General features: G+C 42.6%; 1 protein-coding gene across 1 annotated transcript; it reads left to right on the forward strand.

Moving 5' to 3' along the window:
* The first annotated feature begins 13,988 nt into the window (after nt 1–13,988).
* LOC148524791 (uncharacterized) lies at nt 13,989–56,056 on the forward strand. The gene is made up of 7 exons (XM_088471705.1): nt 13,989–14,129; nt 18,955–20,106; nt 21,906–22,002; nt 31,010–31,261; nt 46,768–46,901; nt 50,310–50,433; nt 52,840–56,056. Exons 2-7 carry the CDS (start codon nt 18,981–18,983, stop codon nt 53,012–53,014), a joined length of 1,908 nt encoding a protein of 635 aa, XP_088327831.1. The 5' UTR covers nt 13,989–14,129; nt 18,955–18,980; the 3' UTR covers nt 53,015–56,056.
* The last annotated feature ends 16,033 nt before the right edge of the window (nt 56,057–72,089 follow it).

Here is a 72,089-nt window from a genome sequence, read left to right on the forward strand (position 1 = left end):
AGTCCTTTGCACGGGTGTCTGACTCTGTGAGAATGGAGTCGGATTATACAATGGCCCTAGAGAACACACTTCTAAATAGAAGTATCGTCTAGGAGAGAGGGGTTTCCCCTTTGAGGCCAGTTGATGGAGGCAGATCCGAATAGCTATCCGGAGGGTTCTTGGATGCTACCTTGCGTCGAGGAGACACTAGGAGATTACTCGGACTTGGACACTAACTTGTGTCGAGGAGACACTGGATTATACTCGGACTTGGACCCTAACATGCGTCGAGTAGGTGAGAATAACTAAATTTGCACACAGGCTAGATGACAATTGCACTGCTGAGGTGAGAAATGGTAATCGTCCGGTACACAGGTAAGATGGTCAGTACACTGTTGCAGAGAGAACTGATAAACTTGCACATAGGCTAGATGACAAACACACTGTTGCGGAGAGAGAGGGAATCGTCCGGCACACAGGTAAGATGGTCAGTACAATGTTGCAGAGGGAGCTGGTAACTTGAACCCAGGCTAGATGACAAATGCACTGTTGCTCGAGGATGTCAGCAAAATCCACAAAAGACTCAGGAGAACCTGAAACGAGGCAGCAGCAAAGAAGCACTCGTAGCGACAACGTTGCACAGGCAACTTCCTGTGATCCGGAGTCTAGCTTTATCCCCAGCAGTAGCAGATCATTGGTGTACAGTGTCAGCTGACCAGAAGCATGCTACCATTGGGTATGGAGTAATCAGGTGATGCAAACTCTCATAGCTGCATCCATGCTGGCAACCGCAGAAACCAGGCACGGAGCAAACCAAGGCAGTACACGTGGCACTAAGCAGAAAACTCAGCGCATTACTCTCCGCCACACCTGACATCTGACCACATGGGAGATCAGGGGAAGCCAGCGCAGAGGTGAGCAATGGCCGATCCTAGACCGCACCTGATAGACATCACCTAACAGGCATCCAGACACTCATCCCCAGACAATGGAACTGACGCAGCCTTCCCAGAGAAACAGCGGTCAGCTGCAGGGTTCCATTAGACCGGAAGTGATGTCTTGGACCCAGCCAAGTGTAAACAAATCCCTGTCCCCAGCCACTGTAATTACGGGCAACAGTCCCAAAAGACGGCTGCACTGAAACACAGTGCACCGGAAGCGTTGTCACTGCCCGATATGTAAACATTGCAATAGTAAACATTACACAAATAAAAATAGCAAATCACAAAATTACACATAAATCCCTAATACCTAATACAAAAAATTGCCATACATTATGGTAACAGTCATAGTAATATTGATGATATCAATGATACTCTCTTAGGGAATATGTATACTAACATATTGCATAACCCAAAGACATTTACTTTTGGTGTGTAAATATGTATACTAATCTCATATGGTAAAATACCTCTACAAAGTATTTAAAATGCACATTATGATATCTATAGTCAAAGTAAGCCTACACATCGCAAGAATAGATCCTTTGAAAACCGAAATGCCATAGACAAAAATTCTTTAAACAGATAAAGATCTCTATTCATCTCTCAACTACAGTCAACATTTGCAGTACCACTCTATGCATCACAAAAATGATGAAGAGGTAAATTCCTCATTGAGACCTGAATGAGACATGGGGGTAAATTTACTAAAGGTCGATTTGGCATTTTGAATGATTTGAGGTGAGATTTTCATTCAATTTGGATTCGATTTTGGTTTTGAGTATTTACTAAAGGCCAAATCGCATGTAAAATTGGACTTCAAATCAACTTTGGACTCAAATTGCCCTCAAATCGACCATCAGAAAAACATTGGTACTTTTACATAGCCCAACGCACAAAACCCTTATTTACTATCATTCGATTTGAAATCGTCCTCAAAATCAGACTTCAAATCACTCTTCAAATCCCCAATACAATAGACCTGCTTCATGGTATTGATTTGAGCATGAGCAGGTCGGATTGACACAGATACATGCAGACATCAATTAAAGAGTTAAATGAAGAAAAAAACTTATGTGAGGTCCCCCCCTTAATCAGAACCAACCCCGGATTTTGCTAACCGGTCCTGGTTGACTAAGTACAGGGAAAAAATGACGTAGGGTCTCCCTGTACTTAGTTCAACCAGCACTGGGGTATGGGAAGCAGAGCTGGTTCTGGATTTACAGGGAAAAATTTGCGTAGGGTTCCCCTGTAAGATCCAGAACCAGCCATGGACCCTTTCTAATGGGGGACTGATGCCACAGCCAGGGGAGCCCTATCACCAGGCCCCCCAGCTGCAGCATCAGCCCTGACTGTCAGTCAGCCCAGGCCAGGGATCCCTGGAGAGTTGGAGACCCCTTAAAAAAAATGGGTCTCCCTCTCCAGGGCACCCCTAGCCTGGGCTGATAGCCCGGGCTATCCCTGCCACCCCTGGGAGGTGGGTGGCGGGTTGATTGTGTAGGTGTATTGTAAAAAGAGATATAAATAAACATTGTCTTTCCAGTACTGCAGGTCCCAGCAAGCTTCCCCCGCATGCTGGTACTTGGAGAACCACAAGTACCAGCATTCGGGGCATTAAGGGCCCACTGGGAATTGTAGTTCACCTGTAAAGAAATGTTCCAAGAAACACACACACCTTACAAAGTATTATACATACATACATACACACACTCACACAATACTCACCTATCTTACCTCCAGTGGTCCCCTTCTCCAGTAGGCATCCATGGGTTAAAATAAAAATATGAAAACCCGACCATCGCTTTAAGGAATAATCATTCTAACCAGAATGATTATTCCTTCCCAAATGATGTGCACAGACGTGGCTTCATCCTTTGAAGCTCTGTGTTTGTGCGTTCATTCACTGAGAGAGGTCAGGCCCCACCTCTCAGCCAATGAACGGCTCCCTCCATTGAAGTCAATGGTGGGAGCCGCAGGATAAACTTTAGTAACCCTGTGGCTCCCACCATTGAGTACATTTTTCTTCTCATGGCTATCATCCTACATAAAAATTACTTCTTGTTTGACAATGCATTTTACATCCAGCGCAAGGGTACTGCCATGGGATCCAACATGGCTTCGGCCAATGCAAATCTCTACACGTACGATTACGAGGCAGAACACATTATGTCAAATCAGATATACTTACAATTTATTGCATTTTATTTGCTGTACATAGATGATTTGTTTTTAATTAGGACTGGCAGTGCCCTTGTGCTGAAAACCTTTGTGGATTCTCTGAATTCTTTACCTGTTTCTATTAGATTTACTTTTTCCAGCAGTCCACTCAGCATCTTGTTTTTGGATGTTTTAGTTTCAATTGAGGCAAGTACATTCACCACAGAAATTTTCAAAAAATCTACAGATAAGAACACACTCCTCTTGGCCAGCAGCTTCCATTCCCAACCCTTAAAGAAGGGCTTGCCGTATTCACAATTGGTGCAAGTAGTAAGAACCACCTCCAACCCTTATTAACGGGGCTATGATGTGAAAGAGGTACAGGAAGCTATCCAAAAGTGTTTACAGTTGAAAAGAGAGGATATTTTGAATTCTGACAGAAAAATGGACAAAACTGAAAGGATGATAATTTCCAGCACGTATTCAATTACTTCAACGTTGATAAGGAATGTCATCCTGAAATATTGGCACATCTTACAAACTGATCCTGAATTGGGTCCATATTGTAAAAAAGACCCACTTTTCTGTTACAAACGCAGTCCAAATCTGAAGGAACGCATAACCATTTCACATGTGAGTCCAAGGGTCAGCACTAACACTGGTTGGCTTAAACCGAAGGCAGGAGCCTTTAAATGCAGCAGATGTATTAATTGACGTTATTTACAAATGGGAGACACTTTTCGCCATCCCTTTACAGGCATATCTTACCAGCTCCGACACTGCATGACTTGCAAATCAAATTATGTGGTATATTTAATTATATCTCAATGTAAAAAAAAAACTATGTGGGCAAGACCATACGTATGGTTAAAGAGTGCATTGCGCTCCACCAATCCTCGATTAAAAAAACTGCCTTTTCAATTGATACCAGCACACCTCCTGTAGCTAGGCACTTTATTGGTCATGGTCACAGTATGAAGGACTTTATGTTTATGCCAATAGACCACATTCCCCTATTAAGAAGGGGAGGTGACAGGGACAAACTTTTACACTTTTACTTTTACAACATGAATGTAAATGGATACACATATTGGACTCCATGTCTCATTCAGGCCTCAATGAGGAATTGACCTTTTCATCATTTTTGTGATGTATAGAGTGGTACTGCAAATGTTGACTATAGTTGAGAGATGAATAGAGATCTTTTTCTCTTTAAAGAATTTTTTTTTATGGCATTTTGGTTTTCAAAGGATCTATTCTTGAGATGTGTAGGCTTACTTTGACTATAGATATCATAATGTGCATATTAAATACTTTGTAGAGGTATTTTACTATATGAGATTAGTTTACATATTTACACACCAAAAGTAAATGTCTTTGGGTTATGCAATATGTTAGTATACATATTCCCTTATCATTGATATCATCAATATTACTACAGGTTGAGTCTCCCATATCCATATATTCCAAAATACGGAATAATTTTGGCATGACTGATATAATGAAACCTTTTTTTTGATGGTTCAATGTACACAAACTTTGTCTGAGGCACAAATTATTAAAAATATTTGTAGAAAATTACCTTCAACGATCTGAATGATTTGAACTACGAACGATTTTTGACATAAGATGTCAGATATCGTTATTTGACCATCGGGAACGCACATCATTCATCGTTCAAACATGTCAGATATGTCAGATTTTCCTTCAGATATGAACGACTGAACAATTTTTTAAATCGTTATCGTTCAGATCTGAAGATAAATCTGACCGTGTGTATGCACCATAAGGAAGTCAGAGCCTATACCTGTAAGAGACAGGGGAGGCTACCAAGACTAAACTGTGTTTTGTGTAGCTGTGGCAGCCAAGCCAGGCTGGAGCCATTGATAGACCTGCAGAGAAGCAGGCAGAGACTTTATTTGCAGACTAGCTGCCCAAAGGTAGTCAGGAGCAAAGAATGCATTTGTTATTTTCTTTCTAAAGTATGCTGACAGTAAAGCACTTTTCTGTTATTTATAACCTGAATAGCTATGTACGGACCCTACTATTTAATATAATGTGTGCGATTTTTTATGGATCTATAAATATATATATATATTCATATTCACCGGGTCACTAGTTATTGTGTAAGTGTTTATTTTATTTTCTGTTCCCCCTCCGTCTCTTGTCTCCGTCTGTTCTCTCCCCACTTTCCTTCTGTCTCAACATGTTCTTTCTGTTTTCTTCCTGTCCCCATTTTCCTCCTGACTCCCTCTATTTGTTACTTTTGCTCCCATCTGGCCCTATCTTTCCCCCATCTCGCCCTAATTCCTTTCCTCCCATCTCACCCTATTTTCCCCCTTTCCTCCCATTTGCCTCTGTTCTTTCCACTATTTCCCGCAAATTGTGTTGTGGAGGCGTGCATGTGCGCCGTGAAAGAGCATGAGCCGTCGTTGTTCTGGAGGCACGTCTCCCATCAGGCCTAATGAGTGGATTGGTATGTGAATATGTATATATATATATTAGGGGTGAGCGGGTTCGGATTTCTGAAATCCGAAACCCCCCGAGCCCCCCCGATCCGAGTCCGATCCGAGTCAGGCTCGACTTTTCCCGCCTGACTCGGATCTGAAATCGAGGCAAAACGTCATCATCCCGCCTTCCGAGTCTCGCGGGTTTTGGATCCTATATAAGGTACCCGCGTCGGCGCCATTTTCTCACTCGGCTGTGGACAGTGAAGAGGGAGGGTGGGAGTTAGGGCTGTGTAGTGTAGTGTAGTGTAGTGCTGCTGTTGTCCACTACTTCAAAGTCCATAGGGGCTGGCTGTGTTGTGCTGTGCTGCTGTTGTTAATAGGGGCTGTGTCCACTACTTCAAAGTCCATAGGGGCTGGCTGGACTGTGTTGTGCAGTCAGTTCTCCATAGGGGCTGTGTCCACTCCAAAGTCCTGTGCAGTGTCCCAGTCCTAAAGGGGTGCTGTAGTGTTGTCCAGGGGGTGCTCTGTCCATCAGGGGTGCTCCCCCCAAGTGCTAAAAAAATAATATATTTTCTGTGTTTGTGAATTGTGTGCGCAGTAGCCGCACGTGCATCAACAAAGTAGTGCCAAGCGTGCGCCTGTGTCATAAGTAAAGGGCCGGCTGGCTTGACCGTTAAGGGTGCTGTAACCCCCGAAAGTACACTCCAGTCCAAACCAAAAAAATATATATTTTCTGTGTTTAGCCGCACGTATATATCAAATCGATATAACATAAATGGAGGACCAAACTTTCTCCGATAAAAATAAAATAGAGAAAGATCAAGAACCACTTCCTCCTAGTGCTGAAGCTGCTGCCACTAGTCATGACATAGACGATAACATGCCATCAACGTCGTCTGCCAAGGCCGATGCCCAATGTCATAGTAGAGGGCACATACAATCCCAAATGGCAAAGTTCAGGAAAATGACCTTGAAAAAGACATTTAAATCAGCTGAAGAGAAACGTAAACTTGCCAATATGCCATTTACGACACGGAGTGGCAAGGAACGGCTAAGGTCGATCCCTAGTATGTTCATGATTAGTGGTTCAGCTTCACATGACGATGGAAGCCCTCCTCCCACTAAAAAAATCAAAAGAGTTAAGCTGGCAAAAGCACAGCGAAGAACTGTGCTTTCTAAGAAGATATCACAAATCCCCAAGGAGAGTCCAAGTGTGGTGGTGGTTGCGATGCCTGACCTTCCCAGCACTGGACGGGAAGAGGTGGCTCTTTCCACCACTTGCACGCCCCCTGCAAGTGCTGAAAGGAGCACCCACAGTCCACTTGCTGATATGCAAATTGAAGATGTCACTGTTGAAGTACAACAGGATGAGGATACTGGTGTAGCTGGCGCTGAGGAGGAAGTTGGCGAGGAGGATTCTGATGGTGATGTGGTTTGTTTAAATCAGGCTCCGGGGGAGACAGTTGTTGTCCGTGGGATGAAAAAGCCCATCACGGTCATGCCTGGGCAGAAGACCAAACATTCCACCTCTTTGGTCTGGCAATATTTCTATCCAAATCCGGACAACAACTGTCTTGCCATATGTACCATATGTAAAGGTGAAATAAGTAGGGGTAGGGACGTCAACCACCTAGGAACATCCTCCCTTATACGGCACCTGCAGCGCGTTCATAAAAAGTTACTGTCAAGTTCAGAAACTTTGGCTAAGACCGTAAGCAGTCCAGGGACACCTAAATCCCGTTGTCCTGTTGTATCCAAGCGCCTGCAAACCACACCGTCAACTCCCTCCTCGTCAATTTCCTCCTTAGTCAGGATCGGAAGTAGTCCTGCAGGCCATGTCACTGGCATGACTGACTCTCCTATCCGGGATTCCTCTGGAGGATCCTGCATTGCTACGCCTACTGCTGCCGCTGCTGCTGTTGCTGCTGCTGGGAGTCGTTCATCATCCCAGAGAGGAAGTAGGAACACCACTACTTTTACTAAACAATTGACCCTCCAACAGTCCTTAGCGAGGAGGATGAAGTACGACAGCAGTCATCCTGAAGCAAAACGTATAACTGAGGCCTTGACTGCTATGTTGGTGTTAGACGTGCGTCCGGTATCCGCCATTAGTGCAGTGGGATTTAGACAATCGATGGAGGTAGTGTGTCCCCGGTTCCAAATCCCGTCTAGATTCCACTTCACTAGGCAGGCGATACCGAGACTGTACAGAAACGTCAGAAAAAGTGTCCTCAGTGTCCTGAAAAATGCCGTTGTACACAATGTCCACTTAACCACGGACATGTGGACAAGTGGAACAGGGCAGACTAAGGACTATATGACTGTGACAGCCCACTGGGTAGATGTATCACCTTACGCAGCAACAGCAGCAGCGTCACCAGTAGCAGCATCTCAGAAACGCCAGCTCGTTACAAGGCAGGCTACGCTGTGTATCACCGGTTTCAGTAAGAGGCACACCGCCGACAACCTCTTAGAGAAACTGAGGGAAATCATCGCCCAGTGGCTTACCCCACTTAGACTCTCCTGGGGATTTGTGATATCTGACAACGCCACCAATATTGTGCGGGCATTACATCTGGGCAAATTCCAGCACGTCCCATGTTTTGCTCACACAATAAACTTGGTGGTGCAGAATTTTCTGAAAAGCGACAGGGGCGTGCAGGAGACGCTTTGGGTGGCCCGAAAAATTTCTGGCCACTTTCGCCATTCAGCGACTACGTGCCGAAGACTGGAGCGCCAGCAAACACTCTTGAACCTGCCCCGCCATCACCTGAAGCAAGAGGTTGTGACGCGGTGGAACTCAACCCTCTATATGCTTCAGAGGATGGAGGAGCAGCAAAAGGCCATACAAGCCTATACATCCACCTATGACATAGGCAAAGGAGGGGGTATGCACCTGACTCAAGCGCAGTGGAGAATGATTTCCGTGTTGTGCAAGGTTCTCCAGCCCTTCGAACTTGCCACACGTGAAGTCAGTTCAGACACAGCCAGCTTGAGTCAGGTCATTCCCCTCATCAGGCTTTTGCAGAAGCAGCTGGAGAAAGTGAAGGAGGAGCTAAGACGGAGCGATTCCGCTCGGCATGTGGGACTTGTGGATGAAGCCCTTCATTCGCTTTGCCAGGATTCCAGGGTGGTCAATCTGTTGAAATCAGACCACTACATTTTGGCCACCGTGCTTGATCCTAGGTTTAAAGCCTATGTGGTGTCTCTCTTTCCGGCCGACACAAGCCTGCAGAGGTGCAAAGACCTGCTGGTGAACACACTGTCAGCTGAAGCGGAACGTGACACGTCAACGGCTCCTTCTTCATTTTCTCCCGCAACTGGGGCTGCCAGGAAAAAACTTAGGTATCCTAAGCAACCCGCTGGCGGTGATGCAGGGCAGGCAGGACCAAGTTTGGACATCTGGTCCGGACTGAAGGACCTGGCAACAATTTCTGACATGTCTACTGTCACTGCATATGATACTGTCACCATTGACAGAATGGTGGAGGATTACATCGGTGACATCATCCAAGTAGGCATGTCAGACAGTCCATACCTGTACTGGCAGGAAAAAGAGGCAATTTGGAGGCCCCTGTACAAGCTGGCTCTATTTTACCTGAGTTGCCCCCCCTCCAGTGTGTACTCCGAAAGAGTGTTTAGTGCAGCCGGGAACCTTGTCAGCGAAAGGCGTAGAAGGTTGCTTCCACAGAATATGGAGAAGATGATGTTCATCAAAATGAATTATCAGCTCTTCCAGGGAGACCAGCCTCCAGAAGGTACAGAGGGACCTGTGGTGGTGGATTCAAGTGGGGACGAGTTAATACTTTGTGAGGATGAGGATGTACACACTGAAGAGGGTGAGGAATCGGTGGATGAGGAGGATGAGGATGACATCTTGCCTCCGTAGAGCCAGTTTGTGCAGGGACACATTAATTGCCAGCTTGTTTTGTGGGGGCCCAAACGAACCAATCATTTCAGCCACAGTTGTGTGGCAGACCCTGACGCTGAAATGATTGATTTGTTAAAGTGTGCATGTCCTGTTTATACAACATAAGGGTGGGTGGGAGGGCCCAAGGACAATTCCATCTTGCACTTCTTTTTTTTCTTTGCATTATGTACAGTTTGGGGCCTAGTTTTTCTAACTGCCATCCTGTCTGCCACTGCAGTGTCACTCCTAGATGGGTCACGTGTTTGTGCCGCCCACTCGTGTCGCTTAGCATAGTCATCCAGCTACCTCGGTGCAACCTTTTGGACATAAAAACACTATTGTGAGGTGTGAGGTGTTCAGAATAGACTGGAAATGAGTGGAAATGAAGGTTATTGAGGTTAATAATAGCATAGGAGCAGAGAAACCAACAAATTCTGTGATTTTAGCTGTTTTTATGCTTTTTTTCAAAAAAATACAGATCCAAAACACAAAACCCAGAACCCAAAACACGGAAGGGTGGTTTTGGCAAAACCAATCCAGATCCAAAACACGAAGAAAGATCCAGATCCAAAACCAAAACACAAAACACGAAAAGTGGCTGGTGCACACCCCTAATATATATATATATATATATATATATATATATATATTTATGTGTGTATTCTGCTTCGGTGACAACTATGTAATATATGCACAAACTTGTTTGAGGGAGAGGGGGCCCCATGAGGTCTAAATCCGGCTCTGCCCGAAGCCAATTGATTGCTCTGCCTGAGGCAATTAGCTGCAGGAACCCCATTCACAATTACCAGAGGCAGGATTTTTCTTCGCAGCTTCAGGAGATGTGAGGAAAAATGTGCATTAAAATGCAGATTCTGTATTTTATTGCATGTGAAAACCAAATGATTCCACATTTTATGCAGAATCAATGGGTTAGTGCCCATTAACCCAGTGTTTACCACCCTGGGAAAAGACTAATTAATTTAATACTTATTCCCTGTGCAGCGTGATCAATTAGCTGCAGGGTATATCCCGCAGCTAAATGAATTCCACCCAAAGTACCAGCCAATCAGCTTCTGTCATTTTACAGCATACTTGCCAACTCTCCCTGATTGTCAGGGAGACTCCCTGAAATAGTAGCAATCTCCCTGACTCCCTGAAGAGTCTATACATTTGCCTGATTGCACCTTACTCCCATTATATAGCTGTTATATAAAAAAACAGCGATATATACATTTAAATTGGATCATTAGTATCACAATGATTCCTATGGCTACATGCATTTTGTGAAAAGTTTCAGTGTATTTTCATCAGCAAATAGATCTTACTAACAGCTTTGGGGCTTGTGGCCGGAGGCCAACCACACGTGATTAAATTGGCTGCCACGGCACTGAAGAGATTAACCCTCATGCCGCTGCACCATTTTTAAAAGGACTTTTAGGCGGTCCGCCACGTACTGCGAATGTATATGTAATGCGTTTGAACATGTCATATTCAATGTGCTGTGCGCAGTTGTGGAAATGTACTTTTTAAATGTTTAGCCTATGCACTTATAAGGAATGTATAAGTTATTTTGTTTTAGAAGGCTGTAACATTTAAGTCAAATGGTTTTCAGACATTCTCACCTCTTAGTGATATGTTAATTTTCCTGATGTAGTGACCAAATCTTTGATTACAGCACTTTCATTGAAATGCAATGCAGAGGTCTCCGGTGTTTCTCTATGGACAATACCCCTGCAAGTTTGGGGAAAGCAATTTGTTTGTGTTTAGGAAGCTTCTATTTTGTGTAAGAACTTAGAAGGTGTTAAGACTCAGAAAGCCAAAACTGGTTTTAGTCACAGACATGTGAAAGGACGAATGCAATAGAAATTTGCATTATATTTACCTTTTCAGAAACAGCATATGCTAACTCAGGACCTCATTCAGAGTCTATCTCTAGATGCAATCGCTCGCACCCAGCGTATGCAAATTTGTCAAAGTGATGCCATGGGAAGCGGTCGCTCGCCAAGGCACAAGCACGCCCACCATGTCTTAGCGAGCGGCCAGCGTACGCCCAATCGCACAGGCAGAGACGCCCACTAGCACACGTCATCTCCAGTAAGTGTTTTAAAACATTGGTACATCGAGGACAATCGGTAGCGATCGCAGCGCTTGTTGTTGCCTTACCCTACCGCAAGCACTGCGAAGACTTCAGTGTAAAAAACAGGCATGTGACGTGTACTATGACACTGTGTGTTAATTATGCACGCCTCTAAAACGGCGTTGAAACACTCAGGCCTGCGTTCGCACCTTCACTCCCCCGTTATTAGTGTCCTGCCCCTGTTACCACCCACAAATGGCCTCTCCTGTCACTCATTTCACTGGGCTGTCTTTGCTGGGCTAGCGAGCGGCCTGCGATCGCACAGAGCAGTTCGCGCACGCGCAGAACGAAGCGTGCGCATGCATGTGTGCAAACCATCGGGCCACTTGCGAGCGCACAGCGCTAGCGAGAGACTCTGAATGAGGTCTTCAGTTTGTGCTTAGGAAAGCCAAATGTTTTGGCGTGGTATCGAGGAAATTGATTTAATTTCTGTGAAATGTAACATGTATTTATTTATGTTTTGTGAGATAGCCTGATTGGCTAAGAGGAACACAGGGCGGATTTACCCCCCTGTGATATTGTGCGTAAAAATTATATAGAAAGAGGGCCTGTGGGTCTGTGTAGTTGTACATCTTTGAAAATCCTTTGTGGAGAAGAACTGCTGATTGATAAGATTTCTTGTATGCTGATATTCCCCTTCAATCCGAAGGGAGGGTCTTTTTCAAGACTTTGAGCAATAAACACCTTTTGCCTTTACTTCAACTGCATCTGTACCCTAGGACCAACAGAATTGCGCCAAATGCTATTCCATTCTATTACTGTTCTGGGTTGAGCCAAAACTCAAGCCCTCTGCTGCTGCTGTGCAGAGCCTGGTCCATTGCGAGGGATCAGAAGGAAACAACCGACACCAAACAGAAGGTGTGTCCGCAGTTAGTCGACGCGTATGCAGCAGAGCGGTCCCAGGTGCCAGGGTAGGAGCCTGAGTGTACCTAAAAAGCGGTTCCAAATGCCGATGGTAGAGTTTGGGTTCCAAACGCCGATGGTAGAGTTTGGTGATGGCAGCATTGTTACGCCCACAGCGCAGTGGGTGGAGTCAGTGACAGGCGGTCACTGATCCGTAAGCGGGAATCCCTGATACCCCAAGTTCCAGTGGGGATCGAAACCCCAACCTGTGATCGGGAGTCGGGCTGGAAGCCTTCCGGTCACAGGGCTCATTAACATTTGGGTGCAAGGTAATTTTATGACATGTCTCTTATACCTGTTTTCCACCAAAAACCTGTGTCTGACCTTGGTTTTCAGATATGGTTCCAACTCAGGTCAGATCCCGTTTACACAGCACCATCGTTCTGGATTATTCTCAGGTCAGCCCCGTTCGCACTGAACCTGGGTCTGCCCTGCTAAACTTGTGAGGTCATAAAAAGTGGGAGGTGACTGCTCCACAGCCACCAATCAGCTAATTTTAGGTATGACCAGTGTTTAAAGTAGGCAGGAACGGGGTGGAACTGAGTTCCGTCACCTCTAATGGTAGGTGGAACTAGTTCCACCTCCACCAAGGCCCTGCACAGAAGTCCCACAGACAAAGAACCACTCTCTGTCTGCCTAGGGGGCTCAATTTCTTCAGAGGTCTCTCATTTCAGAGAAACCAGCATCTAGGCAAGGAAAGAATCAAGTGAAGGTAATACATAGGCATACCTCCCAACTGTCCCGCTTCCAGCGGGACAGTCCTATTTTTCTGGGACTGTCCCGCTGTCCCACCCGCAAGCCGCAGTGTCTCGCGGTGTGGGGGAAGTTGGGGAGAGCACAAACCGCTGCTCTGCATTGCAGAGCAGCGGGTGTGCAGGAGGAGAACAGATGCCGCGCGAATGCTTGGGGGCTGCCTAGCATCCCGGAGAGTGCTGGGCACGCCCCCAAAGTGATGAAAATGGGGGAAGCAGTGACGCTCCGCCGTCTTTTCTGCAGACTCCACCCTTTTTATGCAAACCTGTGACCCGGGTAGACCCAGCAATAACCCAGGTTTTTGCTTTGGTGTAAAAGGGGTATTAGATGTAGCAGGACACGTCCACTTTACCGCCGTGCTCATAGGTGTTCCTTTCACAATTCCCCTGAAATGCTTTTTCCAAAGTAAGCAATTATGTTTTACAGGCTGTTTTTTTTTTTTAAATTACAGTTTTGATAGTTTAAAACCTTTTAATAGATCTTGATTTATTTACTGATGTATGTTTCAAAGTTAATCTTGCAAGAAAGCCTGTGATATATGTGCTAGAGGACAAATATATTTAGGATGATGAAATAGACACGCTGACTACTCTATTGTTCTTGTGGACGTAAAATACTTTACATTAATTTCACTAGAGAAACGTTCTATCTGCATAGTGATGATTATTTATTATCCCTATTCTACTGCCTTAACAGTGTTGTGTTGTGTATTGTAATAAAGTTTGTTAAAAAAAAAAAAAAATTGTGGGAGGAGCGAATATGTTGCAAAGCACGACAGGACAGACAGAGAAGCAGCAGGAGGGGCCGGGGGACTCGGAGCACTAGCAGTCAGTACTGACTCGGAGCAACAGGCAGCGGGGATTCGGAGGCAGGGGCCGCCGCTAGCAAGAAGGACGCAGGTGAGCAGACCGCAGTTGCTACTGGTAATGTGTACGCTGGAGGCTGCCAGTGACTACCAGCCAAGGCGCCTCTCCTACCGGGTAAGACGCCGGTGCCTGAGCTCCAAGGCTGACAGCTCAGCTCCCATTATCAGCCATTCTCTGCAGTTGTTGCACTTATTATATTGTAGCTTAAAAAGTTATTTTCTATTCATAACTTTACTATGCTGCCCCAGATTTACACTGATTTCTAGCATTTTTTGGGGGCGATGGGGGATATAATTTGACACACAGTCTGTGTAACTCTGTGCAGCATAATTGTAGAAACTTTAGTTACAAATAAGTGGCTGATGTGTTGACAGTTTTTTTTGTTTTTTTATACATTTTCTTTGCAATGCTTACGTACTGCTTTATAGTGCAGATGTATCAAGTCTGGGGGCTTAAAAAGTTATTCTCTATTCATACCTCAGCCATTACACTGAATGTGAGCACAGCTTTAAATTTTCAGTTACAATCTGCAAAGAAAAGACAACTTATTAAAGCCTTCACTTAGCAAATATAGCCTAAATAAACCAACCAATCATCTTATATCATAGCACAGGCTGTGCTAGAAAAATGTTAGTAAAAACTGTAAATCTCCTGCTTGGAGAGAGAGAAAGTGGAGAAGTTATCTAGTAGTCTTTGAATTGAAAGTCAGAAGCTGGTTGCATTGAGCAACTTCTCTGCTGACTAAGCAGTGTTAGGAGACATAGTGAAAAGTGATAAGGTACCAGCCAATCAGCTCCTAACTGCCATCTCACAGGCTGTGTTTGAAAAACGACAGTTGGGAGCTGATTGGCTGGTACCTTATCACTTTTCACTCTGTCTCCTAAATAGACCCTCAAATTGGAGAGAGAGAGATAAGATGGAGAAGTTGCTCAATGCAACCAATCAGCTTTTGAATTTAAATTCAAAGACTACTAGATAACTTCTTCACTTTATCTCTCTCCAAACAGGAGATTTATAGTTTTTACTGACATTTTTCTAGCACAGCCTGTGCTGGTTGGTTATTTAGGCTATATTTGCTAAGTGGAGGCTTTAATAAGTTGTCTTTTCTTTGCAGATTGTAACTGAAAATTTAAGGCTGTGCTCACATTCAGTGTAATGGCTGAGGTATGAATAGAGAATAACTTGTTGAGCTAAAATGTAATAAGTGCAACAACTGCAGAGAACGCCCAGTGCGCTTTACACCGATTGTGAGTGCCGCTTTTCATTTTCATCTGGAAGCTGCGGCTTACAGGAGCCACCGCTTCTCTCTCCAAGCTTTGGTAAATATCTCCACAAGGCTTGATGCTTCTCACCTTATGCATCATTGCTGAAACATAGGAGATATTGCAAGTATCTCTTACATTATCTTATTATTGCCAATTTATCTCATATCGCCAACACCATAGAACACAATGGTTCCTGCAGTATTATTGAAACGTGTCAAACTCATGAAAAAGATTTTTCTCAGAGTTTGCATGTAATAGGTGACAGCATCTTGAGATGCCATAATCTTTTTTTTTTTTATAACTGAGTCCAGCATGAGAGAGCGTTTTTTTTCAGACCCCTGCACTGGCTCTGTCCTTCCCTGTCCTATTTCCCTGCTTTTCTCAAGTTGTCTGCAATATAGTGGACTCTCTGAAGTTTTAAAATAAAATTTTTAAAAAAGTAATCTTACCTTTCCACCGCTGTCCATGGAGCTACATCCTTCTGTGAAATACATGCACAGTGGCCATTTGACATGGAGGATGACTTTTATAGCTGTGGTGAAGCAGTTTAGAGAGTCATCAGTACATCGCCGGCATAGCCATTTTCACAACGGCTGCTCCACCTGAACATTCTTAATAATAAATTCTGCTGACAAATTTCTTATTGTTGCAATTTGGGACAATTACAAATTAGACTTCACAGGCTGAAAGCCTGAGAATTGTTGTTTTTGCCCCAAAGTCACTTGATGTCCAAAAAAGTGACACTAATGTAACCAATTAGCATTATAGCTGGCTTCTCTAAGTACTGATTATGAGGCAGTACATTTTCTGCTACTATTACTTATCCTTGCCTAACAAGGTTTTGAGCATCAAATAAGGTACCAAAAAACCAACTAAACCACTTTTATTTATTTGAAAGTTTTTGTTTAAAGGACTAGAAGCTAAATATACGTGGATTTTATATAAGGGACTCTTGCATTTTTTTTTTAACCCTTGAAAAACCACAACAATCTATTCTTATTGTTAAATAATGGACTGAGCCCGCCCGTCCGGTGCTGTAAACCTTGTTGCACCTCCCTAAATATAAGCGGACTGTACGTAAACAACTCTCCCCTCTGTAGCGTTCTACTGTCACATTTCTGGACTGAACTGGGTTAAGTAAAAAACTGTAAACTTTCTGCGTGTTCCTGAGTGTAAGGGGAAGGTAAGATATTGAAAGTGCAGGTAGAACAGAGATCGCTATCCCAACTTAGTGGTTAAATCCTCAGGGGTGTAGAGTATCTACTGATTGGTTGATATGGGCAACTTCTCCACCTGTCCATTCTTGAGAAGGTTTGATGCATTTCCCCCAAGATCTGAGTAAGTGTATAATCAATGTGTTATTTGATATGAATGGCACTAGTGATAAACAGTGATATTCCTATAGTTACTACATTTATTACTATAAACATAATAAGTATGAGTTCTAGAGTGCTCCTCAATGGATGCGCCCTCTCCCCTACACTGAGGGAACTAACTTTTTCTCCATATCAGTTTGAAATGGAATACAGAATAGGCCACAGACAAGTATTTAACAAAAACACACCTGGTACAGTGAATTTAAGGGGCAGTTAGCAGTGAGCGGAATGAGGTTACAATGGCATGGAAAAGCCAGAAATGGTACCGCAACTCGTGGCCTGCTCTCGACCCGGACTAGCATTTCTGTACACAGACCTATGGAGCTGCAAACAAAAATCAGGTACCCTAACTGTGAGTTGACTCACGACTGATTGAATCGACCCCTAAATGTCAATGTAGACATGATTTTGGAAGAGGTTTACAAGTATCTGAGAAAAGGAGTGTAGAATTTGTAAATAAACCTTTTAATATATTCCTTCCTATAAACCTGTAAGATTCACCTGCCTAGAACCTCTAAGACAAAACCCTGCCTAAAACCTCTAAACAGAACGCTAATTGCGTACGCAGTTTAACCGCAAATAAAGACAGGAGTGGAATCTGTGTTTCCAACGCACAAGTATTATTCAGGTAAAAGTACAGTCAGTTACACGCAATCTATACATACACAAGTTAGGCGTAAAAGGAAATAATACAGACCCAAATACGGTTATACATACGCTGCGCCTCTGGACCCAGAGATAGACTTCTGACTAGATATCCTCAGTTCACCCAAAATTCAGCATGAACTGGCAAACCAGTGTTCGGACACATGTATTTATTCCCCCCCAGACTGAAACAGGACAAAGGGGGAACTTCCTGCTGATCTCATTGGTTCCCAGAGGAGAAGCATATGTAACGACACATTTAACAGGTTGTTTCAAATAGACTTTCCCTGCCTCTAACAGCCGGAGTCTTTCTGGTAACGCCTCCTGTAACATTCCATCAGCTAAACATTTTGTTGCTTGTAAGTTCTGCGATCCGTAACTTGAGTTTGCATGATGCGATCTCTCCACCGATAACACCGGGATTCTGTAAAAAGCGTACGCATCAGAACGAAACCAAACACACCTTGCTTATCATGTATAATACCTTAGATATCAAAAACCTCTATTTCTTAGCATTTAAACTAACTTAACCAACTTGAATCATACAATTTGATGCTAATGGAACCTTGTGTGCGAATATGTAGTGTGTGAGTATTCGGGGTTTGATATAAGGACGCTAGTTATTAATGGGTGAGATTTAAGTGCATAATTTCTCATACACGAAGTGAACATCCAGCAGTGTGGATGGCTGAGGGTTGTAGTTCTACATGCCCTCTGTCAGCAGGCCCCCACCTGTTGTGTGTTCAAAGGAAAACAAAACCTCTTTTGTTCTCACAGACTCTTGTGTGAAATGCAAATGTATTACCACCTCAAGCTGTGGAATTTGGGGCCATCCTGTCTAGGATTCAGACAAATCCAATTGTGTAGATATTATATTACAATTGCCACAACTATACTTTATCTGCATCCAGGGATTTCCAATTTGTATGTAAAAATACCCATTGTCTCTTCTTATTTACTTTTACTCAGAAAGCTTGTTTTTCCAGTTGCCCTTGGTAGGTTAACAAAAACATTGCCATCTGTTCTTAGCTCCTGAGTTATAACTTGAATTGATGCTGACCACAAAAATGGTGTCTTGCGGCCATTCGCAAGATAGCGTCGCCGCGATTAAATTTTAAACTGAACTTGTCTCAGCCAATTATTCAGCTTCGACAGTAGATATAATGAAGTTCAGTTTCTACTTTTACTCAAATGGTATTGCACATGTACTTTGCCTAAGCGAGAGAGTTTTTACATTACTTGTAAACTGAGGAAATGTATGGTTCTTGTTAAGCTTGTTGCATTGTTCTGTCTTTATCTATAGTCCTATAATTGGGCTCACCAAGAAGTTGGGAGAAAACATAGTACTCTCTGGTGCTATCTATTGATTGCCGTGCTCGTCAAAACTCATGGCGGCCCTACCTGAGCGGCATTCCAGGGAAAAACACCTGAGTTTGCTAACTGAACACAGAGGAACAACATAAATTTTGTTTGTCATATGTATTCCTCTGTTTTAAGCACAGTTAAGCAACAAAAACTAAAAAGACAATTTTTAACATATTCCATATAATTACATATATTTATTCTTTCTAGGTTTACAGTATCTTCTGATTTGAGAAATGAATGAACTGAAGTACAAATTTGAGAGTATAACGCCTACAACATTACATATTAGTGCAGAGATTGCAACATCATGCTTCTATGCGTCTACTGCGGACGACTTGGATGCCAGGTTAGCCAATCTGGTAGAAGTATTTTTACTGGAGATTTACAGGTGCAAATTGTGCCAGTTTACCAGCACTTTGAAAAACAAAGTCTGTCTTCATGTCTCAAATGTGCACCAGTTAGATGAGATCCCTCTCATATCAGCGAACACTGACCCAGAGGTAAATGATTCATATGGCATTGGGGAGGAAATTGCTCAGGAAAATAAATTAAATGAAGAAAACTTGGAAAAAATGCCCTTCTTGTATAGAATGCTAAATCCTATGAGCCCAGAATCATGCAGTATGAGCCTTGGGGGCCAAAGCGGCAACACAAATATGGTCAATGTAAGTGAAGTCAATTCGTTATTCGAAGAAGAACAATCAGAGTTTCGGTTGGATGAACCTGTTCCAGGCGACTCCATTCCTCCCACGAGTACAGCAAATTCACCCAAAAGCAAAGCTGAAGATGATGCTCAGTGCGAGCACCTGTTATCTTTGGGTCTTTACCGGATCTCCAGCATTAGACAGGTTCCTTCATCAACGGACACGAAACTTTCTAAAAGCAGCATGGCACCAGAATCTGCAAGGACAGAAAGTAAGCCTACAAAGGTAAAAGCGCTCCCTTCCTTGTCGGATGACCAGTGCAGAAAGAATGTTGATCAGAAGCAGAGCTATGCATGTGCCTCTTGTCGGCTTGAATTTGAAACAAAGGACACTTACAAAATACACGTGCAGTGTCACAAATATGGAGGTGGCTTCACTTGCTTGTATTGTGGTAGCTCAATGAGCGAGTGGAGCCCAATGGAAAAACACTTGAAAAGCCACCGTCTGGTACGAAAGAGCTATCAATGTCAGGTTTGTCAGAAACGGTTCATGACGCAGAGTGCATGGAAAAGCCACATGAGGGGCCATGACAAGAAGAGTGACGTGTTCCTGTGCACAAAATGCCCCTTTTCATTTGAAAGAGAAAGTGTCAGGGATCTGCATGTGTCCTGTCATCATGAAGATGTCTTCAAGTGTTGTCAATGTGGACTAGTGGGTATGTGTTTCATTCTTTTTTCTCTGGCAGTTTAGCTTAGCTTTTCATCATATATGGGAGCGAAAACATCGTTTTTGTGTTAATATCGCACCTATGACGTCATTATCGCAGGTTTTAGTTTAACACCATATTCAATTTCAAAGACTTTTCGCAGGTTCGAAAAGTCTTTGAAAAAAACCGGCGATAACTTTTCACCACTGAATAGGTGGCGAAAAAAAGTGCAGAATTGGGGTTTAGGGGTGCAGGCTTAAAAAAAAATAGCCTGCACCCCTGGGAATGACATTTAAAAGATAACTGTGTCAAAAAAAGTTTAAAAAAAAAAAATGGACACCCCAAAAATTATTTAAAAAATTGGGGAGAAAAAAAATAAAAATGGGAAAAAATTGTTTAACAATAGGGAAATAGGTTCAGGGCTATTCTGCAAGTATGTGGCAGATGTTTTCTAGAATAGATTTATAGCGGCAGGTGCACAAATGCAGAATTTTAAAAACTTACTTTAGGCACATCAAAATATGCTAGTACCCATTTTCATGTACCCCAAATTTGATGGGACCACTTAAAAAAACGAAAAAAATAACCTAAGTGCTCTTCTGCATCACTTCTTCAATGTCGGGGAAAAAAACACCTGCTGCGGCTATTTAAATCCCCGACTTTCATTTACAGGTTAAAACGGGGGTACCCATAGTGATCCCCCCCCCCCCCATGTTTTTACAACTTTAGGGGGGTCCTACAATTTTTTTAAGGAAAATTTAGTAACTTTTCGCAAATACCACTTCGCCAGGTCCCGTTTTTGTTAGTTTCATATTGAATACGGGGATAAGCGGGCGCGCGCCCGGTACTTTATCCCAGGTAAAATCTCCGATATGAAATGTAAACTTCGACAGCGATATTGAATTCCCCTCTAAGGCTCATTTATATATGTGCAAATGATGTTGCAAACCAGATTTTGTAGGAACTCACCATTTTGGGTTTATTTAATGGCCTAGATGACCATATTTGCAGGGATAGAAAAGTTAATGAGCATGCACCTAGGGATGGTGCAGATTTCATGTATGAATGACTGCTGGGACAATACATTATTTGCATAATCTGTTTCAAGTATGGAAAAAGTGTATACACCATACGAAGAATAGAAACTGAGAGCATAAACGTTTTTGTGTTTTAACTAGGAAACGTTTTGCAATTTTGTTGTGTATTTAATGGGGGGCATCCACTAGACGATTTTATCTCTGTCCAACCTCTTAACGATTTTCCCTTGAAGTTTACCTTGAAATATGATCTTCCACTCTGCAAATCTTTTGCAAATTGTTCAAACGATTTGCAAAAGATCTAACAATAAACTATGTTGTTTTAATCTGTGATTGAGAGCTTTCAGCTATAGTGGGTAGACAGTGGTTCATCGTTTGATCGTTCAGCGTGAACGATGTGTAAACGATGTGTAAACGATGTGTAAACGATCAAGTGAAATTGACCTGCATGTTCAGTCGATGGAGGAGACGATCAAATGACCAGCGGGAGCGCGCATCGTGCATCGTTAGAAACAATTACTGCACGATTTGCAAACTATGTTCAAACGATTATCGAACGATTTTATCATAATCGTTCAACTTTATCGTCTAGTGGATACCCCCCTTAAGTGTTTAAACTTGTTGATTAGTATGTTGTATATTATTAATATTTTTGTTTTCTTTGCAACAAAAATGTTAATTGATTTACTTTTTGTTTCTATTATTACAAATACTTATAGTTCACAGCTACAGCAGCTTTCAATAAGTTATTTTGTTTTAATCAATATGCAGAACAAGATTGGAATAAGATCTATGAACATTTGTGTAGTCATGATGGCAGTTTGAAACCGTTCACCTGTAGCACGTGCAGCCAAAGATTCTTCACAATGTAAGTATTCCATAGACCTCCTAAGCTGGACATTATGCTAATTAAGTATAATTAGCATGTACCTATATTATAGACCATTTACCATCATTTCTGTCTGTGGAAAGTGCATGATGTTCACTTTCCACAATGTAATATCTCTAGTAGGACATTGTTATTGTTAGAAGTGAATGCTTAGTTTCACTGAGGTTTAGCTGTGCAATCATTACATTTTGCCCAATGGTTTGTGTACATCTCCGATAGTTCTGGGACTGCGCAGGACCTGTTCTGTGCATGTGAAGAACTGGTCCTGCTTGCTCACTCGCAGATCCCCCTTAGCCACAGCATGATTGACATGCTGCAGCGTTGGGAGGTGGGGCGGTGACTGGATCCGTTCTCCAGGACGGGGGCGTGTTGCCCCGTTTTTGAGGCGTGCTGAGCCATGGGTCTGCGTCGTCGGACGCAGACTATCTAAATCCGACTGTCCAGTTCCATCAGCCAGGCTGAGTACATCTCAGCTTGCACAGCCTGGCCAAAGCAGCCACCATCGTGGCCGATGATTGTGACGGTGATCCAAGGCAGCGTCTACGGACACTGCATTCAGATCTCATATGCATGCAGGAGGTGTCTCTTTCCTGCAGACACTGCCTGCTGCATTTGCATTTAGTTGGACGATATTGCATAGCTGCTTCCTTGCAGCTGTGCAATACCGTCCATCTCTGAATCAGGCCCTAAGTCCATTCAAAAGATTTCAGAGTATTCCTATTTATACTTATGTAACAGCATAGTCACAAACACTAGGTGGCATTGATTCACTATTTAAGCAGGGGAACACAGGTACCATATTAAATGCCTTGGGCAGCGCATAGTAATTGTTTAGGCCATGAAAAAAGGTTTTTTGTTTTTTTAATTTCATTAACCCGCTGCCTTAATCCCTCACCCTTGCCACATCAGCTTTAGAGCTCTTTTTGTGCCATCGATGGTTTCAGCCATTGAGAGTGTCTGGTACAGAGGCAAGCTGGCCATTGAGGGCAACTTAATGGGTTAATTATTGTAAGCTTGTGATGTATGGTCTGACTGTCAACCGCGATCGGGTCTTGCCTCTGGTCCCCTCTTCTGGAACTAGCCATTTTATTAAAAGTGCTGCACAATTCTCCCCTCCCCAGCTTCCTGGGTGCATGTGCTGGCTGCTCTCATTATTAATTACAACACATTCATGCCATAGATTGGATTGTATCTATTAAGCAGACTTTTTATAGTGCTTGTTTTTCAGTATTTTTTCTAATCAGATAACTTTGGAAATTTAGCTCTGCCCCAAATATGAAACTATTCATCAGAGGTTAATAGCACTGGAATAAAGCAGACATCTGCTGCAGCTTGCTCACATATTTATTAATAATTAGGCTCTTTAACTATTTCACTTGAATTTCCTCTAGACTTCCAGAAATTGATCTATCTGCCTATGTTAGTCTCTAATCTTTCTGTACCGCGAACTATACATTCCACTTTGAGAACCAAGGGCCGTAACTAGGGCGGTGCGGCCGGTGACGCAGCACAGAGCACAGGATGCCCTGGAGGAAGGTTATGTGGGCTGGTTTGTATACTGAGTGCTTTCTTGTTCGGGGTCCATAGGGTCCACAAAAATTACCTTGGGGTATGTTGTTGGAGTGATCCAGGCACCATACAGTTAACAAGCTCTTAGCTACCAGGATGCACTGGGTCCTCCTCCATATATACCCTGCTCCTTGCTACAGGCAGTTAGTTTTTTGTTTGGCATGCAGGAGGCACCTTACTGAACAGTGGGGCTGGTAAAAGCAGTCCCACACAGGTGCTGCTGCTCCGTCTTCCCCCGCCGGCACCGCAACACCAGTGAAGGAACTGGTGATTTCGGCGGGCATCAGGAGTAAGCCTAGGACTGCAGCCGGGAGCATCGGGGATGCAGGTAAGGTGGTTCCCCGTGACCGCTGCAGCGGGGAACCAAGTGACAGTCCAAGCCTCCGCCCAACCTCACTGTATATGAGTCGGCCAGAGACCACTTTCAGGTGCTCTCGGTGGCTGTGTTCTCAGGAGGTTGGGTTTGTCTCCCCGTATGCCTCTCCCTAGGTGATCAAGCTATACAGAGCTTGATATCCCACTTGGCCTGATGCTGTTGTAGATGACTAAAGGAGCTTTGTGTGTGTGTGTGTGTGTGTGTGTGTGTGTGTGTATGTGTATATATATATATATAATATATATATATGCGCGCGCGCCTGGTTTGCTACAAAAGTGCTAATGCATAGCTAAATTAATGTATCATACTTAACATAGGGCTGATTCAGAGCCGCTCGCAAAAAGCGTGCGCTCGTTTTGAATCAGGGCGTGTGCTGTTTTTTTTTTTTTTTCTGGCCTCTTGGCCGCTCGCATAGCTGTGGGTTACAACCCACAGCTTATGCGAGTGGCCATGATGTTGGTCGCGATGGTCAAGATCATCGTGACCATCGGGCTTACGACGAGACCCTTGCGGTAGGGTCTCATTGCCACAAGCCCCAGTGGACTTCCTGCACTATTAGAGCAGGAAGTCCACCTACTGACATCACTAGTGATGTCAGTAGGGCCGCCCACAAACGGCAGGCGTTCCTGCAGGAACGCCTCAGTTTGCTCAGCCAACCCCTTCCCCGCCTTCCAAACGGGGCAGCTGTCAATCAACATTGACAGCTGCCCCTTTTGGATGCGAGCGCCGGAGCGAGTGCCACCATCGACCCGCTTGCGAGCAGATCTGAATCAGGCCCATAGTACGTGATGATATATAAAGTGAAATAGAGAATATACAGTCAGGTGCATAAATATTGGGACATTGACAGAATTTTCATGTTTTGGCCTCTATTCACCACCACCACAATGGCTTTGAAATGAAACAAACAAGATGTGCTTTAACTGCACACTTTCAGATTTAATTTGAGGGTAATTACATCCAAAACAGGTGAACGGTGTAGGAATTACAACGGTTTCTATATGCGTGAGACCCTGTCACTCAACATCGACAGCGCGCCCCCTTTCTAGTGAGACCGGGAGCGACAGCTTGCCCGTCGCTATCCGGGTCTCGCGAATGCGCACGACGGAGCCGCCTCCGTCGTGCGCATGCGCACTGGGCCAACATCGACCCGCTTGCAAGTGGGCGGACCGGGGGCGTGGCTGCCCAGATGGAGGCATTCCCATGGGAACACCTACCGTCTAGGGCTAGCCCCACTGACATGACAAGTGATGTCAGTGGGAGTGCTATTGGCTCTGTCAGAGCCAAAAGCACTTTTGGGCTTGCGGCAATGAGACCCTACCACAAGGGTCTCGTCGCAAGCTCGATGGTCGCGATGGTCTTGACCATCGCGACCATCTTTTTGGCCGCTCGCTATAGCTGTGGGTGGTCACCCACAGCTATGCGAGCGACCAGGAGGCCGCTCTTAAAAAAAGAGAAGGACGGCCCTGATTCAGAGCGAGCACTCTGTCAGAGCGTCCGGCTCTGAATCAGGGCCAGAGTTCATATTGTAAGATACTGCTACTACCAACGCGTTTCGTCCAAATACTTCTTTTGCACAGATGCTCCGTCTTCCACTGCTTGCAGTATGAATTTCTCCATTTGCTTTATGCGGTGCTGGAGTGTTCTATTACACGTGCTGTTGTCCACTGCTCTCCAACGCTGAACAACAGCCCGTGTAACAGAACGCTCCAGCAACGCATAAAGCAAACGGACCAAAATGGAGAAATTCATACTGCAAGCAGCGGAAGACTGAGAATCTGTGCAAAAGAAGGGAACCGGCCAGTGGCGACAGCAGTGAGGAAATGAAGGTAAGCGCAGATAGGGACAGTTAGGTTCTCTCACACACTACCTTCCACTGCATGCTACTTTGTTTATCGCTACATTCGGAGCTCTGGATACAACATAACACTGACTGTTCACCAGTGGCGTAACTAGGGCAGGGCGAGCGGGGTGCGTGCCCTGGGCGCCGTTGGACCGGCGGCGCGGGGGGGCGCCGCGGGCCATGGTACCGCCCCGCCCGCCCTAGTTAGCCAGTGTAGCGCCGACCGCAATGAGTGCGGTCAGCGCTACACATTTACACAGGACCGGCGCTAGGCTTCCAGCGCCGGTCCTGTGTTGCACGCCTGAGCCCGTTCCCTCCCCCTGAGCGCTTGCCCAATAGCGCCAGGAGGCGGGCTCAGGCTGTGCATAACACACGCATCACCGCCAGCGCCAGCTCCAAATACCCTAGTTACGCCACTGCTGTTCACATCTGCACACAATCTACATAGAAATAAATATAAATAACCCAGAGGACGGCAATGTGCACTCAGCTGGTATTTGCTACTGGTGACAGAAGTGGCTGTTGGGCAGCTGTAGACTAGTACATACTGGGATATAGAGTATACTGTAGGACTGTAGAACCACAAAGCTGGATATGCAGTAAAAAGCATTTCTACCTACAGGCACAGCGTTATCTCACAGTAGTTTACCCACGTGTGTATGTGTATATCTATTTGTGTGTGTGTCTATGTATTTTAATTAGGTATACGGACCCAGGTGCCCTCCTTTTTAGATGCTCCTCAGTCGGTCTCGCAATACGCAGCTCATGGCGGTGGCACTCTGGTATAAAGCATGACACGGGCGCAGGGGTAAAATGCCAGCGCTTTAATGCATCATCATCATCAGGGTACAAAAGATCAATTTAGAACAGATACTGACCTTCTACCAACACCACGTGCAGACAACGGGTGGCAGTCGGGAAGTCGGCAGACCTAATCCCGACCGCCGGCTTCCCGACTGTCTAATCCCGGCAAGGGTTTAAAGACTGGTGTCGAAAACCCGACCCTTGTCATTAGACATACGCCATGAGACCGATGCCCGGCATCCCGATCGAAGGGACGCCGGGCGCCGAGTGCGGATACCCGCGGGGGGGATTGGGGGTGGGGGATGGTTAGGTTTAGGGTTCCTGGGGGGGACTTAGGGTTAGGCACCCCCGGGAGGTTAGCGTTAGGCTAGGGGAAGCGGGCTTTGCGTTAGGCACCCCCGGGGGGAGGTTGGGGTTAGGCACTCCCCCCATCCCCCCCCTGGGGAACTTGGGTTTAGGCACTTAGAGGGGGGATTAGGGTTAGGTTCTGGGGGGGTAGGTTAGGGTTAGGCACCCCTAAGGGAGGGTTAGGGGGTAGAATAGGTTAGCAAATACTTACCTTAGTACGACCGGGATTTTCACTGCTGCCGGGATGCTGCTGTCAGGATTCGAACCCCCGGCCATGCGTCCGGCGGTAAATCATACCGATTCCGAGACAACCTGATCTTACAAGAGTATTATCAGCCTTTCCATTCTTACATATTAGTGAGGGACAACAAATAAATTGTTGTCCCTCACTAATATATAAGAATGGAAATGCTGATAATACTCTTGTAAGATCTTATGAGGCATACACCTGGTGATCATAGAACACACCAGTCGTGAGAAATCCATAATGTATTAAACAAAAGTTTCAAGTCGCTGAATCTCAACCATAAGTATAGCAGAAAACAGTGATGTAGCACCAGCCGAAGAAATAATCCACCAGATTACTTCAAACCCCCACCTGTTAGTCTAAAAAATGGCTAGAGGAACAATAAAAGTTGCAACTTCATAATAAATCCTTAGCATCAAATCTCAGAATATGCCAAAAAACATGACTATAGCGTTAAATTTAGAAATCAGCATAGAAATTATAGCATGGCACCAATGCTCTTTGTCGCACAGGGCACCAAAATGTCTAGTTACTCTGCTCTGTGAGAACCATAAAATGGAGTAATCAGGTATTTGAGGAACCATTCATTTTCACGATTCCTACTTAAGGCGACCTTACACTGCAATTATTGGCCAGATCAGCTGAATTGGCTAATATCGCTCAGTCGGGCATGAGAAATCTTTCACTTGCCCGACAGATGTGATAATTGGTGTTTGGAACTGACAGTGGATATACTCAACATCAAACAGACAGACCAATTATGTGACAGTGTATGGCAATATCAGATAATTAGTCTGTCTGATGGTGAGATTTATCTCGCAGTGTATGGCCAACAGTAAAAATACTTGCCATAAGCTTTTACTTTGTCAAGTTGTTGAGGTGATTTGAGTTCATTAGATATAACTTGTTACATATAAATGGTTCCATTGTTTTCAAATCATCTGCCTGTATGATGTGATACCTTATTCACTGATTTTGAGACAGGCAGTGTGAGATTTTAAACAAGTGAAAAACACTGGTGAACAACAGTACTGCCTGTCAAGTATTTTTCTTTTAATAAATAAAAATATTTAGAAGAGTTATACATAAAATGCATCAAGGAACCTTCCTTTTTTTTTATATATAATATTTTCAAGGGGTTTCAGTCACTGAGATAAACTTGGTGTGTGTTCTACAGATAACAAACAATAATTGTATCTATTATAGATCCTTTGGGGGCACAGGCATAGACTAGTCAAGAGAGAATAATCTGAATACTAATTACATGCTGATGTATTTCTAGCATTTGCTAAAAACATAATATGGAGGTAAAGGAGATTTATTTCCCACTATATATTTATTTTATTTGCCATTTCACATTCAGCTTCATTTCACGCTATTATTTCAACAATCTGTTACATGTTTACCCATGTCATTAATATTTCAAGCCTGAATACACTGCTGGGAGTAATCTGGGAAGTAGTTGTGTTATTCTGATATTTAGTTCCACGTATTTATCATTCCCTTTAAATGTACCCTCTCTCCCAAGTCTGCTAATTCTTTACATCTGTTTTCTTCCGCACGGTTCTCTAAGTTCTGTCTTATTGTTTTGTTTTTATATACATTTTCTTTTGCTCTAGATTTTCCTTGAACTTGACTGTAATGTTCTTTAATCAACCTCTTGAAGATTAGGGTAGAGTAAATAAAATACAGGTCACGCTTTCATAATAGAACCCAAAATATACAGCATTAAAACATATAGTAAGTAAGTTTTAAAAAAAACAAAACTATTACAGAACTAAAGTACAGGAGATGTGTCCTTATGTTTCTTGTTCCAGTTGCTGATTACATTTTATAAGTAAATCTGTGTGTGCCAGGTAACCTCATTGTAAGATGTCTGAAGGAATACTCGAATAAGAAATTATAAAAATTGTTGCAGAAAGTCTGATGTGCAGTGCATGTCTCCTCTTTAATATATGTAATATTATTCTATTTAGAGGTACTCCTACAAGCAGGAGGTTACATGAAACCTTTCAACCATGTACAGTAAGGGGGTATTCATGAAGGCTTGGAGAGAGAGAATTATGAAAGCTAAAGTACTAATCAATTGGCTCCTAAAGCCAGGTACATACTAGATGATATGTTGTCCGTATATATCACATCAGGCAGTGTGTACCCGCTACTGAAGGGAGAAGAGCAGCAGATACTGCACTCCCCCCGCCCCCTTCACTCATGCTGGCCAATCGGAGGAGAAGAGAAAAAAAAAGTCTGCCAATGAAGCAGGCTGCTGCCTCCCTGCTGCTCTGTCCCCTAACCCGTGCCTCCACGCTGCCACCGCTGCTGCTTCACACACCCCAACTCATCCAATAGTCCTCCATCCTAGCTGCTGCCTGCTCATCCAATAGTGCCCCCCCCCCTGTTGGATCCTATAGAAATACCAGCACGGCTCACTCTGACCCCCTCCCCACGCGCGCACACATACTGTCCCTGCTGCCTCCAGCTCACTAAGATGTTGATGCATGCGCAGAAGAGAGAAGTACATCAGGCTATGGCGCATGTGCAGAATGTAATGGGACTACAGAAGGTGCGATAAGAAAAGTGAGTAAATGGGATCGCAAGGGAACAGGGCATCGGGGATAAGGTAAGTGTACATGAATAGCAAAAAATAATACAACAAAACCCGATATAAGAGTGCGATGTTTAGTGATCACTGAAATCTAAATGTTACATTTATAAGTAAATCTGTGTGTGATCACTGAAATCTAAATGTCACATTCTTGCATGAATAGACCCCTTGATCGCTCACAATTTTATCTCTATCCAAGCTTTCATGAGTACCACCCTAAATCGCGCTATTTTGTGAATGAGCATTATCCTAAAGAGGGCAATAGGAAGATGATGATAGTCTTTGGAGACTACATACAGTAACATTCTCAATTTGATATATAGTTAAGTGCTGTACTACTGTAATAAAACACTTTGAGCCAGTCAGTCATTTCCACAGTAAATCTGGGAGTCTTTCCTGTACATATTTAATATCCAACCCAAATGAGCAAATAAGGGCAGACTCCACATAACCAACAGCAATACAGTGGTTAGGAAAATGACAGCAGTAGCTTATGCAGAAAACAAGTATCGTTGAGTACAAAAGCTTAGTTTGTTGTACATTTTCCATATAGTTTCAAAAGAGCAATGGGAAATATCAGTGAGCATCTCCCTATCAGCTAGGATGCCAAAGTTTGCACTAATAAGTTAGAGATAAGGGAGAAAGGGAAAGAAATGAGAGGGGAGAAAGAGGAGGAAATGCAATAGATATCAAGTTTTAGACAAGATTATATCTCGCTGGAACCTGTGCTGAGATTACAACTCCCTATTACATATGTGTAACAGAAACATTGGGCGGCTTCTTGTGGCGAGATTCTGGCGAGTTTGGCTGTAGTAGCATTTCATTACATACGCCATCTTGAAACTTGACAGAAATGCGCCACTCTTCTAAACTCTGGCCCGATTACATTTCCTCCTTGGTCTAAAATTACAAAGGTTGAAAGGAAGTTGGGGAAATACTGGTCTTTATAGTACAGCTGAAAATGGAGTTATGGTGCTTGCAAGCTCTAAAAAAGGGACCGCTGGTGAGTGTAACTCAGACTTGGTAACTTTTATACATTTGGTATCTTTTCTTGTATGTAGTGTGATATTTAGACTTGTATGTGTAGAAAGTTATTACTTCTGTGTTATTGTATTGGTTTCACTATCTCTTCTTGTTTTGTACAATAGGCCTGCAAGTTAACTAGCGTTTACAGAACACTTGTTTTTGTTGTAGGACACAGATGAAAGCCCACTCCTCAAAGCACAAAAAACGCAGGCTTACTACATGCCACTTATGTGACCAAAGATTCAGGAACATCAGCCAAATGAATAGACACCAAAAGCGCTTCCATCACAAGATGAATAATGGTCCGTGTCATACTGGAAAGCAGAAAGTAGAAAACAACCACAGTATCTTTGTTACAGATGATTCCCCCAGCCTGCAATCTATTCCAAATAGAGAATTCACTTGTGACATCTGCAGTAGGTAAGCTTCAATCTTGTGTGTAGGAGAAGAGCTTGTTTTTATGGATGAATGCATAGTATTGATAAATAGGGTGTACAGGGATATTGTGAACATAATCAAATGGCTTAATGAGGAAACCTGTAAATAAAGGGTGCTCCAGGATACTCCATAACAGCATCTCTTGTAAATGGATCCCAACCTATTGCAGTGGGCTTTTCAAGTTTGCAGTCCAAGCGGCAGCCCTGTAATATGTTAGGCCTAGGTCCAGTGTATAATCCTGTAATCTCCTTTTGAGAGCACCCTCCATTTACATGTTTCTTTAATGCACCATTGGTGTTAAGTATACATAATTAAGACTTGAGATTATTTGAGAACTCCATGTGTACAATATGCAATTATTAGTATACTTTATTTATGACCCCATCAAGTGCCAATAGCGTTGTTGAGAGAAACCAGTACATTGACAGCATAACCACGTCAATATAAACCGTACAAAAAGAACTGAATATGGGATCGGTCAAATAGTAAAATAAGACTACTTCGTAAGCAACAATAAAACAGTCACCATTAAATATATAAAGGGTCACTAACCCTAAATTTAAATGAAAAAGCCTAAAATAAACTTCCTAGATGCTTTAGTATTTTATTTAAATTATTTATCAAAGCATAAGACCTTTGGGCTAAAATCTAGCCACATAGCCAATCATACTGTTTTGAGAGAGAATCTATGTAGAAATGTGGCCACAAAAGTGATCTGATTTTATTTTGGGTGTTATTCCCTGTATACCATGGCATGAATGGGCAGCAAAAGTTTTAATGGGGTTACAAAAGACTTGCCTGTTCACTGGCATTTGGTCTCTAATAGTAGAGAACAATAGCCTGATTTCAAGTCAAACATAATCGCAATAAGGGTTATTTGCAATCTAAAATAAGTGGGCCTTCGTTGCTTTATTTTGTGCAGATGTGTCCATTTCTCTGCCAAGCATATTTCAGACATGCCCACTTCCTAGTGCTGCACACAAGGGGAGCACCTTGACGTGAGTTTATTAGCTTAACATATATGGCAGTATGGGAACTAGCATCCCTTGTTTTTAATACAGGGGGTTATTTAGCTTAGGACAGAATTGCAAAGCTGCATGCAAGCAGCTTTGCAATTCGGTCCTTGCTAATATGCATATGCAGCAGGAGGTGTATGACTCCCCCTGCTGCATTTGCGATCCCAGCACCGTGACCAAGATCGTAGGCTGGGATCACCATCACGACTGTCTGTCACGATGGTGGATGGTGCCGGGCTGCCGGCCAGTTGAGTAAGCCTCAGCTTATGCAGGCTGACTGGCTTGCGAGGCCAGGAAACTGCGTCCGTGGATGCAACCTCTGGCCTTATCACTCAAAGAAAAAAAACTGGGCCGTCACACCCTGTTTCTGGAAACGCTCTATATCTTCGCCCCCGCACCGCCCCTTAAATGCCTCTGCCTGTCAATCAGGCAGAGGCATGTCAGGGGCTGCGTGTGATCACGCAGGACCTGTTCTACACATTCGCATGCGCAGACTCCCAATCAAGAATCTGCGTTCAGCATTGCACTTACGTGCAATGCTGTATCAGCCCCACAGTGTACAGCTTGGCGTATTGGAGAAAAAGAAAAAACTCAGATATAACTAAATACCTAAATCAGGCGCAAATAAAATATATTTATATTTATAAACCAATTGTTACCCGTATTGCTGCTCCCAAAAAAGGTTCTGGAAATAATAAATACACAAAAAAAATAAATAAATACACAAGGGAGTGCTAAATAAAGTTACAAATTCATTTAATATGACATATTTAGTAGGGTATAAATTACACCTTGAATACAGTAATAAAACCACTTTATTATGGGCAAAAATGTTTTTAAATATATAAAAACTTATACAAAACAAGGCAGGATAACCTCAAGAGAAATGTACATATAGTCCACTATGACTTTGCAAATGCGGTGTGATACGGGGATCCACTTTGCTTTATTCGGAAATCTGTTTAAGCGATATTACAAAGTAATTATCAGGGAGCCCAAATGCTGGCGTTATGCTCAACCTCCTCACCATGAATCTACCTCACCACCTTGCAGATCTCGATCCCTAGTTCTTTGTCCCGGGGTAGCAGTGGTGGGCGGGCAAAACCTCAGTGAATTACGCTCTCTGTGAGATGTATAGGCATCCACCTGATGTTCGAGATGGAGCAATGTCAGCAGGAGCAACACCTCATCGGACGGTATTTAGGGAGGGAGACACAGGTAACGCTGACGTGAAGAGTCCAAAGTGCTTGTATCAGCGAGGTTTCGATTATTTTCACATGAGCCACCAGAATCAATGGCAATAGTGGATGAGCCTGCAGATGAGTTCTTAACACGTTTCTCTGTTATAAACATGTAACTGTTTCCTCAGAAGGGTATGATACATCTCATGGGGAGCGTAATCCACTGAGTTATTGCCCTCCCACTGCTGCTACCTGTGTTATCTGTACTAAAAACCTTTCTGAATGGGAGGGCCGTACACATGTGTGAATGTATGTATGTGTATTGAGGGCTTTTATGATTGAGCATTCTATCTATGCCATTTTGTAATATTTTTTTTTTTTTAATTAAAATAGAACTGTCCATTAAAAGTATTATACATATTTTCCAAGAGGTGTCAGTAAAGAACAATTAAAGCGCAATATATGTTTTGTGTGACTGCTTTGTATTTTATATCTCCCATGGTTTGTTTCTTTTCTGCAAAAAGGTCTGCTGTCTCTTTTTACATGCTTACGGAGAGTGGTTCAGACTGGGGGAGTTCTGGTTTTTTTTTCTGGTTTTTTTTTTTTTTTGTTATTTAAAATCTTGCACACATTTTGGATTGAAAATCTAGTGTGTTAATGGCACAAGTCGATGTTACCCTGAAACTTGTCACCGTAATGTATACATTAGGGGAAGATGTAATATTCTTTTCTTTAAATGCATGGCCCTGCTTCGCTCATTCGAGGCTGGATGTTTTAAAAATGCTTTTGCCAAAGAGAGATCGTGTTAGCTCACCTCTGTTGAATCGGACTCTCCTTTGGTATCTGTGACTGCATTTGCAGCTAATCTGTGCATGCGCCAGTCTAGATTTCCTAACTGCAGACTAATATTGGGGTAAAAAAAAATAATCTTTCTTTATTTTTGTAAGCACAATTCCTGCCTGCATATTCTGACAGCCAGGGACAGTGCTGTTTGTGCAGCAGAGACAGCGGCAGCTGTCGAAGTCGATAGCTGCACTCATAAGAATGGTCAGTATCACTGACCGTTTATAATTTTCAAATCCAGATTGGCGCCCTATCTAGTTATAGCGATGCCGATAATGACTGGGATGCATAGTGCCTTCATCATTCTGATTACTTCCCTGCATTATTACATGCAGGGAAGTGGTAACGCTGCACATAATGTGTGTTCATACATCTGACCCTGTCTGTAATTAAATCATTCCTTGCAGTCTAGGCATATCTCCCAGCGGAATGGGTATGAAATACCGCCGGCCGCATGGCCGGCGGTTCGATTCCCGGCAGCGGCAGCCCGACAGGAGCAGAGTGCGACGTAGCGGAAGCCCGTCAGCGCTGGAAATCCCGATCGTGGATAGGTAAGTATCCACTAACCTAACCCCCCTAACCCTCCTTAGGGGTGTCTAACCCTAACTTCCCCCCCAAGTGCTTAACCCTAACCACCCCCTTCCCCGCTACCTAACCCTAAGTCCCCCCCGGGGGTGCCTAACCCTCCCTCCCCCTAGCCTAACCCTCCCGGGGGGGTGCCTCACCCTAAGTCCCCCCCGGGAGCCCTAAACCTTAAACCCTCCCCCCCCCCCGCGCGGCTGTCCGCTCGCGGCGCCCGGCATCACTACGATCGTGATGCCGGTCTCCCGGCGTCGGGGAAATGCGGGCGTCTACATCTAGACGCTCGGCATTTCACCCTTGCCGGGATAACACAGTCGGGAAGCCGGCTGCCGGTATATAGGCAGTCGGCTTCCCGATTGCTTCCCCTCCCAGCTGCCCTATCTTTGTATCTAAATGCCATGTTTCTTTAACAGGGGGAGTGGGGGGGGTGGGCGGGGGTGCGCATGTCATTGTCTTCTAATAGTCCAGCTACAGCTCTCCCTGCTTTGGTCTTTAATAGACTTCTAGACAAAAAGTCTAGTATACTATGCAAAACTGATGCCATTTTGTGTCATACATGTTTAGTTCAAAATCTAATGTTTAGAAAGTCACACTTCCGTTGAGTTTGCACACAGATGGCTTTTTGTTTCTTTTGTTTTATAGTTTAACCACAAATATGCATCCGGTTTATTGGTTTTGGTGGGTCAATCATTCCCAAGGTTCCAGACTGTTTCTTCAACATCTACTTTATTAGCAACTGTACCGTGGTACTGTGAAATTTTAAAGCCTTTATTCCTAAACACCTTGTAGTGGTAGTTTAACACTTATGGTCCCTACACACTACACAATATTGCTAACTATTTGGCCGATTCTGAAGCATAGGAACGAAAAATCGTCAATATTGTGCAGTGTTTATGCACTACATCGTGTAGTGCACGCTCCCGTGGGGTCGTCAGCCGCATCTTCGTGCATGTACAAAAGCTCAGGCGATTCGGCTGACTATCCCATGTGGCGGGGGCCGGCATATCGGGCGGTTGGGAACCGGATCGTCCAGGGTGTACGGACTGTCCGATATGTCGCCCCATTGGGGCTGAGATTGCTGGGTACACAAACGTTAAGTATGTACCCAGCTTTACTATACTCTGATATACATGGCACAGAAATATATTGCAGTTAATCAATCTGTCTGCAATTTCCATATTTGATGGCATGTGGACAGCAATTAGAGAGTGTGCGTTTTATCCCTGTGTTCTATTATTTATTTATTAACAGTTTCTTATATAGCGCAGCAAATTCCATTGCGCTTTACAATTTGAATTAACATTTTACTGGGTTGTAAAAAACATACGTAAAAGACATACATAAAGGTAAGAGGGCCCTGCTCGCGAGTATACAATCAATACGGAAATAGGTGTTCATACACAAGAATAGCCCGATTGCGGATGTTCTTGGTGGGCTGTATAATCCATTCACACTGGAAAGTTGGCCTAGTGTTAGGAGGATGTTAAATTGAATAAAGAGAAGATGTGATAGTTGTTTACTATAAGAAGGGAGTTAGATAAGGAAGCTATAAAGGTTATGTGGGCGGTCCTGGAATCTGCTAAGTTTGTCTGAAGAGGTGAGTTTTCAGAGAACGCTTGAATGTTTGGAAACTAGTAGAAAGTCTTATTGTGCGTGGGAGGGCATTTCACAGGGTGGGTGCAGCCCGAAAAAAGTTCTGTAACCGTGCATGGGAACAAGTAAAACGTGGGGATGAGAGACGCAGATCTTGTGCAGAGCGGAGATGTCGGGTTGGAAGATCTTTTGATATAAGTGAAGAGATGTATGTTGGCGTGATTTGGTTAATAGCTTTGTGTGAGTGTAAGTATTTTAAATTTAATACGGTAAAAGACTAGTAGCCAATGGAGGGACTGACAGAGTGGATCAGCAGACACTGAACGTTTGAGAAAGATCAACCTCGCAGCTGCATTCAAAATGGATTGTAGTGGGGAGAGCCTGTTTATGGGAAGACCAATAAGGCGACTATTATAATAGTTTATGCGGGAAATGAGTGCATGTATTAGAGTTTTTGCAGTGTCTGGCGTAAGATATGGTCGAAATTTGGCTGTTTTTTAGAATTATGTAACAGGGTTTAGAGACAGATTGAATGTGAGATACAAAAGACAGTTCAGAGTCAAGGATAACACCTAGGCAGCGAGCTTGTGGGGTTGATTGTCGAGTTGTCAACAGTAATAGAGATATCAGGTTGGTAACTACTATTGGCCGGTGGAAATATAATTAATTCTGTTGTGAATATATTAAGTTTGAGGTGGTGAGATGACATCCAAGATGAAATGGCAGAGAGACATTTAGTGACGCGGACCAGCACAGATGGTGACAAATCAGGGAAGGATAGGTAAATTTGAGTATCGTCTGTGTACGGATGATACTGAAAACCAAAAGAGCTGATTAGTTTGCCAAGAGAGGTGGTATAGATTGAGAAAAGCAGAGGACCTAAGACTGAGCTTTGTGGTACTCCAACAGTGTCAAAGCAGAGAGATCTAGAAGAATTAGAAGTGAAAAATGGCCTTTAGCCTTGCCAGTGACCAGATCATTTATTACCTTAGTCAGTGCTGTCTCAGTGGAGTGTTGGGAACGAAAGCCTGACTGAAGTGGGTCCAATAAGTTGTGGGTGTTTAAAGTGTGTGAGGCAAGTGTAGGCAAGTCTCTCCAGTAGCTTGGAGGGGCATGGGAGCTGGGAGATAGGACGCTAATTTGAGAGAGAGTTGGGGTCAGAATTTTGTTTTTTCAAAATGGGGAGTGATCACTGCGTGCTTGAACAGTGATGGAAAGATACCAGTAGAGAAAGAGAGATTACAGATTTTAGTTAAGTGTGGGATGAGCACAGGAGACAGAGCTTTACTGATTTTAGAGGGTATAGGATGAAGAGTAGAGGTAGGAGGAGTGTAGATGGATAGTTAATCTTCATTAGTGGGATTCAAATGATGAGAACGTGCCACTGATTTCAGGTAGGGAATTGAACAAGTTCCTGGCTGAGGAAGTGCATACCATTTCATTTCGGATATTATCAATCTTGTTCTTGAAATAGGAAGCAAGATCTTGTGAACTGATAGTAGCAGGTGGGTTGGGTGACGGAGGGGTAAGAAATGATTTAAATGTATTAAAAAGTCTCTTGGGCAGAGATGGCAGATTGGAAATAGGTTTATTTGGCAATATCCAGTGCATTACAATAAGAGGGGTAGATAGTCTTATATGTGAGGAAGTCACTTGAGTATGAGACTTTCGCCACTGATGTTCTACTTTTACGTGAGAGTTTTTGTAGGTGTCTTGTCAATTTGGAATGCCACGGTTGATGTCTAAGTCTACGCGGAGTGTGATGGGTAGCTGGAGTGACTTCATCAATGGCTAGTTCTAGGGTCTGGTTCAGGTGTGATACAGCAGTCTCGGGAGAAGTGAAATTAGAAATTGGTAAGAGTGATTGTTGCAGAGAAGTGGGTGGATAGTTGTTCAAAATTTATAGCATTAATATCTCTGCGGGTTTGACGAGGCTTAGTTGATTTGATTGGCATTGAGGTTGATGTAATGGACCTCCCGCAAATATAAAACCATGAAGAATCAGGGCAATTGGCAATACAACTACATGGCAGTGCCTTCTCACCTAGGACAGGGTTGTTTAGAGGATTACTGTAATATCTTCTGATTTCAGCAGCTGGACCCAATTAATTACCATCTCTGTTTCTCCTTTGGTAATGTGTCCACTGTCGCTATGGTGGCAGCAGCTGTCATCTAACATAGGTGAAAGGTGTGGGTGTTCGTGGGAGGTGGCTAAACAGACGCATGGAGATGGTACAACTTTGGGAGTGTCGCGGTTGTGTCACTGAAGTATTTGTTTGCTCTGATGCTCAATCGCTCCCTTTGGCGGCCATACTCATACTGTAAATCTGCACCTGCTGTAGGGCTGCAAGTTTTGATGATGTGACCGATAGTGGAGTCTAAAGATACACAAGCGCTATTACAGCGTGTACAGATGCTGAAAGTGGGCGTCTGTCCTTACACAGATGTACATCAAGGAGGGACTTTGTAGAGATTCTTGCATAAAGTCACAGATGGGGAACTGCCAGAAGACACCGCAATGCCTGTATCCACCTCTGAATTAGCCCCTTGGTGTGGAGAAACAAATTGCACAGCACACCGGGATCAAAGCCTCATCCCAACTAAGTATTGTGGATGGGGCATCATGGTTTTGGGCTGCCTTGCACCCTCAGGGCCTGGACCACTTGCCCTCGTTGATGGAAAAATTAATTCCAAAGACATTTTGCAGAAGTACATAAGGCTAGCTGTTTTCCAGGTGAAGCACAACTGAAGTTGGGTGATGCAATATAACAACAGCCCAAAATACAGAATTAAATCAATAATTCAGTGGTTTAAACAGAGGAAAGTTTGCCTTCCGGAGTGGCCCTGTCATAGTCTTGTCTTTGACCCGACTGAGGCATGCCCTGAAGAAAGCATTATACACCAGGCTTCCCATGATTATTGCTAAAATTAACAATTTTTAAGGAAGACTGATTGAAAATTTCTCCTAACCGTGCAGGTCTAGTCCGCAGCTAAAGGAATGGTTTGGCTAAGGTTATTCCTGCCAAAGGAGGATGAATCTGGTATTTAATTTCCAGGGTTCACATACTTTTTAAACCCTGCACTATAAATGTTTACACAGAACATTCAAAATGTATAATTATTTGGGTGTTAATAGTTTTACCAGAATATCTGTCTTCCTCTCATACTCGTATTTGGGACCAATGACATAGTGCAGTATCCTGATGGAATATTTTATTGTTGTGGGGGTACATGAAGTCCATGAAAGGCTGCAAATGGTCACCAAGCAATGCAACATAGTGGTTATCGGTCAATGACTTGTTTAGGTGGACCAGCGGACCCAACCCATGCCACATGAACACACCCCACACCATTATGGAACCACCACCAAGTCTGCACAGTGCCTTGTTGACAACTGAAGTCCATGGCCTCATGGGGTCTGCGCCACTCCCGAACCCTACTATCAGCCCGAAACAACTTAAACTGTGGCTCATCAGACCACATCACATGTTGCCAGTCCTCCAGGTTACAATTAGTGACGTCACAAGCCCAGGTGAGGTGCTGTGTCACGTGTTGTAGTGTTAACAGAGGCACTCTGGTGGGTTTTCTGCTCTCATATCCCATGGAAGCCAAAGCATTGACCTGCTGGAAATGTGTTTTATCTCCTGCATTGAATGTGGATGTGATTTGAACCAGTGATGCTTGTCTGTTACCACAAACTATTCTGGCCAAATACCACTGGTCACCATCATTGAGCTCCTGTGATTGCCCGCTGCGCTGTCCACTGTGGTGTAATGCCTTCCATGAGGTACTCCTGGTACACGCATGACACCGTAGATCGAGGAAAGTTGAATGATAGCACAACTTTGGAAATGGGAAGTCCCCAGTCCCCCCTGTCGGGCACCCGTTATCGTGCCCCGTTCGAACTTTGCTTATTCACGTCGCCTTGCTATGAGCAGCCTAGCCGAAGTTCAAAGTGACTCACGAGATTCAGATTACAACTGATGCAAGTCTGAGCATTTCCAAGACGTCACAGTATGGTGACGCCACCTACCCTTACGTTTACATACTGCTATTCCACGACTTTTGACACTTCAGTGTATTTACTAGGCTTTCCAAAGTATAAAATCATACATACTTTGTATTTAACACCCAAAGTTCCTTCTAACCATTTTTTTTTTTTTTTTAAATGAAAATAAATTTAAAGTAGATTTATGCCTCATTGTGTTAATAAATTAGGCTGCAGCTTTAATTCTTGTCTGTGAGAACAGTCACTGCGCTGAGTCAGATTACATGGTTAGCCATCCTGAATGAGATCATATTTGGCTCATTCTTCCCCTGTCTCTCTTGTGTAGCCACGAGTACAGCTTTCATGAGATAGGGGGAAATGCCAGCAGGGGAAAGTAGTGAGACTGTCATCATGTACTGTCTGCAGAGTTACCACAACTACAGTGCACTAGATAATGTATTCTGGTTGATACAAGGATGCTTTCATTCAATATACAAATGTGTATTCACAGCCATGGGAAACATTGTCAATGGTATGTTTGTGTTCCTCCAGATTTGATAAATGTTTTTTTACTTTTTATTCCTCTTGATTTGCTTTATATGTCTTTGGTGTGAATAAGTCTTTACCATATGAGCCTTTGTAGATATGCTTTACATTGCCTGTATTTTTTTCTCTTGTAATTTTAACTGTGCATATAAACATTTACAAACATCTGGGATCTCTGCTTGAAGCTGTAAGCCTCACTGGTAATGAGCTATTAAATTGAGAAGCTGGCTATTGCATGTATACACGTACATATTGTGAGAGTTCTTTGAGTGAATTTGGTTGCAATTACATTCCAGTGATTTAACTGTTGTAAAGAAATTTAGCATATATATATTTTTTCTGAATTAATCTTAAAAACTATCAAACATCTGGCACTGTTTTTATACACATGTTCAGTAGTGATTAAAGTTCAACTTTGTCTACTGATTTCTGTATTTAACGTTTATTAACCAGGAAACAGAGAAAAGTGTGGGACATTCCAATAAGCGAGAATGTAAAGGGATTGGCTAATCATAGTTCATGCTCAGTCATGTGCTATATGCTAGCATCTTGCATCAGGAATGTTGCACTCCCAACAATTCTCATAGTCAGTAGCTGTGTATTGAGCTATGAGCATTGCAAGCTTTGTTACAGGGACCATTCCCTTTAAGTAATTTAGCATCCTCCCAAACTTACAGAGATTCAAAATTTGTGCAAAAATTAGATGCCCAAGCCCTGCCTCTGATCCTACCAAAACTGTCCATGTGAGTTGCAATTCAGAACTGCCTGTCTGTACCATTGGGAAAAGTTCTGGAATGACAGTGTCCATCCATATAGCAAGCTTTTCTTTGCACTTCATATAGGTAAGTAGGAAAACTTATGTCGGTGGTACTAAATCTGCAAAATATGGCAGTGATTGAGTTTTGTCCCTGCCAACCCTCCCCCTCCCCCTTGGAGTGTTGGAGGAAACTTTTTTTTTATTTATTTTTTTTGTACCCTCACACCCCAATTCTCCCGTCTAAAGTGACAGGGAGATATTAAGTTGTTTTGGGCTCACATTTACTTTTTGCACGTCATGGCCAAATGCATTCGGTTTAGATGCGTAAAGCGGCCAAACCTGTCCAAACTATAGAGGGCGCTGGCCAAAATGCAGATTGGAGCACCCAAAAGCCAACTACTCGCACCCGTTCTGCACAACAATTGAATAGCTCCACAGGGCGCCCAAGACAACAATTGAATTCCCCCTATGATATTCAGTTGTAGCTATATGGGACATGAGAGCACATGAGTAATATAAGCTGGTATGAGAATTTGACTAACTTCATGGAATCCTTTTTGTACTAATCTTCAGCTCCTGACTATATGGATTGCCTCTATGTTCAGGATGACTATAGCCAGTCTGATGATCAGATTGGTCACAGTGGCACAAATTACTGAAGATGAGTGTACCAATCTTATAGGAGGCAATGAGGTCACTTGTCTAATTGTGTGACAACAGGGTTTGTGTCATGGTAGGAAACAAGTGATTTGGAATGTTGGCCATGTGGTAACCCTAACTGCAATTTAACACTAACCTTAAAATCGGCAAAGGTCGGGTGTTATCATGATGACATTTTGAGCATATATACCGGTGTGAGGCTCCTGTCACAATACTGATGGGAGAATATTGTGTTGTCAGAAGCAGTTCTATATTAAACACCATCCATGCACAACTTGTTAATTAATACATGGAATCTGTGGAAGGAATGTGGGGGAGTATGCAGAATTCCAGTTGCTAAAACCTAAGTAATTAAATCCAGGCCATATTTAGTGTGAGCAGGACTTTTAATACAAGTTTCATAGAAACATCTATTCATATTCCTTCTGTATTATTCTATATTATTCTAACTATACTCGGCACTTCTCCCATGATGCAATTCAGGCCAAGTGTAAGGGTGTGACAACATTTTGTGGTAATCTGCTGCTAGCATTGGTGGACTGTATGTGTGTAATCTAGGTGGCCTTTCTCACTGAATTTTTTCAGGGTTGGTGGATGAGTTTAGAGATGCATGGAAGGAAAGTGCTAGAAGGTGTTTATAGCACACATAAAAGCAATGGTAGAAGACAGAAGAGCAGGGTGAGAAACCAATAAGAAGAGGTTCACAATTACTACACAAAAATAATAACTGCGCTGGACTTACTGGTGACACTGTTTCATTTAGTAGAACTGCTGCTTTCTATAATGTATTGCCCCACTTCTATAAAGTAAATTGAAGAAATTTTTCTTATGAAGCAGTAAAATGTCTTAAAGAAAGCGATGTTCAACTAATAGGAATAAAATAAATATTCAATTTATTAAAATATACTCAATAAAACCTAAAATCACAAATGAATGCCATAAAAATACATTAGTTAATAGCAAATAAGTTAGCCATTTGACTAAGCAAATTAGTAATACATTTCAGCTTCCAAAATAAATTCACTTTTCAATTAAGAGTCTTGGCATAATAAATAGCAGCACACTTCCAAGGATGCTTAATAAGCCCAAAATCTCATGGCTATATGAACATGCCCTATGTAAATAAAGGACCAATCAATCTGCTCCTAACTGTCATGTTACAGCTTGTTTGAAAAGTTACAGGAGCTGATTGGTTGGTACTTTCTCTGTCCACTTTATCTCTAGCCAAGGCTTAGTACATCTCCCTCACAGTGTGAACAAAAAATGGAACAAAAGTGACAGAGTGGAGAGCATGGATTAAAATTAAAACAGGTGTCCTAATGTGTGTTTATTGTTCTAGTATATTTTTCTTAAATTTAAATGGTGTGTGTCAGTGCTGATGTTTTAATCGGATTGCACATGTTGCCAATAATAGTGAATATTTGCCCTCATTCAGAGCCGCTCGTTAGCGGCAGTACGCTCGTTCCGAGCGATGTTTGCACATCTGCGCATGCGTACGCTTTTTAGTACGCATGCGCGAACCAGTCAGTGCGGCCGAAAATCGTTTGTACGCTATATAGCGAGTGCCTGCTATTTTGAGTGACAGAATGAGGCGTATGTGGGTGGTAACAGGGGAAGGTGCTTGAAAATGGGGAGTGGAGATCCGAACGCAGGCGTGCTTAAAGGTCAAAACGGGCGTTTTATGGGTGTGTATATTTAAAACAGCAGCGTCATTGATCACGTCACTGGGTTATTTTAGAGCCAGAACTGCTCGCAAATTTGTGGTAGCAAACACCAACCACAAGAATAGCGAGCAGTTCATACCCTTGTCGATGTACTCGATTAATCTAATAAATAGCGGACATGACGTAGGATGCGAGCGGCCAGGGGGCGTTTTTAACAAATAAACGAGCGTATGTTTTGCTCGTTCGTTCAGACTTAGAGGTGTGAACAAACTGCAATGTGCGTACGGATCATTTGAATAGCCACCCCTTGTTTTTAAACGAACGACCGCAAATAGCGAACGGCTCTGAATGAGGGCCATTGAGTATAGATTGCAAAATACTCATGGTACCCTCTCTCAGTAATAACAATTAGGATATCCTATATGTTTTATAGCTCTTAACACATTATCAGCTCAGAGGTTTTAGATAACAGTCTTGAGTATCCAAAGTAAACTGTAGATCTGTAATTAAATATAGTAATTATAGCTTAATTTTATATTGCCCAGATATGTTACTTTAATTGTTCTGTATGCTAAAATCCAAATACCGTAAGGACCATCTAAATAGTATAAATGAGAATATTTATATTTGTGTCGATGCTGTCACCAATACAAATCCGCTCACATCAGCGATCTTTTTAGTCTAAAGTTATTTGAAGTCTCCGTAATTAAAACTCTGCTGTTATACTAATCACTGTAATGAAATGTCGGTAGTAACCGTATAGTAGTTGAATATGCAGTCTCACTACAGTGTTGTTGGTAAAACTCCAAGATATCTAATTCTGCAGAACTTCATCTGAGCTAGAATGAAAGTAACAAAAAGTTTTAGCATCTGCAATTAATGTAGCTGCATAACTGACATTTCTGTAGACAAACCTGAATGATTTTATAATTGAGGAATATTGTATCCTTCTAGAGCCCAATAGAAATACAAGAGAAGGGTAATTAATGGTTTGTGTCCAGGATTTGACATTTATAGTGTAAACTCCCTTGTGAAAGCTACCTGCAGTGGTTTGAGATTATCCCTATGCCGGGTGAACAGGAGCGTTTTAAGAGAGGAGGGGGCCCGTGTGCAGCCTTTGTTTGGGCCCCATCCTCTCTGCCAGCGCAGTAGATTCTGATCTAATGCCAGACTCTACTGCGCATGTCTGAGTCTCCAGGGAAATGTCATTCACAGCTTATTCCCGGGGACATCTTTTCTGTGCATGTGAGTCATCTGGTAAATGGCAGCTGCCATTTTCCCTGTAACTCATGCATATGCAGAAAAGTTGTCCCTGGGAATAAGCTGCGGGCAACATTTCTGCAGAGCAGCACTCTAGAGACTGCAGAGAGGTAAGTATAACTAAATATGGGTGCAGGGTGTACGGTGTGGGCCCCCCTGGACCCAGGGGTCCATGTGTACCACACACCCTGCATCCATTATAGATACAACCCTTGCGGGTAAAGCATAATAAGTTTGTGACTCAGAGAGATTAGTTTTGTAACATGAGATCATACATGGTATCTAATATTTTGCAGTTTTTGTTAAGTCCTAACAGATTTGCCTGTTCTCTGTCTGGTGAGGTGCAGTATTTATAATATACTACTTTGGGGATGGGGGTCTTTACATTTCAGGAAAACATATTTAAATATATTACAAAGCAGCCATCACCTAAACAAATGGATCAGTTTGGGATTCTGCTAAATTACAGTGAGATTTTGTTGGTTCTTATTTGTTCAAATACGTGTGACATATAGTCTGCTGATTGTTCTCATAACTGACTTAAGTTTAATATAGAAATTGTTGTTCAGATTTGTGTTGTATGTTCCAGAAAAAGATAAGGGGCTAAATGTAACAGACTGTGAGCCGGTGCCGCTGGGGGAATACATGAGTATTCCTGTATTTTTAAAGCCCATGTTAAAGGCAAAACCAGCTTTGTTTTGCCTTTATCATGCTTGCTGCTTTAAAAATACGGTAATACTTGCATGTATTCCCAAAGCGGCATCGGCTCACACTGTATTACATTTAGCCCAAGATCCTCTACTAGGGAGAACTAGGGTGTAAGGGTGTAAGAGGATCATGGGTGAAGATGGATTGGAAGCAAATGTCTCTCAGCTTCCTATTTAGTGTAAACTCTGATCATGTGAGTTTTTTTTCAACTTTTATTGGGGGGGGGGTTTAAGTGGAATAATAGATTTGTGAGATTCTATTAACACGTTGCCTATTTCTTAAACAGTGCATATGTTGCAAAGCTTGAAATGTGTAATGTGAGGAATATTCTGGTGACCGTTTGGTAACTCTAATCTAAATTTTCATAGACATGAGGTCATAATCACCTTCATAGTCCAAAAGGTATAATTTCACGGTGCGTCATCTGAGCAAGCACTATGGCTGTTCTCCGACCAATAAATGGAAATAATCTGTCGGGGATTAAGATTATTACAAAATACCATATGTCCCAGTGTAAAGAGAAGTAAGATGGGAGAGAAACTTTATTTTTTATTTTTTTTTCATTGTTAAGGTTGTGAAGAAAATGTGCCTGCTTCATCTATGGATGAAGCCATTAATGCTCTCATTGTTTCTTGTGTAATGAGTTTTTTTGTTATTAAGTTGTGACAAGGTTAGTTTTCTCTCCTGCAGGAAGTGTTCATCGAAACTGGCACTACAGAGACACATGGGAGTGCATGCTGGAGAAAAGCCCTTTCATTGCCAACATTGCGAGTATAAAACCAGACTGAAAGCTTCACTGAAACAGCACATGAGAGTTCATACTGGTGAGACGAAGCAGAACAAATAGCCAACACCAAACCGTACAATATTAAATCTAATTATTTTTTTGATGTCCTTGCCATTGTGTTTATCAACTAAATATTGGTGTGGGTTATTACAGCTGGGTATCTCTGACATAGTTGGTACTTGTTAAAGAGGTTTTTTTTTTTGTTTTTTTTTGTGGGTATCGTTAGGGATAAACGCCAAGGCTAAATAGAACATGTGTCCATTGCATCTTTAAGGCAACAATACAATACAACAACATTGTAAAGTTTAGTCGAGAAATTCCTTGTGAGACTGTATTGTGATTTGAGGGTCCGTTCACATAAGCTTATTTTTTTTTTTCACTTTTTGTATTGTACACACAAGTAACTTCAGCATACACAGTCTTTGATCCTTATACAGTGTATTTTGGGAAATGTAATAAGAAATTTTTTAATTAAAACATTTAATTTATGGTTGGATTTGTCTCCTACATTTAAAACAAAAAAAACCCTTCAATTTTCTTTTTAAAAAAGCATCTAACCAGAACAAGAAAAAGAAAACCTAACATACAGTATTTTTTTCCATGAGAGGTCTGTTTTTCCTAAATGCTTGTTTATACGGGTTGAGTGTCCCATATCCAAAATGCTTGGGACTAGGGGTATTTTGGATAACGGAATATTGTGTGTTTTGGAATAATTGCATGCCATAATGAGATCTTGGGAATGGGACCCCAATATACACACAGAATGCATTTATGTGTTATATACACCTTATGCACACAGCCTGCAGGTCATTTTATACAATATTTTCAATAATTTTGTGGCTCAAACAAAGTTTGTGTACAGAAATTAAATTCATTTATCTTTCATATACACACTGCCTGAGGGTAATTTTATACAATATTTTTAATAATTTGTGCCTTAGACAAAGTTTGTGTACATTGAACCATCAAAAATCAAAGGTTTCATTATCTGAGTCATGCCGAAATAATTCCGTACAGAGTATTTGGATATGGGAGACTCAACCTGCTTTTTTGTGCATCACGCTTTGTAAGAAAACTGGTTTGGAATCAGCACTTGCATACAGGGTTCTATAATTTCTATTGTGTGCTGTGCTATAACATTGGGATGGGTACAGGATGCCGGCGCAGGGTTAGGATACAGACACCTGTTGGTCGGTATCCTAACCCTCTGCCTACTCTAACCTTCCCTCCCCAGTGCCTGTACCTAAATTCACCCTAGTGCCAAAACCTAACCACCCTCTCCCCGTACCCTAAACCTAACTCTCCACCCTACTGCCTAACCCTTCCCCCCCAACCCTGCTACTTACCTTCAGGATGCCGGCGGCCAGGATTCCATTCTGGGATTCTGACAGGTGACGGGATTCCTGCACCGGTATTCTAAGCGCCAGCATCCCATGTGTCGGATACTGCATGTATCCCATAACATTGGATGCCCTGTAACTGGTGAAGTCAGGTATACTGGGACTACCAGTAAGTGAAGTGAATATTTCCTGTTTTACTACTCTAGTGAATTTTAGTAAACATTTTATGCTTTGTCTAAATGTAGCATGAGGGACAATAAGTGTGATGCATTTGTCAGCAGGTTCTGATAAGACCATGGTTTAGAAGAGAGGGCACATTTTACCCCTTAGTAATAGATTGTGTGTGCTGAATAATGTGCTTGTGGACACTGTTTTTTATGATGACCTCAAGTCAGTACTTCTACGTTTTATACACAGTTGTGTTTTGTGTTTCCTCTTTTATAGATTACATTTAGTAACATAATTACTTTTTATTAAGCAAATTTTGTGAATTTGATACAACAAATATTAAATTTTTATTGCTTTTGTCTATCTACATGTTTTATTTTCGATAATGGCAGTATGAGAGAATAATTGATAAATATGAAGCTCTAAACTCACTTATTAGCATATTTATTTGTGCGATGTAGGTATCAAAAGATAATTGTTGAATGGTCTTTTTGCATTTCAGTAAAGGTTTTTATTGTCTTTAACTAAGCAACATACACGCAACATAATGTTTAATTTTTATTTATTGATATTTTTAATTTGGTATCTGTTTCACAATCCTGTTATCTTGTTTGACATCCTATTGCCCGTTTTATTAATGTAGTGATCCTCTGCAAATGCTAGCTTGAGTTTGTGCAATAGGGGTTGATTTGAGGTAATTTTGGGAAGTGGTCAGATACTCCAATGCACACAAATGACAAATACCATGCCAATGGTTACAAACTTGGCAGGAAATGCATTTTTATTTTATACTTTAATTGATTCTTCAAGTGTGCTTAAGTGGATGCATTTATCCTGCCTTGGTATCTTTTATAGACTGTTCCAATCTCTCTGATATCTCACATTTAAGGTGCGTACACACTGGGCGATAAAGTGGACGACTGAACGATAACGATATCGTTATCGTTCAGTCTTCCACTTTATCGTCCATTTTTAAGCCCAAAAAGATGAACAATGACGACGACGCGCGTTCCAGCGGTCGTTCGTCATCATCGTTCATCGGGCTGACATGCAGGCCAACCTGACGATCTAGTCAGGTTGCTGCATGTCAGGGAATGGGGGAGAGAGCCCGGCGCTGAACGATATCGTTAATGATATCGTTCAGCGGCTGTGCTCAATGTCATGAACGACATTGAGCACAGCCTGCCGGGGACACACTACACGATATCGCTCAGGGAGCATATCGTCTAGTGTGTATGCACCTTTACTCATCCGTGATGGGACCATATTCTAGTTGTATGCACTTATGATATAAATTGGATCATATCAGGGTGCCGTGTATTGTTTGGTTGTATTGGAGAGTGATCAGATCCCAATTTTTTGTTGTTCTTTATATTTATATAGCTTAATTTACAGCATAATTTTCCCATGCAGAATTGATGTACAAAAATAAAATATTATAATTATTGTCACATCCAAAATATTTGACGTTTTTGCATACCTGACAACAGTCCCAAATTTAGCAGGGCAGTCCTAGTTTTTAACATTTACATTGACCTAGTTGTTTCAAAATATCTATGGTTAATAATTTTCAACTATTATGATGATATCCATGCTTGAAACTAAATATATGTATATTAGGCTGGATTATTTATTTGGAAACTTTTTTTTTTTAATTATTTTAATTTAAACATTTGGTTTACGGTTGGATTTGTCTGCTACATTTAAAACAAAAAAACCCTTCTATTTATTTATTTATTTATTTATTTATTTATTTTTAACAAGGATCATGAAACCAGAACAGGAAAAAAGAAAACATAGGGTCACAGATAAACATGCATTGCCTTCCTTGCAACCGTCTTTGATCCCTGTTGTATAGTAATCTGTTGTAATCCGTGTGGAGTAATCACTGACTGTTGTAAAACTAACAAAAAAAAAAATTATTTTTTTTTTTCTAGGCGAGAAGCCTTTCAAATGTGAATTATGTTCTTACGCCTCAATAGATGGTAGTTCTCTACGGCGACATGTGAGAACTCACACCAGTGAGAAGCCTTACAAATGTCAGCGCTGTTCTTATAGTTGGTGAGTTTATACTTCAATTTTATTGTGTAGAAAGATAACAAATCCATTAAATTCAAACCCCTGACCAGGAGAGGTGTAACTTCATATTGCTTTCAACAAACTCTTACAATCCATTTTAGAAGCTGTAATTAAAATTATGGAATTTTGGGAAACTACTTGCTAATAAGGGTTGATTACGGGATGTTCGGGGTCCCGGGGGACATAATTCCGACGCTGGCATCCCGACAGGTTTAGGATACGAGTATCCTGACCCTCTCCCTACCCCTAACACTAATCCTCCCCCCTACTGCTAAACCTAACCTTCCCCTCCCTGCCCCCTAAATCCTAAGCCTCCCCCTAACCTCAGTACTTACCGTCAGGATGCTGGTGGCGGGATTCTGGCGCCGGCATTCTAAGTGCCAGTATCTTGACTGTTGGGATTTTGACTGTATCCCGTTAATAAATACAGCACAGGCTGCATACTTTATTCATGTGACCTGCATCTTCAGGTTCTTTGCTCATCATGTTTCCTCAGATAATTACATCAGGGCATCTCCTTACATACATAAAACACCAGCCCTAAAAGACGTACAATGAGAATTAGTCGAAATATTTTAAAGTGTGGTCTAATTTCCCTTTTTATTTTGTTAAGTTAGACACATAAGCAGTTTATTCAGTGCAGACACAATTTCTGGAAATTGCATTTATTAACACGATGAAGTAGTTGTCATTCTGTTAGAGTGAAATGATCTATAATCTGTGGTACCCAAAATAATGATCTGAAATGGCTGACTACTTTCCTGTGTTTGCCAGTATTCAACATTTGAACCAAACGTGTCTCGGCCTTGGCGATTGGTTAATTAAAACAAGTCTATCATTTTATGAAATGTTTTTTTTTAATTTTTAAAATAAGAATTTTATTGTTTCTCTTCAAAATACTTAAGGATAAAGTTTAACAAGGGCGCAACGTTCATTGAACTTTAAAATATACGTTAAAGGTGTATAATTCCTGATTGTGTAAATGTTTCTTCTCGGACACACCTGTATGTTTGTGTCAGTGGCGGGCTGGGCCGGGGGGCAGGGTGCCCTCTGCCCCCAGGCCGGTACTATTTCAGTCCTCGGGGGCCGCCAACTGCCTGTAGCCGAGCGCTGCATGAATGCCTGGTGACTGGAGACAGGCTGTTGCAGCCGAAGCCGGCTGCTTCACCAGCGGCCGTACAAGGCCCTGCCCACAGAAACACCGGCGGTACCGCCCTCCTGACCGCCAGTCCACTGGCACCGAGCCGGGGCTTGCTAGTGAAGCCTTCCACTCTACACATCATATAGCGACGCAGTGGAGTGGAAGGCTTCACTAGCAGGCCCCAGCGCTCACTGTGCCGCATAGCGCATTGGCGCCTCCGTATGATGACACCTAGGTGACGCCCCCACCAACAACACAGCCAAGCATTTGCAGGAGCCCAGCCCCATTGGCTCCGTGGAGACTGCTCGACCACCTGGGTGACAGATTCTTCCTGACTCCAGTGGCAGTCCGGCTGATTAGAGTCATTCCCTGGTGGCTGCTGCTGCTACTGTTGATATGTAAGCACTTACATTAATTATATTTGTAAAGCAGCACTGTAGTGTGTGTGTGTTTGTACATAAATACATACATACCTCCCCCACCCTGGCTCTTCCCCACCTTTTGTGTGGATAGTCCCACTTCCTCTTTGCTGTCCTCCTCCACCTCCTTTCCCATCACATCCATGTCCCACCGCCCCTTTCCCCCCACCGCCCCCATACTAACACCGGAGGCCAGTGTTCCTCTCCTCAGACTGTCCTGTCTCCCTCGCAATGGGAGCCATTGGGGTCGCACACTGAGGAGACGTGACAACCGTGTGTGTGTGTGTGTGTGTGTGTGTGTGTGTGTGTGTGTGTGTGTGTGTGTGTGTGTGTGTGTGTGTGTGTGTGTGTGTGTGTGTGTGTGTGTGTGTGTGTGTGTGTGTGTGTGTGTGTGTGTGTGTGTGTGTGTGTGCGCGCATATCCAGCAAAGCCGGCACTCAATCCTTTAGTGTATCATGCCTCTGTGCCTTCCTCCTGGACTTAGATCTCAGCTATGTCCAGTATACAGAAAGAAACGACGGGCGGCACTCACAGGACTTCACATCAGATGAATAAGGGGAGACACTTCCCTGCCTTGATTAATCACTCTTACTTTTTGGGAGAAAACCTGGGGCCACTCACTTGGGCTTGCCCCCCAGCCTGAAAGTTGCCAGCCAGCCCCTGGTTTGTGTTAATGTTGTCCACCAGTTCTTGTGTAATGAACAAACAAATCTTTTTTGCACAAATCTTAAGTTGTTTTCTAGAAGCAATGTATATGGATTAGTTTGTATGACATTGTAACAGCGTTAACTATGTTGTTCAGCCAAATAACAATACTTTTGTTTGCAGTATTCAGAAGAAAAGTCTTGACCTACACGTACGTCGCCACCACACTGGGGAGATGTTCAAATGCAGCATTTGCCAGTATTCCTCTCCTGACAAGCAATTACTACACAAGCATATAAAGAAGCATCATGCCAGTGACGACTCTCAGCTATCCAGCTCTTTGCTTCCTACTAGTTGACAAATATCTGACCCAGTAACTACATGAACATTTTTATATGATAGGAATGGCAGAAAATGATGTAGCTGTTGAGCGCTGTTTTAATGATGATGTCTTTATTAGAGGCCTGTGAGTCTTGGCTGTGGTTCTGATAACCAGAATGCTATGCTAAGGTAGAGCCTCTGCACTCAGTAGCTGTAACACATAGTTTGCTGGAGCCTGTGACTAGGTACTGCTAATCTGTCTGTTTTAATGTCATATTTGCAACCTTTTATTAAAAAAAAACAAAAAAAAAAAATCCACAATGTGAAAATCAAATCCGAGAAAAGTAAATTTAATATTTCAATATGTTAGCAATGGTATGTTGAATCAATTATTGTGATATATGTCCATGCCTCTTGCGAATGAAAGTGGGGATTAGTGGCCTCCTGTTATGTTCTCCCTGAGTCTTGTAGTGTGATCCGTCCATACAATTTTATATTTGTTAAAAGATACAGTATTCAATGTTTTAAGACTTTATTATATTCACACAGTCTAGTTATTTTAAGAATTGAAACCCATTTATAAATATCTTTTGCCAGCAGGTAAGTGGAAGCAGCATCAAGGAGACCAGCATTTAGGCCATTATGGGAACTGGGGAACCCATTTGAATCTGGAAAACTAATATGGTAGCAGTGTTATTACGCTGAGTAACATACAAATTTGGATGGATTCCAGTCCCTGAGGACAGGATTGAACAATCCTGCTTTAATTAGAGTACAAATTAGTTGTAACTATTTTCAACAATCTGGTATATTACACTTTAGGTGATGTGCTAAATAACATCTGCTAGGGAATAGCCAATGAACGCTGAAGATTTTCCCTATGGAACAGCCCAGGGCAGCCATGAACCATTCTAGATTATGGAGATGAATAGTCTTTTTGAGCTTGATTCTCTTAGCTAGATAATAACTATAGATTGAAAGTCTTTATGGTCATCAGGTTTTATCAGAACCTGCAGACTTTTGCCACAAAAAGCTGTCCAAGGCTCTACTACAGATTACTGATTATTTATATTTTTAAACTGCCAGAAAGACGACTACTTCTCAGTGACGTCACTTACTTTGCTGATACCTGGTGCCGCTGGTAGGACAGTGTGGGCTCATTGCATGCACAAAGGGGTGTGGCCTTGCTCCACAAAGCCACACCCCCTTATGTGCCGATCTTGGGGGCATGACCGCATGTCATGCCCCCCCCCCCCTGCTCATTCTGTAATAATACATATTGTCACTGTTCCAGTTTATTGTGGTGGATAGTTAGAGATGGCTGCACTTTGAATAAGCTCTGTGCTCTACCTCCCACTTAATCATTTTATCAAATTGTGAAGTCTGTGAGAAATAAGAAAGTAGTACTGACTATCATTACATAAAGGAAAGGGTTGTTTGTAAAGATCTGGAATACAACCGCAGGTAAACTGTTACTGCCATCTTTGTTCTTCCTTTGATTGTTTCCACTGCACCCTTCATGGCAGCATCTACCACCACAGCCTCTATGAACACAAGGAGCAAGTCTGGCAGTAAGCATGATGCAAATGAAAATACTGGGCGTCCAGCTACTCTTAGTTGGTAGATAATCACAAGGGTGCTCATGCAGCAAAAAAAAAGGCTCCCTTCCCCCCTTCCCCTATACAGTGCTGTATAATATGTTGTCACTTTGGAAATAAAGGTTAATAATGATAATTTAGCTCTATACATCACTTTAAGGCACCGATAATAACTGAGCCCTCCTCATAGATTCATAGTTAGTCAGACAGTCCCTACTATGCAACAAGATCAGAGCCAGCCCTTTAAATTGCAACCTATCTCATCACCAATCAGTGTGCGCACACATAAAATACTACATACTACAGTGCTAAACATAAAATAAAACAGACCTATACATAGAACTAGTAATTTAAATATCAAGGAACTAGACAGCATTTTAAATATCTATTTAATAGGTAGAATGGTGCACCCCTTGAGTGCAAAACTTCATACTGATTGAATGTAGTCTTGTTCTACAGCCTCGTTCATCTTTACTTTTTTCATTTTTAATTTTGTTGCAGGAAAATCATCCTACACAGCATCATATGACTGTTGTAAAACCACATGATTAACACTAATGAAGGGAAGTGTACTGAAATGTTCTTGCTTCATAATAGATCTCTTGTTTTAAATCAATTTGCGTTTAGAGAAACTCCTTTCAGCAGCGGCCACAGACCTATAGGGATACATTTCTATTGGCTTATTCTCATGCTGGAAAGTCACAATTCCATATTTATCATGTGTTATGATGGCAAATGCAGGACACTTTGCATTTCCAATGCAGATTCCCAATAAATCATTTTAAAAATAGTGTATCCCTTTACAAAGAACTACTTATACCTGCCTCCAGTTCACATGCTTATGCCGCACATTACTGCCCCCAGTTCATATGAATATGCTACTGATTGATTCCCCCATCATCTCACTGGCGGGTGATGCTGACCTGGTCACGTTGCTGGGAGAGATGATGTGGTCTGCTGGTGACTACTCCATCCATCTACTCGAAGGTGCTGATGTGGTAGAGAGACATACTGAGGAGTCGTCAGCAGATGTGACTTCACCCAACAGCGGCGCTACGGGCAGCTGCTGAGGGGTTACGTCTGCTGGCGTTTCCACCTGTCAGTGTGTTCTCGGAAACATGGTGTGGGCTGCCATGCATGCTGGGCGCCCCCTGGAGCAATAGTGCATTAGTCACTCGCCGATATGGCCTTCTCTTCTGGAGTCTGATTGTGTCCGCGTAACCATTTGTAGCATGAAAGCATTGTTTTTTGAACTGTTCCTTTTAGATGTTTTATATTATTATGGACGTGGATTATAGTGGCACCTTCACTTCACGACCTGTTCACTTCATAGTTTATGATAAAAAAAAAAAAGACATACACCTTTTGAATATTGTTAAGACAAAAGAAAACAGACATTACTTTTTGGTAGGTGTATGATGATTTTTTTACATCAAAAGTTGTTTTCTACACAATAAATTGTGACTTCCATGGCAAATTTAGACAGTGTCTATTATTTTCTTTTTTTAATCGCATCAGTAAGACGAATCTTTTCAAAAAATGTATGAAACAGTTGCCGTCATTAGTTGGTGATTTGATATTTTATTTTTGTATTAGTTCTTGTTTGCTGAATTAATTAACTGCATTTAAAAATAATATATCTTTCCAAATTCTTAGTTTATTCTACTCATTTCTCGCTGTTTTAAATTTTCAGCCATAATTTTAAGAAATATTGCAATATATTTTAGTAATTCTTTCCATATGACTCTTTCAGCTGCAGGAATATTTATCTGGAATACTACTCACAAACCGATGTACAACAGAGAAGAACACAACTAATTTACCCTTTTCACTATCTTTTCTCTCAATTTTTTTACATTTATCTTATATGCTTCCATCAGTAAGAAATATCACAACCCACTGATTTCTCCTAAATAAATTTAGCCACTAAAAAGCTCATGTAGAGTTGGCTGCAAAATGCGCCCAGTAAAATGGCTAAACTTGTTGACCTGGACGTGCGTAGTTTGGCAATGGAAGCGCATGTGCTTGCTTTGTACCTGGAAAATCACAAGAATATGCGCATTGTGTACTCCAGGAGGTGTGGCTTCACAGTGGTGGTAGAAAATTTTAAAAATAGAATTATTAACTAATACAGTTTTCTTCACTCTGTCAAAGTAAAGGAAGCCATACACAGAAATTGACTCGATCAGCCAATAATTGCACAGTGTATGGCTGTGACCAAGCCGCAATTATCTGTCTGTTGGGCATGAGAAATCTTCCAGCATGCCAGGCAAGAGCGATAGCTGCTGTTCTGATCTGATAGTGGTTATACTCACAATACGACAGATACAAATTATCTGACCGTGTATGTCAATGCCGTGGCATCCCTCCCCGGGGTGTCACCCGGTACAGGGAGGGACACTGTGCGTGGCATAACCGCGCTCTGCCTAATGGGGGCGTGGGTAGGGGGCGTAGCTATGAGGCCCAAACACCCATGGTCCCGTGTTTCTTTCTGTCTTGGGGGGGAGGGAGTGTGCAGGAGGTGCGGACTGTCTTGTTGCAGCGCCAGCTCCCTCAGTGTCAGGAGCTGAGTGCTGCACTTAATACTATTGTGCAGCACTCTGCTCTTGTCACTGACGGGGAGTCTGCACCTTGGTGGCACGCGGTAGTTGATACATGGGTGCGGCCTGCACCCGCTTGTGATGCCACTGTGTCATTGTCAGATATGTAGTCTTTTCTGTCTGATGTTGAATTTGATTTGACTGTGTATGGCCCATTCGTTAGAACAAGACAAAGTTCACACCAAAACAAACATCCATTGCCTTTCCCTTTAAAAGATGAAGTTAAAATATGCTTTATTACTGCAGACTGCTAACATCACTGTAATAATGCATTTTATCCCCACACCCACCACCCAAGGGATGTGAAGAATAATCCTAGTGCTATCAGCACAGGGCTGGTTGAACCTAGGGTGACCTTCCAAAAGGGTACCAGCCCTGTGCTGACTGGCCTAGGGCTGGATGGTACTATGACAAGGAGTCCTATGTAAATTGTCCCCTCTGATAAAGTGCCACTAATCCTGGCTAGTAAAGTCTAGTGCTAGTAATGGAAATTTTAGGGAGACCCTACACATGGTCGTAATTAGGGGTGGCAAGAGGTGCTGCTGTCTATCGAGTAGCACCATAGTTCACCAAGCATGTGGCTTGCAGAGTGCCTGGAATGGCAACCTGTAGGCTAGAGAGCTATTCTTTGGATGCTAAGCTCCTTCCTAGCCCCAGAAGCCCCTCCTCCATATCATGTCACAGGTTTGGGGGGTGGCAGCCAGCACATGGCTGGATTTCTTCTTGCTTCAGCCCTGACCACATGTTTTTTCTGGCTGACTTTTCCATACCAGCCTAGGCTGAAGTGTTAGTGCTGGTTATAAATATTTTCATATATTACAGGACTGATGGTAGCGCTCACCTTTCCTTCTCCGGACAAGCAGTTTTCCAGATGCCCCAAACAATCAGAAAGGGGATTCATCAGGGAAAATAACTTTACCCCAGTCTTCAGCAGTCCAATCCCTGTACCTTTTGAAAAAAATCAGTCTGTCCCTGATGTTTTTTCTGGAGAGAAGTGGCTACTTTGCTGCCCTTCTTGACACCAGGCCATCCTCCAAAAGTCTTTGTCCTGTGGCATGCCAACAGTAAAGTATCCTGAGACCATGCATGTATGGGGTTGCTTCTCAGCCAAGTGAGTAGGATCACTCACAATTTTGCCTAAGAACACAGCCATGAATAAAGAATGGTACCAAAACATCCTCCAAGAGCAACTTCTCCCAAACATCCAAGAACATTTTGGTGACGAACAATGCCTTTTCCAGCATGATGGAGCACCTTGCCATAAGGCAAAAGTGATAACTAAATGGTTTGAGGAACAAAATATTGACATTTTGGGTGTATGGCCCGGAACTCCCCAGACCTTAATCCCATTGAGAACTTGTAGTCAATCCTCAATAGCCGAGTGGACAAACAAAAACCCACAAATTCTGACAAACTCCAAGCATTGTAGGCAAGAATGGGCGGCCATCAGTCAGTATCTGGCCCAGAAGTTGATTGACAGTGTGCCAGGGCAAATTTCTGAGGTCTTGACAATAAAAGACTATGCTTGTAATTTTACATCAGTATACCATACCATTTTTATATCTGACAAAAAGGTCTAAAAACACTGAGGCAGCAAACTTTGTGAAAACCAATACTTGTGTCATTCTCAAAACTTTTGGCCATGGCTGTATATAACTGCATAACCCTGTCCTGAAACTACTAGGTCCTAGGAAGAAAATTAGTTGTTTGAGTTTATTTGTGATTTAAAGTTTCATAATTATTTAGAGTACAAAAAGACATCCATTAAGCTCAACTTTTCAGCTCCAAATCCTTCCTAAGTCCATCTTATTTGGTTGATTTAGAGGAAGAATAACAAAAAACAAAGTCCAGTTTGTTTTAAGAGGGAAAGAAATTCCATTTTAGCAACTGAAATATTTCTTGGATCACCATACTATCCCATTATGTAATGGGTACAGGATGCTGGCATTCGGGATCCTGGCGGTCAGAATCCCGACTCTGACATCCCGACAGGGTTAGAATACCGACACTTTGTCGGTTGGTATCCTAACCCTCCCCCTCTCCCTGGTGCCTAACCCCTAACACTAACCCTCCCCCCAATCTCGCTACTTACCTTCCAGAAACCAGCGGTCGGGATGCCAGCGCCAGGATTCTGACCGTTGGAATCCCCTTCGTCTGTATTTTAACTGCATCCCCCCATTTTATTTATATATATATATATATATATACACTCCTACACATTACGAATTGCCATAGCTGTGTACTTTCCGAGTTACCATAAATATCTCTTCAGTCCATCAATAGTGTCATCTAGTACTTATTAATTGTGGGAATCTATTGTATGGTCCATTGTCCCTACTGAAAATAACCTCTTCAGTTAAAGGTAGAATCTCTTCTTTCAACTGCAAAGTAAGACCACACCCTTGGGCACATCATTTTTATCGCCAGTAATGTAAAATAAGGTAATGAAAGTCCATGGACATGTATAGCAGAGTAATACACAGATACAGAGCATTAAAGTGTTGCATGCCACATATAAGATATACATTTAGAGGCTGATTCGGAGTGGTACGCTGAGTGCCTGTAGCTGCAGGCAACAGCGAAACCTAAATTTACTACATTGTACTAATGCGAGAATCTAAAGGGCTAATGTGGGGTCTTTGTGTGTCTGCAAGCAGAAAGCAGTGCCACCCACTGATATTACACCAACCGCCGCAACTATCGTCATTACAAATGGCACTCGCACAAGCCCCATGCTAGTTACTAGAGAGCCATCACAAACAGGCTTTCCCTCTCCATGTGTGCGACTCAGAATCGCATGAAGCTTTAGACACATGCCCACGACGCTCCTACAAGTCAGGGTGGATCCATGCAATTGAATTGTTGCCTTGCAGAAATATAAAGTGGAGAGAGAAGAAGTTCCAACCAATAAGCTCCTAACTGCCATGTCACAGGCTGTGTTTGAAAATGACAGGAGCTTATTGGTTAGTACTTTTGGGTCTATTTACTAAGCCTTGGAAGGAGATAAAGTACCAGCCAATCAGCTCCTAACTGTCATGTCACAGGCTGTTTGTAAAATGACAGGAACTGGTTGGCTGGTACTTTATCTCCATCCACTTTATCTCCATCCAATTCTTAGTAAATAGACCCCTTTATCTCTCTCCATGTTATCTCTTTCCAAGGCTTAGTGCATCTCCCCGTGTCTTAACATAAGACATTGTATGGACAGCATTGGTATCAGATAATAATATCGTGGCACTGTACAGGACAGAATAATTTATTGCATATTAAACTGGTGTAATATATTATTTCATAAACCATCAGAAAACCACATAAAGACAGAGTAGTGCATGATGGTACAGCTGCAGCAGTCAGTATACCATGCCAAAATCTGAGCAACCAATACAGCACCCAATGGCACAAAAAGATAATTAAGTCTGAATTATACAATAATAAACTGCACTTAAAGAACAATCTGGTCTTCTGTTACTGATTACAATGTATTTATGGATTAGAAAGCTTCTCACGATGCAGGTATGATCAGTGGATAAACATTTTGGCAATATGATTTGATGGAATCTTGGAATGGAAGTATTTCACAGATTTACTGTTTTTATTCCAAATCTGGCTCACAGAATGTGTTTGAGATGCAAGAGTTGTGTCCTCAATTGGCCCATTGAAATATGTGGCTATTCTTTGAATTAATAGTCCTTAGTATAATGACAACACTGCTGAATGGGACTAATCATAAATTTAATATATGACAGCTGTGACCGCAACTTTCTAGCAAATAATAAAGCTAAACTAAAAAAAAAAACACAGGATACTGTACTGTTAAGTTGCATACAACTTTAATTGGAATCACCGTCCTGGATTTCCTTATCACGCTGTTCAAAAAATGACATCATTAATGATGTTACTGAACATTATTACATCACTGCACCATACATATAACATAAATAACACTTAAAATAACACTCTATAAAGGTTATTAACTATTATCATTATTTAAAAGCACATTATCCTACAAGTCCTGACATCCTGCCCTGTCTTCCCCAGATAACATGTCTTAATAGGACTGTAATTTACAGTATACAAACAAAACAAGGATAAGGACTGACCTTGCTAAATATAGACTTAAACCTATTATTAGCAGGTACTCTTTAAACACCTTAATTGTTGCCAAGGCTATTTCTACAAACTAAAATATGGACAAGGTTCCAGATAACATCTGAGAGAGACAGAGGGGCTCATTTAATTACACACAAGGTGTTGCCGTAAAGGATTCGAGAAGTGTCTGTTGCCCATTTCTGCTTGCAGCCAATGGAGGTACTAGCAGACATGAGCATACTATTCTGTACCGTAACTGCTGTTATGGGTGTAGGGCGCATGTTGCAAAGCTCCTTGTATGTAATTGACTGGGCTCATATAAGTCTTATTTAGAGTTGTACACATATGTACCAGGGGTAAAATATATTGCTCTAAAACGTACATGCTAGCTTTGAGCTGCACATATCTTTCAATATATGCAATTCTAAATATACACATTAATGTAGTATGATATGCTTTCTATGCTTCAGTATGATCAGCCAAGCCTATTATAGCCTGATATTTTTTGTGGCTATTGCTGAGGGTCTATTTCTGTTACCCTACAATTGCCACAACCTGCCCAGTCTATGAATGCTGGGATTTAGATCAGTATGGGGGATAGGGCACTTTTTTTTTTTTTTTTTTTTTTTTTTTTGTAACCCATACATGATATAAAGGTCTGGTAGAACTCTCTTGACAAGTATATCTGCAGCTTTGTCCACCTCTAATAAGAGTGAGACTACATGAACATGTCTTTACTTGAGCAACGCCTCCTTCCTCTACAGTTTTGTCTATTCTGTAGGCAGAAGTGTTATGAAAAAAGTGTAATAAGGACACATGAATATGCATTTTTGCAGTACAAACAAACTTATTTTACACCTAAAAATTATCTTTGCTTCTAATTTGAATTGTGGCTCATAGTGTCCTTGAAGCCCAGTTTCTGTGATAGAAAAATTGACACTCTATTGGTAGTAGGGTGTAAGAGATAATTACATGTAGGGTTAATTACATAAAAAAGTGACATCAAACAAAGGACTTCTGTTACAAAAAGTAAAATATCTCTGGGAAAATAAATGGCAATGGAACATATACAAATAGTACTGTAGCATGTCCTTGATTCCCAGGATTGATTCCCAGGATAAACAGATGTGTTGTTATCTATTTTGAGGTTCTTCCAAACTTTAGTAATGTGTGTGGGAGAAACGTGGGAATTTTGTTTTCATATATATTGTGTTATAATAATACATAATTGTAAGCGCTATGCAACCTATTTCTATCATGTATTGAGCAATTTTACAACTGCGCTGTCAGTAGTCTGGGAGAGTTTATATATCCTTACAAGATACAATCATAGCAGAGCCATCTGAACGCATTCGGTATAAAATACCACCGGCCACATGGAAGGGAATCACGATCGTTTGAAAGGTAAGTATGAACTAACCTAACTGTACCCCCTAACCCTAACCCTCCTTTAGGGTGCCTAACCCTAACCTCCCCCCTGTGCCTAACCCGAACCCCTCCTTTCCCCATTGCCTAAACCTAAGTCCCCCCGTGGGGGTGCCTAACCCTAACCCTCCCTCCCCCTAGCCTCACCCTAACCTCCCGGGGGGTGCCTAACCCTAAGTCCCCCCCAGGAACCCTAAACCTAACGCTCCCCCACCGCGATCGGGATGTCGGGCGCCGGTCTCCCGACATAGGTTAGTCAACCCACGCTGGGATTCTGTAGTCTAAATGCCGGCAGTCGGCATAGTGACCACTGGCATCTTAAACGTATACCATTTGAACTCCTTGAGGTCAATATGTAAAATTGCTCTATGATGAATTACTATCATATTTCTACTACATGGAGGTTACCTATAATATAGTAAAATACATTCATATAGTTTTAGCATCACATTAAATTGGAGGTATTTGGGGGGCAAAAGAGAGAACATATGATGCAATCACTCCGGTATGTAGTTGCGGCTGCCGGTCACAATCCCGACGGCAGAATACCAGCTAGGGATTTATGACAGGCATCGAGATACCGACGCCTGTCATAATCCCGATGCCGGATTCCAGGTCGACACGGGCCCGAACGAGGTGAGTACAGGGCGCCCGTCCTGTTAAGCCGTGGGAGGGGGGGTTAGGTTTAGGGCACCCTGGGGAAACTTAGGGCCAGGCACCCCCCCGGGAGGGTTAGGGTTAGGCTCGGGGAAGGGTGGGTTAGGGTTTATGAATACCGTTTAGTCAGTATTTAGCGCTGCAAGTCGCTTAATAAAGAATTGCTTTCCAGTCCAATCGTGAGGTTCCAAAGCACAAAAAGTTATTTATGTAAAAAAGGGATAACACGATGTAAGAATTAACAATTAGAGTAAAAAGCAATTAAATAGTACAGCCGACACATATGCGTGCGCACTCGTCCCAGTATACAGTCATCAGTCCTGAAGTCTGAGGTTGCAAAGAAGATGTGTATACACTGGGGTCAGGACACAAGCCTATATACCTTACAGGTTTCAGAGTTAACAAAGGGACAAATTGACAGGTTTTCATTGGTTCTTGCTTCTGGTCAATCTGGTCATTGGTCAGTTCATATGGTGTCATCAGGGGTATGGCTCAGTCTTCCAACGGTTACATTGTGTAGCTTCCCGCCAAAGAACTAGTTAAAACTGGCTACAACACTGCATACAAGTAATAACATTCTACTTAGTAAGTCCCTATCATCCATAACTAGCGGACGCATGTTGCTACTTCTTTGCCGATAGAAACGGATGTCTGCAAATAAACAGGGATTTAGCATGATACCAAACATGACATGTCCACTGTGAATATGCATTTTAGCGCATCGGATTGCACCGATGCAAAGTAGTGTCCTAGTAATACATCATCAAACTATAGACGACTATATCGTCAGATAATTGTAAAGCGATCATGTCCAATTATTCGACTTTGACACTCCATACTTTGATAGCAAACATAAAACTATCACATTTTATTCTTAACCTATTTAGTCATGCATAATAAATTATTATCTAATGTTCTATACGGTATGACACAATTCGGTCATTGAACCGTCAATAGTGCGCCTCAGGAAAGGGTAAAACAACCCTTATACGCACTCAGCGGATGTATAGGGGACCATTGGTAGGATGTGGGACCTCATCGAACCTATAAAGGAAGTTTGGGGGGGAATTGAGACTACATTATCTATGATGTTTAACGGAACATTTACAATACATTTTATTATACATGACCAAGCCTATTCACATGTTATTATCTGATGGTACATTCAATTTCAGGATCGTAATGCAGTTCTTTATCAAGCTTAGTACCTATATCACCACTACTCACCACCATTATGATTTCATTGTTTACCTTGGTGGTAAGTTTTCCACACTTCAATACAGTAGGAACACATCTGACACATAAACCAATTACTAAAATGACAACAAGTATAAGAATAAGGAGCTTACCTACACTAGCAATCATCTCCTGTATCCACTGCCCTAGACCGCAGAACCATTTTATAGGATTTAGCCATGAGAACCATTTCTCTACCTTTACGTCAGTCTCATACAAGGAAGTATTATGGTCCTTCCAAAATTCCCATTTCAGTTGTAGGATGTCATCCATTCTCCGGTCAATCACCTCTTTGGAGTCATTAGTATTATTGGTGATATATGTGCAACATTTGACACCTAATTGGGTGACCAAAGTCACACAATATCCACCAGTAATAGATGTCAGGTAATTTAACACCAGCCTATGTTGTACCAATTCCTTTTTATTAGCCTGTAGCTCCTTACCCGTATACCTGAAAGTGTCATCATACATCTCGGTGATGTTGTCTATTAATTTAGCCAGGTCTTGGATGTATCTAAAATTTAAAGTTCCCCGAGTGATCCTGGTGGGATCTAATGCTACCATAATTTGGAAGCCAGTTGTTTCAATAATCAACTATGTGGCTATATGTTCTTCACCAGGGATCAAATTTCTTTTGTCACAATGTTTATACTGCGTGTGTATGTATGGGGGTGGTGCGGTTTTATGGATACCAATCATTTCATCATGTGTAAGGGTCATTACCTCTGGAACCAATTTACCTATAAAACATAAACCCTTGGAACTCCGAGAAAACCAAGAATACACCCTTCTTCCACAAACATAGGGGCATATTCAATTAGCCGCGGGATTTCACCCGCGGCTAATTGACAGGCTAAAGTCCCTCGATGCGGGGTTTAGCTAATCAATTAAGTAGCTATTTCCCCGCATCATTAGACCGGGACTCTCGCGCGAGAACACACTGATTCCATGAGAACTGCGGAAACAGTGTGTAATAACCTCTCGTGCGAGGCCAAATAGGGCGGCCTCACGCTGATTTTACCTCGCACCTACATGAGGTGCAAGGTAAAGTCAAACAGCGGGGACTCGCGCGTGGGGTCTCAGGGACACCCGCGCGTGGAATCCCCGCTAACTGAATCCCGGCCAGCGTGACAATTAGCTGCAGGGTAAACCCCGCGGCTAATTGAATATGCCCCATAGTATACATTATCTGGGAGAACATAATGTATATTACGATCCTGCACAATATCACAAAGTTTTAACAAAACTACCTATGCCTATTGTCCTCATCTGCTCAAGACAAGTTTTAGCCTGAATAACATTTTGACAATAACCCATAGGAACTTTTCCAATAGATACCACATTCAGTTTGTTCCTATGTCCTCATCTCTAGTGTTCATCACTACTGGTGTGGCGAGCCATTGTCTGATCCAATAAGCCTGCTTCCCAATTCTCCAGTCTTTCTATGTATGATATGTTTAGACACAGCAAAGACCAATCTATGGAGTATTGGAGGAGCTTTAAAATAGGGGACCTCGTGATGTTATACTTCCCGTCTATGGACCTCCCTCCCTGTAATTCAAGGACCTCAGAGAAATTTAATGGGAATGGTACTAATCCTACATTATGTTGTCCCTGAGGCACGTGAGTGCACACCCAACATTCAGTCTGGTTTAAGACCTTACCCACTAAGGAATGGTAATCCTCTAAAGGATACCCGCCCAAATACAGATTACTCTTGGCCTGGCATCGTTGGATGCATTTCTCATCAACTAGGGATCCACAGTACTCACAGATAAAATATTCCTCAGACAATAGCCCCTCACACTGTCTCCGAGTTCCATGGCTAACAGATCTCTTAACAATCCCTGAACTGAGTTTGACCATAGGTTGCCCTGATCATTCTATCGCTCTCTCCTCCGACTTCACTCTATCGACATCACTATCGGCCTCCCTCTCCGTCATCTGTCCTCCATCACAGAAATAGGAATTCCTGAAACAAATAAAAATGAGAAGAACCCTAGAACAAGGGAAAGAAACAAATTGCCACTCCATTCCTGGGATAGTAGTCTGTACACACCTCTGGCTCAGGTGTTTTCACCGCAGTCTCTAGTTCTCCCAGAACAGGTTCGCAATCGAGAGGTCCACGTTATCTGTCCCGACTTCGCATTGTACCTCCTTCAGGTGGTTGACTTTTCAGCAGTGAGTGGAATGGACCAAGGTATCTCTTTCTGCTACTTTCAAAGATGTGGTACTTGTCATCAACACCTGGTAAGGACCTTCCCACTGGTCTGTTAAACAACCTGAGCGTAAGAAATTTCAGATCATAACATATTCTCCAGATTCAACATCATAACAGTTTATTTCTGGCATACAAGGTAACAGCATTTTCAATTTCTTTTGCTGTTGTTTCAGCTGTCTACTCATTTTTATAAGAAATTGCACAGTAACCTCATTATTACTCTTCAAATCATCCTGTGGACTTATAATCAAATGAGGTTGCATTCCAAACAGTATCTCAAGGGGGGACAGATTAAGAGGAGGTCTGGCAGTGGTTCTGATGCTATGGAGGATAAGCGGTAAGGCTTCTGGCCATCCTAATCCAGTTTCAACCGTGATCTTACTCAGTTTATTCTTAGTACCATTTACCCTCTCCACCTTGGCACTGACTTGTGGTTGGTAGGGGGTGTGAAGTCTACTATTGATTCCCATAAGTTTACACATGTTCTGGAAAACATCACCAGTGAAATGAGTACCCCTATCACTTTCTATGATTCTAGGGATACTGTATCTGCATACAAACTCCTGAACAATCTTCTTAACAGTAAAAACAGCAGTATTAGTGGCAGCTGGATATGCCTCTACCCAATTAGAAAATACATCAGTACAAGTTAATACATACTTGAGATTCCTGCAAGGTGGTAATTGGATGAAGTAAATTTGTATTACCCGAAAAGGTCTATCTGTCGGAGGGATATGGGATGGCTCGGTTGGTATTGTCTTCCCAACATTTTTCCTCAAACAAGTCAGACAGGACATTGCCCTCTTTCCAGCTTGAGAAGAAAAGCCTGGTGCACACCAATATACTCTGACCAACTTGCACATACCTTCTTTTCCCAGGTGAGTCAGACCGTGCGCTGCCTCAGCCAGGCTTGGGTAGTATGCCCTGGGAGCAACAGGCCTACCTTGTCCATCTCTCCAGAGTCCAGAGGACTATTGACCACATCCCTTCGATCTCCAGACCGCCTTTTCCTGTAGGGAACTCAAATCTTGCATTTCAATTAATTTCTGTGTGTCTATTGTCTGGAAGACCATCACTTTGTTAGTGGGTATGTTTACATTTGACCCTGCTGCCCATTTGGCAGTTTCATCTGCTCTATTATTGCCCAATAACACCGTGTCTTCTTCGCATGTGTGGGCTTTCCATTTGATGACGGCTACTGCCTTCGGTAACTGTATTGCTGTCAGAAGTCCTTTTATGTGTTGTGAATGTGCTACTGGTGTGCCTGCTGCTGTCATAAAGTTCCTAAGACGTCAAAGAGCCCCAAAATCATGTACTACCCCAAAGGCGTACCTAGAGTCAATGTATATATTAGCTGATTTACCTTCTGCCAACTCACATGCTCTCCTTAATGCCACTAGTTCAGCCACCTGGGATGAGTGAGGTGGACCAAGGGGTTCAGCCTCTATGACATCCTCGTCATCTACAACAGCATAACCTGTGCATAATTCTCCTGTGTCTGTCTGTCTATGACAACTCCCATCCATGTAAAACATCAAATCTACATCTAATGGTGTGTCACGTATGTCTGGTCTGGCAGGAAAGGTCTGATTCATATATTCCATACAATAATGTGTGTCAGTATACCTGCAAAACTCACCTTCAACCAGAAACTCACCTCCTATCACCCTTTGTGCATTGCTGGATTTAACGTATTGCACCGTTTAATGGCTATATTTGCAGGTGTGATCAGAGCTACACTTCTTAAACATGTCGGGGGTGATCTTGCCACAGTGTCCAACTGTGCACTGTAGTATGCTACAGGTCTGCTAGCATCACCATGTTTCTGTGTGAGGACACCCGCTTCGCAGCCGTCAGCTTCCGTACAAAATAACTCAAAGGGTTTTTCATAATCTGGTATTCCAAAGGCAGGTGCTCTTGTCAGACTATCCTTAAGGTGAAGGAAAGCCTGCTCTGTTTCCTCAGTGTGTGTGACACGGTCGGGTTTTGAGGATGAAACTATGTCCTGCAATGGCAATGCCGAAATAGAAAAACCTAGGATCCACGTCCTGCAGTATCCACACATGCCCAAGAAGGTATGGATTTGCTGCTGGTTTTGCGGCAGTGTCATGGTCTGTATGGCCTGAATTCTGTCCATTGTCAAGTGTCTTAGCCACTGGGTTAGACAGTGTCCCAAGTATTTGACCTTAGTCTGGCATGGCTGTAATTTGTCCTTTGCAACCTTGTGCCCTGTTTGTGAAAGATGAAGCAACAACAGTTTAGTATCATTTAAACATGACATAAACGAATCAGAGCACAACAACAAATCATCGACATATTGAATGAGGACAGACCCATTGCTTGTTTGAAATGATTGCAAACAGTCATGTAAGGCCTGGGAGAAAATACTGGGGCTATCTATGAAACCCTGGGGAAATCATGTCCATGTATATTGTACCCCTCTGTGGGAGAATGCAAATAGATATTGCAAGTCAGGGTGAAGATGAACAGAGAAGAAAGAACATAAATCAATAACAGTAAAATTAGTAGCAGATGGTGGAATCTGCATGAGGATGACAGCTGGTTTGGGCACTACGGGGAATTGGCTTTCAACAACTTTGTTAATTCCCCTAAGGTCCTGTACTAATCTATAGCCCCTCCCCCCAGCCTTTTTCACTGGAAAAATGGGATTATTGGCTGAACTTGCTGTATGAATTAAAATCCCTTGTTGCAATAACCTCTCAATTATGGGATACACCCCTAGCTCCTCCTCAGGCTTTTATGGGTGCTGAGGCATTTTTGGAGCCTGCCTACCACTCTTCAAGTTAACCATTACAGGAGCTACATTTGCCATGAATCCAGTGTCTTGTCCATCTTTGGTCCAGAGGGAATCCGGTATTTACAATAACATCTCTTTTACCTGCGATGAACTTTGTCCTACAATGGAACATTAATATATCCTGTACCTCATGCACAACCTTTTTACGGTATATCTAGAAATATACCATCGGGGGTACAGTATATGACACATCCCATTTTACACAGTAAATCCCTTCCCAGCAGGTTAGTAGGAGCCGCCGCTGCCAGGAGAAAGGAATGCTTTGTGTGCAGCGACCCGATAGTAACCTCTGCAGGTTTAGTTAAAGGACAATGCTGTACTCTCCCCGTTACTCCCATTGCTGATATGGTCTTGTTGGTAACCTGTAAATTAAATGGAGAATTTATCACGGATCGCCCCTGTATCTACAAGAAAAGTGTGTTTAGTACCAGATATATCAACTGTCATTGTAGGTTCTACCCTAGTATTCTCAGTTAATCTGACTGGCTGTAGACTACAGGTATGACCTGATCCCTAGCACTGACTATCATCCTTCAGCAGAGCGTTTGCTGTCACTATGTGAGAGGGTAACTGTTGGAAATTTCCTGAGTCTTGTGAGTGCCCTCTCTGTGTGTTTCCATGTGTTCCCTTCATAAGTGGCCCCCGATTTCTCAATTTACAATCCCTTCTTATGTGTCCCTCTTTGTTGCAATGAAAACACCTTACAGTATAACTTCATTGTTGGTATGTTTTATAAGTTTGTGGCTGTGTATATGCTCCCTCTAGAGCCTGAATGCTCACCATTAACCTCTCACTCTGTGCGTCTTTTTTCCTGGAAATGTTCTTATCATGTTCTATGGCAGATTCCCTAAGTGCATCTACAGTAATTAATCTCCAGTTAGGTAGAGAGGTTTGCACCCTGGTCTTTAGATTATCTTTGAGACCATCCATTAGTACAGTAACAGTTAATTCCCTGTGGTGTACATCATCTTTTATGTCTGCTATTCCTGTGTACTGGGTTATTGTTAGCAGCGTTCTGGTGAAATAATCTGCTGAAGGTTCACTATCTTTTTGTTTAATAGTGAAGATTTTGCTCCAGTTCACTATCACTGGAAAGTATATGGCCAACTGCGCGATTATTCGCTTTATATTTATCTGATTATCCTCATCCGTTAAGGATCCATCCTCCTCCAATATACAATCTGTAATAAACTTTTGTACATCAGTATTGGAAGGAAGACGGGCCCTTAACACCACTCGCCAATCTTTATTTGTTGGCTCATGAGCATTACCTAAATCTTTAACAAATTTCTGACATTTGGCCAACTCTTTCCTAGGATCTGGGAAGTCTGACATAATTAAGTGTAATTCTGCTCTCGTCCATGGACAATGCATTGCTACATTCTTGATGGGAACTATACCATCTTTGTCCGGTTTCCCATTGGGAACTGCTATTGTACGGAAAGGATGTATACCTACCACATCACTATGTTCAGGATTAATTACTGGACTTATTGTTTCGGTACTATGGATGTTACCTCTTCTACCACGGTCTGCACTACTCTCACCAATTTCAGCTGCTGCCCCTGCTGGTTGGATCGCTCCCTTTCCTTGTCTCTGTGGAACATCTGGCATATGAACAGCATGTGCAGTCGATGATATTACAGTAGGTTCATCATCTTCTACAACAACAATTTCCTTGAGATGACTTAAAACAAGGAGTGATTCAGATTCAGACCCGCTGAGCGCTCGCAAGCGGATCGATGGTGCCCTAGTGCGCATGCGCATGACGGAGGGAGCTCCATCGTGCGCATGCGCGAGACCGGCATAGCGACGGCTAAGCCGTCGCTATGGGTCTCGCACCAAAGGGGGCATGCTGTTGATGGTGAGTGACAGCATGCCCCCTTTGGTGGGCGTGCTGGGGGCGTTGCTGCCCAGACGGAGGTGTTCCCATGGGAACGCCTACCGTCTGGGACACTAGTGATGTCAGTGGGAGTGCTTTTGGCTCTGATAGAGCCAAAAGCACTCCTGGGCTTACTGCAGCGAGACCCTACCGCAGGGTCTCGTCGCAAGCCTGATGGTCGCGATGGTCTTGACCATCGCGACCATCTTTTTGGCCGCTCGCATAAGCTGTGGGTGGTTACCCACAGCTATGCAAGCGGCCAGGAGGCCGCTCCAATTTTAGGTAGGAGGGCCCTGATTCAGAGCAAGCCCTCTTGTCAGAGCGCCCTAAGTTACTTTTTACGATATTTTTATTTTTGCTATCGGCTGTACTTCCACCTGCGGCCGCATAGGGCGGCGGAGGTGCGCATGCACTCTCTTCTTTATGCGCAGTAACGCTACCTTGCAGCGTGGGTATGCTACCTGGTGGCGTGCTGCTTTGCGGCGTGCTATTTTGCCACGTGTTCCCCTCGTGCAGCCACAGCTTTAAATAGTCATTGTAGTTTACTCTTTTCTTCAACGGTTTGACTAAACATGTTGTTTCT

This window comes from Taudactylus pleione, unplaced genomic scaffold (genome assembly GCF_031769625.1).
Source record: "Taudactylus pleione unplaced genomic scaffold, aTauple2 ptg000116l, whole genome shotgun sequence".
In the NCBI taxonomy this organism is placed as follows: Eukaryota; Metazoa; Chordata; class Amphibia; order Anura; family Myobatrachidae; genus Taudactylus; species Taudactylus pleione.

What these genes read in the sequence shown, in the direction of transcription:
- LOC148524791 (XM_088471705.1), top strand. Translation starts at nt 18,981, where the DNA reads ATGAATGAACTGAAGTACAAATTTGAGAGTATAACGCCTACAACATTA. An exon ending in TTGTCAATGTGGACTAGTGG is followed by an intron (nt 20,107 to 21,905) that starts GTATGTGTTTCA and finishes ATCAATATGCAG; the next exon opens with AACAAGATTGGAATAAGATC. An exon ending in GCACATGAGAGTTCATACTG is followed by an intron (nt 46,902 to 50,309) that starts GTGAGACGAAGC and finishes TTTTTTTTCTAG; the next exon opens with GCGAGAAGCCTTTCAAATGT.